The sequence below is a fragment of the Lemur catta genome, chromosome 12 (assembly GCF_020740605.2).
Source record: "Lemur catta isolate mLemCat1 chromosome 12, mLemCat1.pri, whole genome shotgun sequence".
NCBI classification, from domain to species: Eukaryota; Metazoa; Chordata; class Mammalia; order Primates; family Lemuridae; genus Lemur; species Lemur catta.
The window spans coordinates 27757526-27809960 of record NC_059139.1 but is presented as its reverse complement, the minus strand read 5'-3'; the positions used below and the strand labels follow the sequence as shown (position 1 = coordinate 27809960).

The window sequence follows — 52435 nt, the reverse complement described above, 5'->3', positions numbered from 1 at the left end:
AGACCAACTGAATCAGCAACTGAGTGTGGGGCCAGTAATGTGTGGTTTTAAAAAACTTTTAAATTTATCTTTATTCATTTTTATTTTTAGAGACAGGGGTCTCGCTTTGTCACCTAGGCTAGAGTGCAGTGGTATGATCATAGTTCACTGTAACCTTGAACTCCTGGGCTCAAGCCATCCTCTTGTCTCAGCCTCCTGAGTGGCCAGGACTACAGGTGTGGGCCATCATACCCAACTAGCTTTAACAAGATTCTGATGCGTGCTAAAGTAGGAAAACCATTCTGAGGCATGCTAAAGTTGCCTAGAGTCTCAGAATAAGAAGGTATTAAAAGACAACCTTTCTGCCTTTTCTGATCTCTTGTTTGCTCCATTTCTAACCCATCAAGAGCTGGTGGAGATTCCAAAAAGAAAATACGTGTTCATTCTATGCTTTGTGCAATCCAACGCTGTCAACTATAATAAAAGATTTCAAAGAAAGGTAAATGTATTTTAGTGATCAAAGGTAATCTGTGGAGTCCAGCTCAACTACTAGCTGGTCCTTACCAGTTGTTTCTCAGCTTCTTCTGTTTCTTTTACTTATAAATGATAGCTAATAACATAGTAGCCTCAAGAGGTTGCTGAGATAACTAACTGTAAAGTACTCAGTATGTTAGTGATTCATAAATGACAGCTATTATGTTACAATAAATTTTTTTCTTTCCTAGGCTGCATTTTGGTACAAATATCAAGGTGAGGATTGCTTCAGTTGACTAATTCTTAGGGTCATATTTACAGCATCATACTGGATTATAGGAAAAAGACAAGGAGAGAAGGATACTGAACTCACATGCTGCCTTCCCAACTTACCATGTCAATATAATTAATGCAGTAACATTTATAGGGCACAGAGTACAGCTTTAAGAGGTAAATTCAGATTATATTCTTATAATGATAGCCTCTGAATTTATGGTTTTAAAGCAATACACGTGTAGGCCTCTAACTAGAATGGATCTCATTAACTGGTGGTGATGAGGGTTTGATAGTTTAATTCCTGCTGCTTCTCATTTGAATCCTTTATGACAAATTCTGTAAGAGCTATAGCACAGCTCTGCACATTCTACATAAAAAACACTTAGCCTAGGCCCCCTCTCTTGATGTAATTAATAAAAAAGTCAATGTTAACCTAATGAACTCAAAGTTATTAAGGTGTTTTGCATGTCAGAGTTATAGAACACTATTTTCATGTGAACCCTTAACGAACATATGATCACTTGCTTAAAACAATCAACTCACATTAAATTCAAAATGTGAATTAAAATCCACTTGATTGAAGGCTATTTACATTAGGTCTCACTTTTTGACTTATTAAGCCAGTTGGCTTACTCAGAGTATAAAATAGGTGGTCAGTCCAGAGCAAGAACTTTCATGGACACTTCTAATCCGAAAATGTTTAATTCCAAGTTGAAAGTAGTGGGAGAAACAAAAGTTCCATGAAAATACTCGTAAGTAGTACATGAGGATGGCAGCGTTTTTAAACTAGTAAGACTATAAAAGCCTTGTGGTTTGGTATGTAGCCAAACGATTTCTGGCTTTTAAATGCATTGACATTAGGGTTCAGTTTTCTTTTCAATCTCAGATAGTAGGTATAGTATAATCAAAGCATTTGGTCTTTGTTCTGGGTTCCTAGCACAGAGCTCCTAAAACCCTTGGAATTTCTTGATAGGACTTTTTGTTATTCCTAACAAGTCCTGTTTGACGTTACCAGTTTATACTGAGGTGACTTATTGGGAGGGGGCCACTAGATAGCTTCAGGATGGAGATGGGTCACCAGAGGAGCCAACCATGACTAGAGGGCTACAACTATCAGCCCATCTGAGACCTTCAGGGAGAGGAGAGGGGTTGGGGATTTAGTTCAGTTACCAATGGGCAAGGATTTAATCAGCCTAAGTTAAGAAATTTCAGTGAGAGCTTCTGAGTTGCTGAATGCATCAACATGCTAGGAGGGTGGCAGAAGGCATGGAAACTGCTGTCCTCCTCAGCACCCCTCCATCTTATCTTACACATTTCTTCCATTTGGCCGTTCCTGAATTGTATGCTTTATAATAAAACTGTAAGTACACTACTTTCCTGAGTTCTGTGAGCTGTTCTAGTGCATTATCAAACTTGGAGGGTGGGGGACTGTGGGAACCCTGAATTTGTATAATAGTTGGCTGGGCAGAAGTGAGGGTAGACTATTGACCTCATTTGTGGCTGGTGTCTGAAGTGGAGGCAATCTTGTGGTACTGAGCATTTAACTTGCTTTAACTCTGAATAGTGTCACACTGGTGTCAGAGAATCACTGTGGGAAGAGTGGAGTAGCGGAGATAGAAGAGGCTCTCCTACCATTCTCTGATGCACATGGAACTTATTTCTGTGTGATCATTAATGTTGTACACTCTACTGTCCAACTATTATACTGTAGACCTAGGTTAAAACCCCAGTAGAAATAAAGTGGGAGAACACTGTAGGAACAAATATACATCAGTTGTTAATAGCGGTTTTATGTTATATGTAAAGTGCTTTAGAAACTGCAAAGTGGTGCTCAACAAAAGGTTTATCCCAGTGTATAGTTTCCCTCTCCTTTTGCAATCAAATTTTTTAACATTCTGAGCACACTAATATTTCTATCTTTTGAGAAAAGGAAAATGAACTCTATTGTTCTTCAAATATGTCTTGAAAGGACTTGCCACATATAAAAACTCAAATGCTAATTTTAACACTTTGATGTACCTTTGCCTCTGATCTCTACCTTGTGGTCAGAGTTCTTGAAAGAATATGTTTAAAAATAAACCTTGTTTCATACTTTGGCTTAAGGGCACAGCATGAGTTATTTTCAGCATTTAAAATTCTCCAGCCATTAACTAACAATTTACATATTTGAGACTACTATCTGTTAGGGCTTTAAAAAAACCCCTACAACTTAGGACCATAGGCATCCTAAGGCAAGCTGAAAATTCAATGTGATATAATTTAATTCTATTATCAATATTTTATAACTTCAAAGAAAAAATACACTGTATAAATAAGCTTTGCAGTAGGTATCCAACTGCCAAAAAGAACAGACTTGGAAGTGTTCATACACTTATTTTGATCTTAAAAACACAACCCTCCTTATTCCTGTTATATTTAGATCTGTCACTTCTCCAATTCTGGGAAGCCATCCTCTTCAGTATATTTCATAAATGTAATACCACCTAACATCAGGATTGCCAAAGGGGGTTAATCAAATGGATCTTTTAAATTTAACACACTAATAAGTAGACAAAGTATTTGTTTAAATAGGCTCTACTAAAAATAAATTCCATTTGCTGTTGTGCCCACCATGTAAGAACTACAAAGAATACTAACTTGTTCCACTTCTTTTCTTTTGAGCTGATTTTTGGGGGTTGGAGGTATTGGGAATTTTATCTCTCAATTCATGAATTAGTCATGTTAATACAGGTACGTGAAGACACAAGAGAATATCTCTGACCAGATACCAACTTTCACACTGGTAATTAAAAAAAAAAAGAGTCATGAACATATAATTTTAAAGTTTACTTTAAAAATGTAAATATTTCCCAATATTTAACAGGTAAAGAAAATAGCATATTGGTTTATTTTATGTTGCTGTTATATTTTATTTTCCAAGTAATACTGATTAAAAATATTTACACACCTACTTTTAAGTCCACAGTTTAGCACTCTTATTTGTATGGCTTTAAAAGTTATAGCACAAGATCTTTACATTAAGGATGGGGGGGGAGATTCCATTCAAAACAAAGCCTGATAATTATATACATGTTTTCCTCTGTACTTTATTTTAAATACATTAATTTTAAATGATACTTATCTTTTTTTCATCTGGTGGTAAAATACTAGTGCAACTTTTCATCAAAATAAAGTTTACCACAGATGTAAATGAATTTTCCCAATTGAAAATGGCCCTTCAGCTGCCATTAAATGAAATTTCTCAACCTAACTTAAGTGAAAAAAAATTGGTGGCTGTCATTATAAGCAAAAATATAAAGTAATACAGCATTGTCTACATTGCTCCTTACAATACAAACCTTGAAAGAACCAGAGATGCTTTATAGTTTAGTTGGTTTTGAAAAGGCACATGGGTGTGGATTTTTTTTTTAAACATTCTAGAAGTTTTGCCACCACCACTCTTTCTATTACAGAGATGGTATCTGTGACTATTGGGGTAAACAAGAATGTTTGCTCAAACTAAAGAAAGCCAGAAGCCAAAATTCAACTGCACAGTAACAATGCACTTTTCTTCATGCAGCCTTGTGTTTCCTATATATTCAATTTTCTAACATGCATTAGAATACATGAGCTTGTATTCTAATGATTTTATGTTTGATTTTACAATATGGAAAAAATTTGAGGAAGGACATGACCTGGGAAAGAAAAAAGAGAGAACCTTTACCACAATGAAAATAGATACATTCGTACCCAACTATGTAATAAGAATATAATCCATTTAAGTTTCCCGAAATATACTCCTCAAAGCTCCCCTTCATTTATGGGAAAGATCCCTCCTCTGTGGCATTAAGTAGGGGGAGGAGAATCAGTTTGTTTTGATAAACAGTTCAGCACAACAGGAAATAAAGTTTAACTTTGGTCCACTTGTCTGTTAGCTTTAAGGACAGTCACACTGCCCGTAATCAGTTCAAAAACTCAACATGTAAATTTAAAAATATATTCATTTGTTATTTCATTCTAAAACGGGCGTAACTGTTCTGTCTTCATCCCCTGCCTCTTCAACTTGGGAATCCGCTGTTGGCTTGGTCTCTAAATCCTCAGCATTTTCCTGATCTTCCCCAGCAGCCTCAGCAGCCTCTGCTTGGCTAGGCTCTCTCTCCTCTTGGTTCATGATTTCTGGGGTCACCTGATCCAAGTCTGTGTCTAGAAGCTCAGTTTGTACTTCCATTGGCATCTGATTTACCCGTTCAACATGCAGCTCCTCCACATGTACCTCAGTACCTTCTTCAGTCTGAATTCGACCAACTTCTAGATAACTTACTTGGACTTGCTCTGGAAGTTCACTTATATGTGAATCGTGCACTTGGCTGTCCTGGAGCAGATCTGGATGAACTTGTTCCACAGTTACTTGTGCTGAATCCACCTGGACCTGAAGCAATGGCAACACATGCACCTTCCCAACTTGTTCTATAATAGTCATTGATGTCACAGGTTCAGTCTGCACACGTGTTTCTACTGAAAGAACTTCTTCGGTTACTAGACGCTCTGAAATATTGTGAGTATCACTGAGATGCCTCCTTAATTCATTTCCTTGCATGAACCACAAGTCACATAAAGTACAATGGTTGGGTTTATCTCCAGTGTGTATTACCAAGTGATCCTTGAACTGGTCCCAGCTGTTAAACACACTGTTACAGACCTGAAATAACCAAACATATGATGTAAATAATAATTATATTCAAACTGAAGGACATATAGATGCATTTATTCTCTGTAAGGATAATATTAAAAACTGTATTCTGAAAATGTTATGAACATAGTATTTGCAATATAATCTAGTCCAAGCTATTTCATAATTCCTTGGTTCATTTGGTCTTTTAGCTTATATAACTAACAGATAGATTTTGGGAAACATTTCAATATTGCCTTCATTATTTAAGCATCATATAAATTCTAGGAATAAAAAGTAACATTGTAATTTCTCCCATAATATGAACATTTCTAACCATTACATTATTTCAGATATTAATACATTAATCATGGAAGACAATTCAATTACAGCTAGTCTGCCTCCTTCAGTCCCCCCTCCGGCCCCCCACCCCACCCCCGCCGCCAAATTCTAAGCATTGCTCCATGGCAAAGATTAACTGTAGTTTCAGAGTATCCGTTATTTAGGACGTAATTTTTATTGACATTGGTATCTTCTAGGGTTAGGTAAAAACTATACCAATTCCCCTTACAAAATCAAGACAATAATGTTCTTTACTCTCATTTCTTTCGAAACCATCAGGCTTTGCTTAAGGCTCTATTACCCTTCATTTTTAATGACTGCACATGCACATTCCTTTGTTAAGGACTGACTGAATGTACCTGCACGTACCTGGCATTCATAAAGCTTCTTTCTTCCCTTTTTTGCCCCCACTCCAGTTTGGCATGCAGTGAGGTGACATTTAAGGGTGCTATTTCTAGCAAATCGTTCATGACAATTTGGACATTCAAAAGGTTTCTCACCTATTAGAAGAGAAAAAAATATATTGACAAGTTCAGAAAAACAGCAAGAGCAAATACTTTTTAAGAGATTACTTTTTTCTTTTAGGTTAATAGTACACATTCTTAAGAGGCAGAATCACAATTTATAATGCAGATATTTTCACCACATCTAAGACCTTTCTAGAAGTGGCCATAAAAATAAGATTTAGTGATTACTATAATTGTATCTATTCTCTGACAAAATTTAGATCCGAGTTCTGTTCTATGTTTTTTCGTTTCTTAAAAAATTGTGTATTTTCTCTTAGATAAAAAAAATCAATCATTATCTGTTTGGGGGAAATGCATCACTATCCCTTCCCACAAGCATTTTTTGCACACTTACTGTGTGCCGGACTATGTGCTAGGTAATGAAGATAAAAAGATAAACTGTCCTTTTTTTAAAAAAACTTCATTATCAAAGGATAGGGTATAAAGATGAAATATATGAAAATAAACAAATACAATGCACTGTAGAAGAGCACTAAGAATATGTACTGCGGCAGCACAAAGGAGGAGGGCAATTCTGCCTGGAATGAAATGAGAGAAGAAGAAGAAAGAAGGACGTTTATTCTGGGCAGAGACACAGGAGTGCTAAAACAGCATGGTGGATTAAGAGAAAGGAGGGAGGAATCAATCATGACTCCCAGATCTCTGGCTTAGAATACCAACCAGGGTAAAGAACACAGGACACAGGAGTCCAAGCAGGTTTGGGGTGAGGTGTGTAGGAAAGAGTATAAATTCAGTTTTGTGTCTATTGAGTTCAGAGCAGAGATTTCTGTAGACAGTTGTACAGACAATTCTGAAGCCAAATAGAGGGTGGACTGATGACAGATTAGGGGTTATTTTAAGTGAAAATAAAAACCTTCATTTTGTCCCTGGCTGTCTAATGGTTAGGATAAATAAAACAAAAAAACAACCCTTCATTCTGGAGAAAAATTCTCAGAGTATAATGTGTGATAACAGAATCAAGGGCAGAACCCAGTGAAAACCAAGTTAAAACAGCAGGTAGATGAGCTAGCAAAGGAAAGAGAAACAGAACAGCCAGAAGTAGAAAAAGAGAAAACTAAGGGAAATTACGGTAGTCAGTGGTGTGTGGTGGGGTCAGAAGCCAGACTGCTGTGAGAAGAGGGAGAGTGAGAGGCAAGTCAATGAAACAGGCAGTACAGAAATTCCCCCAGGAAGGCCTGGAAGTAAAGAGTAGAGGTGGTTAGAGGGGAACAAGTAAACAAGAGAGTTCTTTAAGCCAGGAGAGACATTTATTATTTAATTGCTGAGGGAAAGAGGCAGTAGAGAAAGAAGAGTGGGAATGATAGAAGGGACATGCTCTTAGAGGAGACATCAAGACATGGGATCCAGAATTGGCCTCGAAGAAAAGAAAAATCTCTTCCTCTATCTAGAATAAAAGAAAAGTGATAAATCAGACACCAAAGGGCCTAACATAAGGTCTGAGATACGAATTTTCTCTAGCAGTGCTCAGCAACCAGGGAGCAGGAGGAAATGACTGCAATGATTTCAGGAGGGAAGATTTTTTAGAGCAAGTAGAAATGTGCTTAGAGTATAAGACAAGGTGATTCAAGTCGTATAGAAAGAGGTCCAGATAAGACAGAAGTCAGAAATGGGGCAACATATTACATGGAATTTTTTCCCCCCGACAAAACAATTAGAGCTTGTTTTGTATAATTTTCATGTTATCAACAAATTAATTTGAGAAGAACTAATTACCTGGAATTAATGTGCTACAGAAACTCCTTTTCTACTCCAAAAATGTTGGGCAATATTGCTAAATAAAATGGTTAAGTTCTGTTGTTTTATCCTACAAACAAATTGGCACTACTGCTTTGAAGAGTAATTTGATAATGTTTGTCAAAATTTAAAATGTGTACATTCTTTGACCTTGCAATTCTGCTCTTAAAAATAAAATTACTTGAACATGTGAACAAAGATACATGCATAAGGATGCTTACTGCAGCATGGTTTGTAATAGCAAAAGCCTAGCAACAACCTAAATGTCTATTCATAGGAGTAATTATGGTATACCCATACACTGAAATACCATGCAGCTACAGAAAAAAAATTTAAATATTCATAAATGTTTCATATTTTTAAAAAGACTTCAAGATAAAATAATTGACACAATGCTGTGCTACCACATGCTTCTGTTTTTCAAAAGCACTCATGCACATGTATCTATGGCTACCTGGAAATGCAAGGAATATATCTGCAACAATAAATCAAAAAATGATAGCAACAGTTGCTTCTGAAGAGATCTACTTAAGTAGGAAAGAGTTGTTTTTCATGATATGCCACTTGAGCCTTTTCTACTTAGAAATACCAATATATTAATTCTATTTTAGATGTGTGGACAGTTTAGTTTTCAAAGTGCTTTCACCATTTTCTTATTTGTTATAACCTTGTAAATTAGGCATCATTATTCTTATTTACAGACAAGGAAAGATGCCCAAAGATTAAGTGACCAGTCAAATTCAAATGTTGGAACTGGAGTTGGAACTGAATTCTGATTTCTGGACCTACATTCTTTCTGATTCCACACCACCTCTCTTGGAAACTAGGGAAGCACCTATCTGAAAACATGCTTAAAGGTTAGCTCTAGGTTTTCTTTCACACTAGGTGTCCCACAGGTGTATGTCAATGTGTCTAGTATCTTCCCTCCCACCCAATTGCTTATCTTTCTATATTGTTCTAAGTTAAAAACCTCCAATCATGTAAGCCACCTAAATCAGAAAGCTGGGAGTCACCTTTCTCTTTTACCCCCACACCTCACTGATCACCAAATCCTATTGCTTCTGCCTACTTAATGTTACTCAAATCTCTAGCCCTTTTCCATTATCACTGCCTTTACCTGACCCCCCATTCTGGTATAGATGACGTCAACAGAGAACTCACTGAGTTGGCAGGTTTCACCCCACTGCAATCCATCCTGCCAGTCTTCTCTCTAGAAAATGAATCTGATCAGATCTCTTATTAAAACTCCTTCAAAATGACCCAGAGTCTTCAAAGATAAAATCCAAACTCATTTACAGCACTTATGAAAGTAACTACATAATCTCAGCTTCATTCTCTCATTATTCCCTCTCTCTCCCCCTTAATCCACTCGTAGATTCTCCATATGATGCCTAGGTGCGTGCTTCATGGTCAGCCCTTCCAACTCCTTCGGCTCCATCTCCTGGCATTCTTCTACCTGGACCCAACCCTTTGGTCACACTGCACTACTAGCAGTGCTCTGAACAATTCGCTTCCTCTCATTCCTTTATGCCTGTGTATGTTTGATTTCCTTTGCCTGGAATGCCCACTTGCAGGCTAATTCCTTTTCCTTTTGAGGGTCATCATAAGGTAAAACCCCTAGCAAGCCATCTGCTACAGTTTGAACATTTTTCCCCTTGAAAACTCATGTTTAAGCTTAATCCCCAATGTGGCAACACTGAGAGGTGGGGCCTTTAAAAGTGACTGGGTCATGAGGCCTCTGCTGCCTCGGGACTCCCCAGCAAGAAGGCTCTCACCAGATGTGGCCCCTTGACACTGGATTTCTCAGCCTCCATAAGAAATAAATTCCTTATAAATTACCTAGTTTCAGGTATTGTTATAAGCAACAGAGAACAGACTAAGGAATCATCCTGGTCTCTTCCATCATAAGCAAGCGGCCCAGGCAGGCATTCCCACAGCATTCTGCTTTTCTCTATCAGCACTGAGCATGTCACACTGTGATTGTGCCCGCTTCTCTCCCTCAACTGTGAGCTACTTGAAGGCAGGGACTCTTAAACTGCTTTATATTCATGGCCTACCAGGATAGCGTTATCATTATTATTTTCTAAATGAAAAGAAAATAAATCCAAAGCACAGAAAACAGCTAAAATTCTGCAAATCGTGCCACAGATTACAGAGCATGCTTTAAGAATACATTAGAAACCAAACCATTAAACCAATCAAAATATGAAACTGAGTAAGGTGTTATGTGTTTTGAAGGTAGGAAATGGGAGAGGTTTGTCTTCTATCTTCACATTTAGTTTGCTATAACGGAAAAACGATCCACCCTTGATTAACTTAAACATAATTTAAAATGGCTTATAGGGCGGGTGCAGTGGCTCACATCTGTAATCCTAGCACTTTGGCAGGCCAAAGTGAGAGGGCTGCTTACGGTTAGGAGTTCAAGACCAGCCTAAGCAAGAGTGAGATCTGTCTCTACAAAAACCAGAAAAATTAGGTGGGCATCGTGGCGTGCTACTGTAGTCCCAGCTACTTGGAAGGCTGAGGCAGGAAGATTGCTAAAGCCCAGGAGTTTGAGGTTACAGTGAGTTATGATTAAGCCATTGCATTCTATCCTGGGTGACAAAGCATGACCCTGTCTCAAAAACAAACAAAACTGCTTACAGGCATGTCTCATTTTATTGTGCTTAGCTTTACTGCACTTTTGTTTTTAACAAATTGAAGGTTTGTGACAACCCTGAGTCAAGCAAGTCTATCAGTGCCATTTTTCCAACAATATGTGCTCACTTCATGTCTGTGTCCCCATAATTCTTATAATATTTCAAACTATTTAATTATTGTTATATCTGTTATGATGATCTGTGATCAGTGATCTTTGATGTTACTCCTGCAATTGTTTTGGGGCCCTATGAACCACATCCATAAAGACAGTGAACCTAACCAATAAATGCTATGTGTGCTCTGACTGCTCTACTGACCAGCCACTCCCCCCTTCTCTTTCCTTCTCCAACCTCCTCATTCCCTAAGACACCATGATATTGAAATTAGGCCAATTAGTAACTCTACCTGGCTTCTAAGTGTTCAAGTGAAAGGAAAAATCGCACATCTCTCACTTTAAATCAAAAGTTAGAAATGATTAATTAAGCCTATGAGAAAGGCATGTTGAATGCCAAGACAGACTGAAAGCTAGGCCTGTTGAGCCAGTTAGCCAAGTTGTGAATGCAAAGAAAAAGTTCTCAAATTAAAGGTGCTATTCCCACTAACGCACAAATGATAAGAAAGCAAAACAGCCTTATTGCTGACATGGAGAAAGTGCTAGTGGTATGCAGAGATCAAACCAACCACAACATTCCCTCAAGCCAGAGCCTAATCCAGAGTAAGGCCCTAACTCTCTTCAATTCTATGAAGGTTGAGAGAGGTGAGGAAGCTGCAGAAAGAAAGTATAAAGACAGCTGAGGTTGGTTCATGAGGTTCAAGGAAAGAAGCTGTCTCCAGAATATAAAAGTACAAGGTGAAGCAGCAAGTGCTGATGTAGAAGCTGCAGCAAGTTATCCACATGATCTAGCTAAGATGACTGCTCAAGTTGGCTAAACAACTGATTTTCAATGTAGACAAAACACACTCTATTGGAAGAAGATGCCATCTAGGACTTTTAACTAAAGAGAAGTCAATGACTGGCTTCAAAGCTTCAAAGGACAGGCTGATTCCTCTTGTTAGGGGCTAATGCAGCTGGTAACTTTAAGTTGAAGCCAATACTCATTTACCATTCTGAAAATCCTAGGGTCGTTAAGAATTATGCTAAATGTACGCTGCCTGTATTCTAGAAATGGAACAACAAAGCCTAGATGACAAGCACATCTATTTACAGTATGGTTTACTCAATATTTTAAGCCCATGCTGATATCTACCACTCAGATTCTTTTCAAAATATTACTGGCTCAGTAATATTATTACTGCTCAGTAAATATTACAATGTACCTAAGTCACCCAAGAGCTCTGATGGAGATTTACAAAAATATTAATATTGTTTTTGTGCCTGCTAATACAATATCCATTCCACAGCCATTCAAGAAGTAATTGTGACATTCAATCTTATTTAAGAAATGTATTTTGTAGGGTTATAGCTGCCACAGATAGTGATTCCTTTGATGATCTGGGCAAAGTAAATTGAAAGCCTTCTGGAAAGGATTCACCATTCAAGATACCATTAGTAACATTTGTGACTCATAGGAGATGGTCAAAATTTCAACCTTAACAGGAATCTGGAAGAAGTTGATTCCAACCCTCAAGGATGACTTTGAGAAGTTCAAGACTTCAGACTTCAGTGGAGGCAGTAACTGCAGATATAGTAGAAATAGTCAGAGATCTATAATTAGAAGCTGAGCCTGAACAAATGACTGAATTGCTGCATCTCCTGACAAAACTTGAACAGATGAGAAGTTGCTTGTTATGGATGAGCAAAGAAAGTAGTTTCCCGAGATGGACTCTACTCCTAGTGAAGATGCTGCAAACATTGTTGAAATGACAACAAAGAATTTAGAATATATTACATAAACTACATTGATAAAGTAGCAACAGAGTTTGAGAGGACTGACTTTAATTTTAAAAGAAGCTCTGTAAGTAAAATGCTATCACAGCATCACATATAACAGTGAAATCTTTCGTGAAAGGAAGAGTCAACTAATGCTGCAAACTTCACTGCTGTCTTATTTTAAGAAACTGCCACAGCCACCCAAAAATTTCTACTATCTTCAGAAACCACCACCCTGATCAGTCAGCAGCCACCAACGTCAGGGTAAGACCCTCGACCAGCAAAAAGATTAGGACTTGCTGAAGGATCAGATGATCATTAGCATTTTTAGCAATAATATACTTTTAAATTAAGGTATGTACTTTTTTTTTAGACATGTTATTGCACACTAAAGAGACCACAGTGTAGCATAAACATAACTTTTATATACATTGGGAAACCAAAAAATTTGTGACTGGTTTTATTGCAGTATTAGCTTTACTGCAGTGATCTGAAACAGATCTGCAATATTTCCAAGGTATGCCTGTACTTACGCTCTTACTGAATTCACTAAGTCATTGATCACATCTACAATTATCTTGCCACTAATTACTAGTACAGTAATTGATTTAAGTTAAAAGACCATGAAAGTTCAGTTTGCTTTATGTGCTAAACTGTTCCTCCAATGGGCATATGGTTCTATAATTTATGACAACTACTTAATTAAGTTCCTTAATCTCACATCATTTTGATGGGAAGGACAAAGATGTACAACACAGTGTACTTTAATCCTACATTCTGTTGTCCAATCCAAAATAAAAAGCACAGGACCTGAAAAGCACATTTTAAAATTTCCAAAGTGGTCTGTGTTGTCCTATTTTCAAATGGGTAAGAGTTACTAGGTAATGTCTTGGATAAGAGAGACAACTGCTGCTACTTTCACATTCCTAGGAAATAATATAAAAGCTACTGATAATCTGTTGGAGTACTGGAAATCACTATCAAAGTTTGGTAGTTACCCATGAATGTTTATTTACTGTGCTGCTGGGATAGCAATCCTTTTGCAAAATTAATCTAGTTCCCAAAAAAACATTCACCGAAAGACCATTAAAATAAATGAATATTCATTTTTAAGAACCAAAATTATAACTATAGGCAGTTTCCAAATATAAAACAGGTACAGTCATCCCTTGGTATTCATGGGGCACTGGTTCTAGGACCCCCTGAGTATACTAAAATCCACACACTCAAAGCTGGCCCTGCAAAACTGCACGCACACAAAGTCGACCCTCTGTATACACAGGTTTCACATCCTGAGAATAATTGTATTTTGTTCTGTGTTTGGTTGAAAAAAAAAATCCATGTGTAAGTGGATCCATGCAGTTCAAACCTGTGTTATTCAAGGGTCAAGTGTATATACACGTTTGAAATCAGAAAGCATTTTCCCAGAAGATTTCATAAATGTGCATTAGTTACCCAAACTAGTACCTTAAAGCCTTTGAAATCCATACTGAGCCTTAAGCACAAGATTCCCTACTGTTTATATTTATTCAGTCCCAGAATATTGACAGCAAAAGTCTGGATAGTGAGGGATAACATTATCTGAATCTATCTGGTTCCTCAATTTTAAGTAGTATATAGCAAATGACTCTGGACAAGTGAGGAATCTATTAAAAAAAAAATTCACCAGAAAGTCTCCAAACTCCAGCATCAAAAAGAAAGATTCTGAACATGGCAGGATATCTATGTTGTATTTACTATATTAACAGTCTAAACAGCCTTTACCACCACATGTAACAAGGACTTGGGAACAAGTGCCCAGAAGCCTGACACTTAGCACACTATAGTAACTGCTCTGTCTATACCCTTGTTACAGTGGATTTAGGGACTACCCAAGATTCAAGTCATTGGTGGTAGCTCCTGGCTCCAGTGCAGGAGACATAGCAAAGAATGCTCAGAGAGCAGAAGCAAAGTCAGGGACACTCTGACATGGATAAAACCAGGCATAGGGGATGCAGAATTATGAGGGCCAGAGGCCTTTAGGTAGACTTCCTGGGACAGCTTCCTTATGCCCAGATGGCTCCCAGGAGAAATATAAAGATGTTACCCTCCTCAGCTTCCTGGCTGTCCACCAGTTCTGACACGCTTGCTGTTAAAGAGGTAGAAAGAAATGGACATACATTGCCTACCTATCTACTGAGCCAAAGCAGATAACTGTGTGTAAAAAAAGTATACACATGTCAGAAATTGTTTATAAATGTACTTAATCTATGCAATGTGTTAACATGAGAAATGTAAAAATAGGAACAGTAAAGTCTCACTTTCACTACAATTAGGATTTAATAATTTATGATCTTTAGTAAATAAATCACAAATTGTTCTATGTATTTCTTGGAAAAATATAAAAATTGGTAAGGCACAAGAATGACAATTACTTTCAAAGCTGACACTGATTTGCATTGGAAGCATTAATATTTCAACAAACTAATACCACAAAATGCGCATTTAGCCTTAGAAAATACAGAAGATGCCTTCTCAGGTACTATTCAAAACAAAGATTTAGATATTTAGACTTGAAGTGAATGTGGAAAAAATATGCTTTTAACATAAAGTATTTGTGAATTACCTGTATGTTTTCGAAGATGCTCTTTAAAATGTCCAAAATGGTCAAACTGTTTCTCACAGTACTGACATATGTGAATTTTTTTCCCAGTTCTTTGCTTCTTACTGACTCCACCTTCTTCAAGGTGGTAACAATTTAGGTGCTGTTTCCATGCGCTCTCCCGAAGATACCTTTTATTGCATATTTCACACTTGAAACTCTCAGTGGAGTGTGATTTCATGTGTTCCTTAAAATGGTAAAACAATTTAAATGAACGGTTACATTTCTCACAATGGAACAAGTCCTTCACATGTGACAGCTGAAGTTCCACAATTTCAATACCTTCTACCTGTTTGCTTGTGGGGTCAGCTGCACAGCCATCTTCTTCTTTAATCTGCCCTTTTCTGTCACCTTGACGGTACTTGCTGGTAATATCTGCCAACAGTGCTAGAGCGGAATCATCAGAGGAACCTGTGCTCTGTATGTACTTAATGGACTGCTTGGCAGTAGCCACTTCCTCTAACGTTTCAATGCCTTCATCTTCCACTTCGATTGTGCCTTCGGCAATCTCTACCTCAATTTCAACAGGTTCTGATTCTGCAGATGGCAACGACTCAGTTATCACATTTGAAGTTTCTGCAATCTTCCTTTTTTTGGCCTCACTTTTTCCTGTGGTATTTTCCTCTAATGGAGCTGAGTTTTCTTTGTTCCTGAAATACATAATGTATGGATTTAAAAAAATCTGTAAGATCATAATCCTAGCAGGCTTTTTTGAAGAAACTGATGATAAAATTTATATAAACAGGCAGAAACAAGATTAGAGGTCTTATACTACCTGATTTCAAGACTTACTATAAAGCCACAATAATTAAGACAATCATATTGGTGAAAGCACGGACATGAAGATTAATGGAACAAAGTCCAGAAATAGACCTATACTTATGCAATCAACTGATTTTTTACTTAATTTTTTCTAGAGACAGGGTCTCACTCTGTCACCCAGACTGGAACACAGTGGTGTGATCATAGCTCATTGCAGCCTCAAACTCCAGGTCATCCTCCTGCCTCGGCCTCCTGAGTAGCTGGGACAATACGCAAGTATCACCACAGCCAGCTAATTTTGTATTTTTTTGTAGAGACAGGGTCTCACTATGTTGCCCAGGCTGGTTTTGAACTCCTGACCTCAAGCAATCCTCCCGCCTTGGCTTTCCAAAGTGCTGGGATTACAGGCATGAGTCACTGCACTAGGACTTAAGTGATTTTTGAAAAAAGAGTTCCCAAGTAATTCAATGAAGAAAAGATAATCTTTTAACAGTGGTGCTAGAACAACTGATACTTGTATGGAAAAAATAAGCCTCAACCCTTACGTTACATCATACACAAAAAATTAACTCAAAATGAAGCATGGATGTAAATGTAAGAACTAAAAAAAATTAAATTTCTAGAAAAAGGAGATCTTAGTGACACTGGTTAAAAATTTCTTAAGTAGCATACAAAAAGCAGAAACCATAACAGCAAAAAGTAATAAAACTGACTTCATCAAAATAAAAAACTTCTGCCTTTTGAAATACAGTTAATAAAAAAGCAAGCCACACCCAGGAGAAAATATCTGCAGACATGTATCTGTCAAAGGTCTTATATTCAAAATAAAGGAAGAAGTCTCACAATTAAATAAATAAAAGACGACAACTATTAGGAGTCAGTTTTCCATGAGTCTCTTGAGTTTCTGCACATCTTGTAAACCGAAAATTTTTATTTCAGACTTTTCAAGGATGTTTGCAGTATAGTATAGTAGAGGGTAGATTTGTTTAGATCAGGCTTATTTACTGTCCAATATAACAAAGATAACATCTCTCTATGGGGCAAAGGTAGGCAGGTTTGCTTGTAGCCCATTATGAAAGATTTGGGTTTCTGAAGCTGGAGAAACTTCAGCTATGATATATATCAATCATATATACAGCAGTCACTTGGGCCACTCTCTGTCAGCCCCATGGGACTTGAAAGGAAGGGAAAACTGGCACAAATATAAAATTTGTATTGCTTGTTATGGAGAGAGTAATAAAGCCCTTTCCTTCTGACTCAGAAGTCTTATATATTCCACCACCACCCATGCCTCTGTAGCAGGATAACTTTGTTGGCTTGCAAGTAGAGTAAAACTCAGATCCTTCATAGTTTTTGCCAATTTTTGGCACTGAGAATAGGATGCTGAAAAAAGATAAGGCTGTCTGGAAGAGAAAGGATAAGGCATCACTGAGCAATTAACAGGATTTCAGGGAAGTCCCACTGGAACGGGTGGTGGATCTGTTTAACAAATTGTATGGTCAATGGGGCAATAAATGGTCCATTACTTTCTTGTCTATTGTTATGGGTTTTATTGTGCCTCAAGAAAAAATATGCTGAAGTCTTGGCCCCTAGTATCTGTGAATGTGACCTTATTTGAAAACAAGTCTTTGCAGACACAATTGACTTAAGATAAGGTCATTAAGGTGGGCTTTAATGCAATACAACTGATATTTCTATGAGGAGGAAATTCACAGATAGGAGAAAGCCATATAAAGACAGAGGGAAGATGGCAATGTGAAGATGGAGGTAGAGATTGGAATTCTGCTACCATAAGGCAAGGGACGCCTGGACCTGCCAGAAGCTACAAGTGGCAAGAATAATCCGCCCCCCCTAGAGTCTATGGAATGATCATGGGCCTAAAAACATTTTGATTTCAGACTTCTAGCCCCCAAAATTGAGAGACAATACATTTCTGTCATTTTAAGCCACTCAGTTGGTGGCACTTTGTTATGTATGGTAGCCTTAGGAAACAAAAACATCTATCATTGGAGAAAAACTGGGAAGGTAGTTACAGGATGAGTACTGGGGTAGCAAGCTCATGGACAGCTACTAGAAAGTGCCCTGGGTACTGTGAACTCTGCTGTGGGGGAGGGGAGATGTCCCTGCTAATCTGATAGGTAGCCATAAATCTGCCCCATGGTGACAACTATGCTAAGATTCACTGGGGATGGGAAGGGGCCGGAGAATAGAAGGTTCCACACCTTTACAGACAAGTTACAATGACATACACCTACATTGGGTGTGAAAGAAGAGAAATTTGCAATTGCTATGGACAAAAACCAGGTGAGTCATTAGAACTTTGGGCCTGCACCATGGAGCAGACTATAATCCTAGCACTTTGGGAGGCCAAGGTGGGAGGATTGCTTGAGGCCAGGAGCTCCAGACCAGCCTGGGCAACAGACCCTGTCTCTACAAACAAACAAAAAAATAAACCGGGTGTGGTGGTGCATTCCTGTAGGCCTGTAGTCATACTACCTGAGAGGCTGAGGTGGGAAGGATCTCTTAAGCCCAGGAGTTCAGGGTTACAGTGAGCTATAATCACACCACTGTACTCCAAGCTGGGCAACGGAGCAAGACCCTATCTTTCTAACAACAACAAAAGAACTTTGGCTGGTCCACATGGGAGATGAAGGGGCAACATAATGCTTGTCAAGGAAGAATGGCAACACCTGTGCCACCTTAGGGCCTAGTCCCTCCTGCAGTCTATCATGCCCACCCTTGATCCATTTAGAGATGACAGTAAAAGGTCTCAAGAATTTTTTGCAGTGGGTCCTGGCTGCTATAAGAGTGCTTTGGCTCTCTTCGGGAGATGTCCTTGGGACAAACTCCTATGGGAAATCACAGGTGAGGCACTGACTAGTAAGAGTCTTCTTGTCTAATTGGGTTTACAATGCTGATGAAGATAAGTCACTGGGGAATGAGAAAAGAACCCAAAGTAATATAAATTCTTGTGGTAAGCCTGCTGAAAAGCCCCCTGACCCTTATGTTAAAACCAGGCAAAAGCATGACAATACCCAGAATTAAGTAAGTATCCAGAATTAAGGTGTACTCTTAGTTACACTGTACAAGTCAAGCCTGAGTCAAGTCAAAAGCATAAACCTCACAGCCCCAACTGGAAAGCAATAAGGAGGGGGCTGTTGAATCAAGGATTCGCCAAAGCTGCAATAGATGGTGTCAGTAGTGATGACCTTATGCTGAGGTCTCTGGGTGGGCTGAAAACACTGGAGGTTTAGTTGAGCCACATGCAGTTTCCTTCTGTGCTGCTTGAAACCAGCAGTAAATGTATCCTGCTTACCGGCACAGAGTCACTTTTCTCCCTGCACATCTCCTCCCCCTTTACCCTACTCTTTCCCTTCTACCTTGACTTCAGTTGCTTTAAGGAGAAAGATAATTACGAGGGGAGCCAAATTCTCCCTGTTCCCAAGGAGGACTGAAGGCAATACATATTTATCCAATTATCCTGGGGAAAACTCAGGAAGGGGAGGGACCACGTCCCATGGCTCTGTCGAATTCAGGTGTCCAACTCACCACCCTACCTGATTCCATGGGGAGAAGAAGCACTTGCATTCAACTGACGGAGTTTGGGTTCACAGCGGAAAGGGAGGCTTCGACGACTTCGGGGATCTATCTAAACTAAGGCTACTCTTGGCTAGAAACTCTCAAGGGGAGCTTCCTGGAGGAATAACTCACTTATGCACACCCTGTTAGGCAGCTTTCTCTACAAATGCGAGTCATCCAATTAAAAAAGTGGTATGAGATTTATGCCTGACTTAAGTCGATGTTATCAATGACACCACTTGGGCTCTGGGGGCATTCATGTCAGCCTCAAATCACTGGCCAGGTTTATTATGGATGATAGACTTGCCCTAGACTTCCTCCCTGTGGGCCAGTGCAGAGTTTGTGCAATTGCTAAAACATTTTGCTATAATTAGGTGACTGCCTAGGGTTACATGGAAAAGTCAATACAGAAACTAAAGGAGAAAGCCACCTGTTTTTCTAGGGGTTTGTTCAATTGTTTGAGTCTAGGATGAACCTTGGCAGGGTGGGTGCATGATTAAGGTCCATACTGCAGGGTGGCCACATCCTGTTGCTTTAAGTTCTGTTGATAGTAGCCTTAAATAAATCCAGTACGAGAAAAACTGAGTGGATTAGGTTCCTGCCCTACTGGTCAGATTAATCAGAGTGGCCAATGAAATAGTGTACTTATGGGAAAATTCACCAGAATCCAAGATAATACAAAAACAAGGATATTGTTGGGAGACAACTCTCCATGGATCCTGCATGCTTCTGCATGTCTTCCAAAGACACTGATAGCTTTTTATTTTGGACCATGTTTTCAAGGTTGTTTGTATAGCAAAGAGTTTTGGAAGATAGAACCTATCTTCTTTCAGAGTGGTGGGTAGGTATATTTATCAACCAAAGTATAATAAAGATAATGTCCCTTCTAGGGACAGCTCATTATAATGAGCAGCAGGTTGCTTGCAGTCCATTATAAAAGATCTGGGTTTCCTCAAGCTTAGGGTTCCTCAACTGTGATGCAAACCACTGTGAGCACAGCACACACCTAGACCACTGTGTCACCCCTGTGGGACCTGGGGGAGGGTGGGAAGGCAGGGAAAACCGATAGAAACATGGTATTATCATGCTGCTTCCTATGCCATAAGTAATCAAGTCCTTTCTCTGACTCATAAGTCTCATATCTTCTGCTAGCATCCATGAATCTGGCTAACTTACTAGCTTGTAAACAGGATAAAATCTCAGATCCCTCACCGTTCTTGACAATAACCTCATTTAAAAAATGGGTAAAATATTTGAATAGACACCTTGCCAAAGAACTTAAATGGATGGCAAAAAAAAAAAAAAACCACATGAAAAAAATGCTCAACACTATCAGTCAATAAGGAAATGCAAATTAAAATCATTATATACCCACCAACATGGCTAAGATGAAAAATGTAAAATGGCATAACCACTTTGAAAAAAGTTTAGCAGTTTCTCAAAGCATTAAACCTATATCCACCATAAAAGCCACCTATTTCACTCCTAGGTATTTACTGAGAGAAATGAAAGCATTATGTCCAAAAACTTGTACACAAATGTTTGTAATCACTTAATTTGTAATAGGCAAAACCTGGAAACAACCTAAGTGTCCATGAACAAGTGAATAAACAAATTGTGATACATACATATGATGGAATATTACTCAGCAATAAAAAGGAATTAACTATTAATACATACTATCTGAATTTCAAAATAATTATGGTAAGTGAAAGAAATTAGACAAGTATATGCCATATAATTAAATATGTATGTATGTATGTAAAATTCTAGAAAATGCAAAGTAATCTATAGTGACAGATCATGTACGGATGAAGACTGAGATAGGGAGAGAGGAATGAATTACAAAATGGCATTGAGGAATGAATTACAAAATGGCATTAAGAAACTTTGGAGAGGCCGGGTGCGGTGTAATCCTAGCACTCTGGGAAGCCGAGGCTAGTGGATTATTTGAGCTCAGGAGTTTGAGACCAGCCTGAGCAAAAGTGAGACACCGTCTCTATTTAAATGTAAAAAGCACACTTCAAATCATGGTTTGGATGTGGTAAAGTCATAACATGTAACCAAAATGTTTGTACCCCTATAATTTTGTGAAATAAAAATATATATATATAGCACAAAGCAAAATAATAATAATATAAAAAACTACCAAACTGTTTTCCAAAGTTAAATGTATACCCACTATATAACTCAGCTCTATCCCACTTCTATATGTTTACTAAGAGAAATATAAAAGTATATGTCCACTCAAAGACTTGTAAACAGCGGCATTACTGTTATACTCAAAAATCTGAAAAACCACCCAAATGTCTATCAGACAGAAAAATTTATTGTGGCATACCCATACTATGGTATACTACTTGGCAATGAAAAGGAACAAAATAACACCTACAACTACATGGACAAATCTCTAAAACACAATGCTAAGTGAAAAAAAATCAAATATGAAAGGCTACACACTGTAGAAGTCCATTTATATGACATTATAAATAAGGTAAAACTATAGTGATAAAAATCAGATCAGTGGTTGCCTAGCGCTGGGGATTAGGATCAACTGCAAAGAGTCATGTGAAAACCATCTAAGGTGATGAAAATGGTCCTATACCTTGATTGTGGGGGTGGTTACACCACTGTATACAATTATCAAAACCCAAACTCTACATTTAAAATGGGTGAATGGTATTATATGTAAATTACAGCTGAATGGGCTGGGGAGGAAAAATCTGTAAGGCAAGTACCATTTCCTAACAAATAACAGAAACCTTCTCATACACAGTTTTAAATAAACAATGATGTAATTCCAGCAAAGCAAAATGATGCTCTAGTATTTTTCCTAGTGTCATTCAAAAAGTTTATATTATATTCCAAAAATAATTCCATACTGCAAATATGAGATGAGCACCTTATGCACTTTCTGCACTTCTAAGTTATATAATAATCTTCTCAATATAGAGTTGCCTTATGCAGTCAATTTAAGCACAAGTAATTTTTATTCCTAAATCCTTTCTAAGGTCCTATAAAGCCCTTGGTTGTTGCTTGAGTGTTCATTCATCTGATGACAAATTTTTGCTCCATTAATATGAAATTAACGCTCCACATTGGAATGCTCTAATTCCAATTCCACCAATAACTTTTTGCTTTACTATCATCTCACAGTTTAATCATTTGGAAGACTATTAAATGACAAGTTCAACTTGTCTGGTATCAGTAACACAAATAACAACAATCTAATTGAAACTGTCATGACTATTGCCTGGCCACTCACTTTAAAGAGCCATCCTAATTTGAAAGACGTTAAAGTGACAAAAAACAAAAACAAACAAAAAAAAACCTTACAATGAAAAAGTATGGTTCCTTTTTGTTCTTTTCAAGGATAGAGGTAAATTGTAAACTACTTCTTAACTAGCCTTCTTATGCTTGTTTTAATTATGGGTATGACCTGGTGAACCCAGATCCCTGCCCCAAACAGGAGTAATTAAAGAACAACAAAAAGTGCTGCTACCAGGCTTTTGATTTGCAAAGTGGGATAAGCCAGCTTGTATTCAGAGATGAATGGCAAGGCAAGAGACTTTAGAGGCTGGTGAGAGAAGAAAAGGAGACAAACCTGGCAACTGGGTAGTCCAAGAGACATATTATTGAGAGGTAGCTTTTCAAACCCACCCAAATACCTATGCCTCCTAAAGATGAAAAGCACATAAACTCTACCCCAAAGAGGTTGAAGTCTACTGAGAAAATGTAAGAACAATAATAATATGATTATTGCTTTAATGGAGAATATAAAAGATAAAACAAAAATATGGAATTACATAAGTACCTAAAATCAATCTGCTTGGAGCAGTCAAGAAAGGATTCAGAGAACAGGTGGCTGGCTCTTGATGGAGACCAGAAAGATGAGTAAGATTTTGCCAATGAATAAGCAGGGAGATGGCATTCCAAGCAATGAATAAAACATATGCATATTATCATTATTATTATTATTATGTGGCAGGCACTGTTATAAGCACATTACACATACTGCCTCATTAAAAGATAAGATTTAAAATAGGATAAAAATACTTGATCTGACTCAGAACTCACTTTTCAAATAGCCCTAACCATGGGGCAATGGTAAAAACAATCAACAGAGACTGTTTTATCATCGCAGCTATTGCAGTGGCATTACCAGTTGGGACTACCAAGAAACTAAACAGAAGCTTAAAGGAAAAAAACTGGGGAAATGAGATGTTCATAAGGGGCTCTGAAAAGCTCTGACATATTCCAGGGAACCATGTGCAGGGCTATGTGCATGCCCAGGAAAGACCTTAGCAAAGCTCTCATCTGTCTGACCTTGAGGTTCTGTGCATACAAGGTGGCTAAGGCCCCAATACAGAGAGCTCTCCAACAGAGGTGTGGAGACTTACTGGTTCAAGACATTTAAGGAAACCTCTGTCCAAACATCAGCTGTCCAGTAAGCTAAGAGAGCAGTAACTTCAACGGCCACAGAGAATACAGACTTTTTAGTCCTGGAAAAGTCACTAAACAACAACAAACCATGTATGAGAGATGGAGGCTGGGAGGAAGAGAGGGCACATCTAAATACCAGTAGTTGACACATTATTTAAAATATTTGATTTTCAACAAAGAATTATAAGAAATGCAAGGCAACAGTAGAGTATAGCTCATACACAGGAAAAAAAAAGTCAACAGAAACTATCCCTGTAGAAGCTCAGACACTGTATTATAAACAGCCAATATGCAGTACTGTTGTCTTCCTGTTTTCAAAGGAACTCTTCAGAGCATACTTCAACATGCTACTTTATTTATACTGAAAAGCCAAGACGGTTGTAATTGCTGTAGGGATCTCAGTCTTATAATAAACCCTTTAAAAGGTTCTAAATAGGCCTAGGAAAACAACTGTACTCACTTGCTCTTACCTTCATCTCCCAAAGACTATAGATGTGAACTCAAATGTCTCCCAAATCTGACCTAGGCCACTGTTACAGAATTATGTTCCAGTATTCTGTTACCAAGAACTTTCTCCACAGTGAGATACCACTCACTACCATGAGCAGCAAAGGAGCCACACAGAACATTTTTTCAGCAGCTTCTCTTCCAAGATTTAACCACAAATCTGATATTGCCCCATCCGTATGTATTCCTCTTAGTCTTTTTGAAAAGAGATGGCCTAATTAATTACGTACATGTCCTCAGCACACACCTCTATGTTGCTATCCATGTTCAGGCCTCTTTGCAGGAGAGTACTGATCTGGTTGTGACTGGCATCCACCTATCCATTCACAAATGCTTCCTAAATACCTCTTACATGCCAGGTGCTAAGCATCAAAGAATATATACACACCATGCTCTTGTCAGAAAAGTTTAATCTTAAACTGTCATCAAACTAATGGTATTTATGGACTATTACAGTTCAATTATTTCTTATTCTAAATTTTATCTTTTGACTAAAACATAACAGTGAGTTGGACTAAATAATTTTGCCCCCATGTGAAAATGATTTTACCAAACTGTGCTTTGGTGTCATGCCAATGATCTACATTGACAGACAACATAAAAAACAGTAACAGGAGGTAACAATAGCTCACATTTAGAGTATTATGTGGCAGACACCATGCTAAATACTTAACATGCATTATTTAACGCTCACAAATAGTCCTATTTACAAAGTACCATGATTACCCCCATCTGACAGATAAGGACACTAAGCTGAGAGGAGAGTTAACTTCATTAAGGCCACACAGTCATAGAGATAGGCTACTAACCCAGGGAGGCTGATTGCAGAGCTCTTGTTCTCAGTCACTATATTACACTGCCATTACTCATTAAAGTGAGGATGTTAAGGTCTTTGTTCATTATATTCTTTAATGTTTTCTTATTACATTCTAGGAGAAATTTTGTGTTTTCATGCCAGGAATGGCTCTTTGGCAATTGATTTGTTCTCATCTTTTAACAATGAATAATGTTAACTAAATACTTTTTTTTTCTTTGCACCAGGTGTTTCCAAACTAGGGCTAGATTTAGCCCATCTAGCAAGTATATGGACATAAATGGCATGCATTTTGGCTATCATATTTCTAACTTGACTGATTATCTCCTTATCCCCACTTGGCCTATTTATCTTCCCAATTTCCTTACTCATTTTTACACAGTACTATGTTAATCTTTGTAAGCCAAACCCTTTGAAGAATAAGGCTCAGTACAAATCATTAACAACTTGAACCCAACAAAACAGTTTATAGGGATCCAAAAGAACTCCTTAAAGAGCTGCCCAGACTCCCTTATTTTATTAGATACTGAAGATGCTAACTTAATCTTAGCAGTTTTATACAAGAAATCAAATGCAAATGAAAGAGAAAGTAGTATCCAGAAGAATTTTTCTAGATCCTTAAATATACATTTCAAAATGGAAGTTCTGTACAGCATAACACATACTATAAATTCTTGACTAACATAGTGAACATGACTGAATATGACTAATTGCACCTCATTAAAAAAATAAGTAATTACCGGACTTCAAGGGCTTTGATAGCTTCTAGCATTTGTAGGAACTCTGCTGCTTTCCATACATCATTGGCTTCTTCTTCTCCTTGTATCATTAATTTTGCTGTATATGTGAACTCAATTAAATGACGAAAGGCCATTTTACTAACACCTGTAAAGAAGACACACATTAGCATAATTCACATTGATTCAAATCTTATTAACATTTAGTAAAGAAAGTCCAGTGCTTGGCACCTGATTAATATTTGTCATTTTTAAAAAATTATTTGCTGGAAAAATTTTCATTAACAACATAATAATACTGTAGCCAAATGCCAACACTACCTATCAAATTAAGATTTTTCCAAAAGATTTCCAGAGGCTCTTACAGAACAGTAAGATCTATCACTCAAATATGTGAATTGACTACTACATGTCAGACATCCTACATTTCTTGCAACGGATATTACAGCTGTCCCAACTCAGCTCCAAAATCTTCAATGGCTTTCCACAGCTTAGCAAATAAAATTCTGTACCCCTTTAATTTCAAAGTCCTTCACATTATTTTTCTGTTTACCTTTCCAAATTTTAAGCCACATCAAACACACATTATATATTATTTCCCTTTTGTAAAATTAAAAAAATTTTTAATTTGGCAGGTGAGCTGTTACACACTCCTTAGCAGATCTCAACTTTCATGGCCACTATCCTGCTTATATATTATTTCTCAAACAAACCCTGCACTAATAGCTCCTTACCTTTATTGACACCCTCTTTTTTGAATACATAATCATTTTATCTCTTGTTATACAAATCCTGCCATCCTTAAAGGTCCTACTCTAATGCCATGTCTTCAATGAAACCATTTTTTTTTATTGTAGTAAGAACAATTAATGACATCTATCCTCTTAAATTTTTAAGTGGGCGTTATTGACTATGGGTACAATGTTGTATAGCAGACCTCTGGAGTTTATTCATCTTGCTTGACTGAAACTTTATACTCATTGATTAATAACTTCCCATTTCTTCCTACCCAGCCCCTGGTAACCTAGTCCACTGTTTCCATTAATTTGACTATTTTAGATTCCTCAGATAAGTGGAAATATGAAGTATTTGTCTGTGACCAGCTCATTTCAATTAGCATAATGTCCTCAAGGTTCATCCATGTTGTCACACATATACGGCAGAATTTTCTTCTTTTTAAAGACTGAACAGTATTCCACTGCATACCGTATTTTCTTTAGTCATCTGTCAATGGGCATTTACGTTGTTCCCACATCTTGGCTACTACGCACAGTGCTGCAACTAACACTGGAGTGCTAAACCTTTGAGCTCCTGATTTCAGTTCTTTTGGATACATGCCCAGAAGTGAGATTGCTGAATCATATGGCACTTTCTTTTAATTTTTTTGAGGAACCTCCATACTGTTTTCCATAATGGCTGTGCCCATTCCTGTGAACAGTGCACAAGGATTCCAATTTTTCTACATCCTCACCACTTGTCTTTTTTTTGATAATACCCATCCTGACAGGTGTGAGATGATACCTCACTGTGGTTTTGATTTGCATTTCCCTGATGACTAGTGATGTTGAACATTTTTTTCATATACTTGTTGGCCATTTGTATTTCTTCTTTGGAGAAACATCTATTCAAGGTCTTAGCACATTTAATTCGGTAGTTTTGTGTTTGCTTTTATTATGAGTTGTGGGAATTTCTTATATTTTGGGGGGGACTAACCACTTATTAGATATTTGGTTTGCAAATATTTTCTCCCATTCCTTAGGTTGCCTTTTCACTCTTCTTTTGTTTGCTATAAAGCAGCTTTTCAGTTTGATGTAGTCCCCCTTGTCCATTGTTTTGTTGCCTGTGCTTTTGATGTCATATCCATGAAATCACCGCCAAGAACAATGTCACAAAGCTTCCACCACTCCAAACGTATTTTTCCAGGAGATACAGAGATTTGGGTCTTATGTTTAAGTCTCTAATTCATTTTGAGTTGATTTTTGTGTATGGTCTAAGAGTCCAATTTTATTCTTTCACATGTGAATATCCAGTTCTCCCTGCATCATTTGTTACATAGGCTATCCTTCCCCTATTATGTATTCTCGGCACTCTTGAAGATCAGTTGACCATATTATGCATGGATTTATATCTGGGCCATCTATTCTGCTCTCATTGGTTTTATATCTGTCTTTATGGCAATCTCAAACTGTTTGGATTATTGTAGCTCTGCAATACATTCTGAAGTCAGGAAGTGTGATGCCTCCAGCTCTGTTCTTTCACCAGATTGATTTGGCTATTTACAATCTCTTGTGGTTCCATATAAATTTTAGAATTGCTTTTTCTATTTTTGTAAAAAATGTCATTGGGATTTTGGCAGGGATTCTACTTAACTTATAGATTGCTTTGAATAATACAGGTTGGGTACCCCTTACCCAAAATGCTTGGGACTAGAGAATTTTAGATTTCAGAATATTTGCATTATAATTACCGGGTGAGCATCCCAAATCTGAAAATCGGAAATCCAAAATGCTCCCTCCAACAATCATTTCTTTAAGTCATGCTGGTGCTCAAATAGTTTCAAATTTTAGAGCATTTCAGATTTTCAAATTTGGGATGCTCAACCTGTATGGACATTTTAACAATATTAAGTCTTCCAATCCATGAACATGAGATGTCTTTCCACTTGTTTGTGTCTTCTTTAACTTCTTTTATTAATGAACGTTTCAGTTTGCAGTACGAAAGTCTTTCACCTCCTTAGTTAAGTTTATTCCTAGGTATTTTATTCTTTCTGGGGCTAACATAAATGAGATTGCTTTCCCAATCTTTTAGATAGTTCACTGTAAGTGTACAGAAAAAGAAACACATCTGATATTTGTTTGATTTTGTATTCTACAACTTACTGAATTCATTTATTAGTTTTAATAGTTTTCTACGTATAAAAATCATGTCATCTGCAAAGAGATTTCTTCCTTTCTGATTTGGATGCCTTTTAATTCTTTTTCTTGCCTAATTGCTCTGGCAAAAACTTCTAGTACTATAAGGAATATAAGTGGTGATAGTGGGCATTCTTGTCTTGTTCCTAATTTCAGAGGAAAAGGTTTCAGCTTTTTACTGTTGAGTATAATGTAGGCTTTTAGCAGAAGGCCTTTGTTATGTTGAGATAATTTCCTTCTATTCCTAGTTTGTTCAGAGTTCTTATTACGAAAAGGTGAATTTTGCCCAAGGCTTTTTCTTCATCAACTGAGATGATTATGTGAATTTTATCCTTTATTTTGTTAATGTGGTGTATCATATTAATTGACTTTTGTATGTTGAACTATCCTTGCATCCCAGGGATAAATCTCACTTGGTCATGGCATATGATCCTTTTAATGTGCTCTCAGATTCAGTTTGCTAGTATTTTTTTGAGGATGTTTGCATCTACATTCAGCAAGGATACTGCCCTACAGTTTTCCTTTTTTTGTGGTGTCTTTGGCTTGCTTTGGTATCAGAGCAATGCTGGCCTCATAAAATGAGTATGGAAGTATTCCTTCCCCTTCAGGTTTTTGGAAGAGTTTCCAAAGGACTGGCATTAATTCTTCTTTAAATGTATGGCCGGATTAATCAGTGAAACCATCTAGTCTCCTGGGCTTTTCTTTGTTGCAAGGTTTTTGACAACTCATTCAATCTCCATAGCAGTTATAGTTCTGGTTAGACTTTCTATTCCTTCATGATTTAATAGTAAAACATTCTTTAATACCCCCCCCCCCCCCCCCCCCCCCCCCGCTCAACACTACCTGTTCTGATAACTCTAATTCAGCAACATCTCTTGACTGTAAGCTACTTGAGGGAAATCATCTTTGATCTGTACACTCATCTCAAAGCACTTAAGAGGGCTTCCTAAAATGCAGGCACACATAACAGGAATGAATACTAAAGTCACTTTCAAAATTAAGCTTTTATGATTCTAACTTTTCTTTATAAGTTTTATGTTTAAAATTTAGTTCCAAAGTGATATTCTATTTCTTTGTACCCCTCAATGCTATGTATTATTGTTTCAGTCTGCTAATGCAAGGCTATGAGGTATTAACAGAAACAAGAGAAAACTATATTTAATATAGATTGTTAAACTAAGAAATGACTGAGTCCAAACTGCACACAATATGTACAACTATAAATCACAAAAATACTTTAATATTCTTTCCAACTACTTCATATATCTGAATGTGACCTTTAGGACAACAGTAAGCATACTGGTAGAAAATTCACTTATGTGTTCAAAGTAGCATCCTCTATTTGTGTAAAGAAAGGATGCTATTCAAGGAGCCAGAACTTTCAAGTTTCAGTCACAGTTCTTCCATGAACTATGTGATTTGGGGCAAGACAGAAACTCTGAGCCTCAGTAGACTCATTTTCAAAATGTCTGAAAATAGGCCGGGCGCGGTGGCTCACGCCTGTAATCTTAGCACTCTGGGAGGCCAAGGCGGGTGGATTGCTCAAGGTCAGGAGTTCGAGACCAGCATGACCAAGAGCGAGACCCCGTCTCTACTAAAAATAGAAAGAAATAATCTGGCCAACTAAAATATATATAGAAAAAATTAGCCGGGCATGGTGGCGCATGCCTGTAGTCCCAGCTACCAGGGAGGCTGAGGCAGTAGGATCGCTGAAGCCCAGGAGTTTGAGGTTGCTGTGAGCGAGGCTGACGCCACGGCACTCACTCTAGCCCGGGCAACAAAGCGAGACTCTGTCTCAAAAAAAAAAAAAAAAAAAAAAAGTCTGAAAATAATCTGAATATTGAGAAACAAAATATGACTGATTTACATGCTACCATAAACTAAAAATAACACGATTCACTGAAGATAATTTTATTTGGCTCTCTAAACATTTTTCTCCTTGTTGCTGTCTTTTGACCATTTTATTGTTCTTTAACACATGAGAGTGGCCTGAGGGAAAGACAATTAGATCTTGTTGTCTTTTAGGAGTTTTGAAAAAAAAGTTTAAAAGTACAACAAAAGTCTTTTTTAAAACAATGTGTACATTTTTCCCAAAGTGGAATGAGATTTTGATTTTTAATCAAACATAAACACAGAACACTTACTATATACAGGGCACTCTCTAAATACTTTACAAGTATCAACTCACTTAATCCCCATAATGACTCTATGAAGTATAGCTATCAAATGATGAAACTAGGATCAAACCCAGATGTTCTAACTCCTAAGTCTATTAATGAAGATTTTAAATAGGATGCTGACTGGATGAAGATTTTAAATTTTTCCTTCCTGCTTAGAAATGTTTGAATTTCACTCATAGGTTCATAATCTCTTATTTGTAATTATAAAGTCCCCCAAATCTTTTTTTTCCATACATTCATCTATCCACCCCTCCAGGTATTCTCCAGTGGTAGGATGGGGAAATTACTGCTTACTGCTTATTCTCCCAATTTACATCTTGATTTTTATTAACATTTTTATCAGAAAGGCTTTGCTGAACCCTTGGGGGAACTCATACATTAGGGATTTGCACTGTTTTAGCTATAGAAGTTTAATACCACTAAAAATCTCAAATATATTAGGATTACGTTATCCTTCCTCTGTTTTCCTGGACAGGTCTGAATGCCTGTTGACAATATTTGAAGAGATCTTCTATTTAGAGAAAACTCCATTTGCTATATATTATTAGCATAGAGCCTGTCAAATGCGATCTATAACTTGGAGAACTACAACATCAGCCCCTTTCAAAGTGGCTTACAGATATTTTTCTCATTTAATAACCAGCACTATTAACACTTAGGAAAACAAAATTTGGTTGCAGTTAGAAGTTATCAAAGAAAAGATACAGAAATTTCTTTTAAGGAAAGTTGAATAAACGTTTACTGTTTCTAGTGATTCATCAGTATTTTTGTCATTTATCACTAATGCTTTTTAATCTATTTATCTGGACAACAGACTTAGTGAAAGACATTACTTGACATTACTTGACATTTAACAACAAATTTCATACAGCCTCAATACATTTTATACCTAAAGAGCTATTTGCTCAGTATTTCACAGAAAGGATGAGGGTAGATCCATATGCTCATGCCTATCTCAGATCTTATCTCCTGGGGCTCCAGAACCTTGCTGATCATTTCAACTTAGCCATTTCACAAAGACCTAAAACTCAGTAAATCAATAATAGCACTAATCATCTTCAATCTGCCCTTACTCTTGTATTCTCCATCTCACAAAATGTATACATTATTTCTTCCTCTCCCTCATCACCATAGTAAATGACAAATCTTTTTTTATTCTGGCTCTGTATTATTCTCAGATAGTATCCATATTGCCTCTATTTCCCCAAATCTCTTAAAGCCAGAAGTTTTTCCACAAATTTGACAGCAAAATTTGATCTGAACGGTATGAGGCCATGTATAGTCTTTACCCAACTTAGAATATTAACATGCTATGCTGCTGAAATATTAATATTTGGTTACAGGATGTTACCCTAAACCTCACTAGGAGTATTACATAACATATGTACTGCATTACCTTTAGAGAAATACATCTAGCCTCCAAGGATTTGAATTAAGAATTGTGGACTTAGTTCCTAGTCTTGATTGACTGATCACCTGTAAACTTAATGTATTGGTCCCTGATCTTTGAAATCAAAACTGCAAAGATTTTTTATGAGCAGTCCAACACTGTCCTAAGAAAAACCCAGTAACCTAATGAGCTAATATGAGCCAAGCTGGTAACACCTGCCCAGATAAATGAAGTGGTAGCAAATGTATAGTTGTGAAAATATTTTATTCTCTATCACTGTGGTCCTCAACCCCTGGGTCATGGCCCAGTACTGGTCCGTAGCCTGTTAGGAAATGGGCCACATATCACCTCCTGAGCTCTGCATCACCTCCCTCCAACCCATGACACCCCACCCTGAACCCTCAGTCTGTGGAAAAATAGTCTTCCATGAAACCAGTCCCTAGTGCCAAAAAGGTTGGCTATCACTGCTCTATCAGGATTAGTTTGGTAATGTACAAATCTCAGAAGTAAGGGATTTTCTCATCAATTTCTTACACCTTTCATATTATTAGAAATGTGCAGGAGAATACAATTTCTCTAAAAGAGTATCTAAGGAAAATGTTAAAATAAACACAACCTGAGTCTTCTCCCTGACAGGAATCTGTAGAGAAAGCAAAAAGGGGCAGCATTCTGGCCTTTCTCTAGTCTTAGGGATTTTCTCTAACTGGTGGAAAACTACTCAAAAACATGCATGAACAAGGATGTTCTGTCCTCAACAGAGGGGCTAAAATTTCTAGACATGATGGCAGAGTTGCTATTATAGAGAAACTAGGTGCTTATAGATCTGATTTCAGAGGAAGTAGAAAAACAATGAATTAAGGAAACTGGAGGCTCAAGTTAGAAGGCTGTATGTTCTGAACAAGGGAATGAATGTTTGAAGATTTTATGTGGTGTGACTCCAAGTCACAAAGCTGAGCTGGGATGCAACTGGCTTCCAGAGCAACAATTCTGATTTGAAGCCAAAGGTGAAACTGTGGTTGTAATCAAAGGTAATTTACTTCACCAGGGACCCAGGGAGAGCTAGCTCAACTTGCACCTAATGAGTTTATACTCACAGAGCACATTATGATCTAAGTTTCTTTTACATACACAGCATCTGCTTTTACACAATCCTATAAGGCAGTCATCCTCAACACTGCACATTGTAATCATCCCAGGGCGGTGCTGCTCAAACTTTACTGTGCATAGGAATCATTTAGGAATCTTGTTCTGAATCAGTAGGTCTGGAGTGGATCCTGAGTCTACATTTCCAATAAGCTTCCAGGTGATACCTATGCATTACTGGTCCTCAAATCACACCTGGAGTAGAAGAACCTCGAGAAATTTTAAAGACAGATGCCTGATCCCACACCTGAAATATTAATTATCTGGAGATACAGCCTGGGCACTGGTAGTTTTAAAAGCTCCCCTGGTGTTTCTAATGTGCAGCTAATGTGCAGCATCTAAGTCATCATTCATATTTTACAGATGGGGTTCTGGTTCTAGCTAAGAGGGAAAAAAAACTTCACCGTATCTTGTCCATTGATTACAACTAAAAATAGTGAAGAGAATACATAAAGCAAATATACAAGGACTCCGAAAAGTAAATAAAAGGAAGCAGATTGGGATGAGAAATCAAGACTTGAACAGCAGTAAACTTCCTAGTTTTTATTTTTCCTCCTATATATTCTGGCTTAGACTTGAGGGTAGCCCAAATCCCATAACTAAGCAGTCTGTGGAGACAGCAAAAAGTTACAAGAGAAATACTTTCTGGCTAGAGAATCAGGAAAGGGAATGAAAGGATGGGGGGGGGGCATGCCTGGTAATTTTTCCTCTCTCAGCTCCACCTCAAGGCAAGCCCCAGTTCTGAAGCTGCACACCTGGGACTGGTGGTCGTCACCTAAACTCCCTAGAGAAAGTTCTTCTGACAAAATAACTGGTAAAGAGACAATGATCTGAATACGGTGAGAATTCATGTTTTTTTTCTCTAGCTCTTCTCTTACCACTTTGTCCAGAAAATGCATCTCTCTGCAGAAGTGTACAAAAGCACAGAGAGGCTAAGAGTTTCTAGCCAGGGAACCATGAAAAAAGAGCTCCTGGGAGTCTGAGTACAAAGGAAATCATAGGGAGGAGGAAGCTGGAGAAAGGTCCTCTAAATCTGTGAATGTGATCTAGAGTTCACCACTGAGCTGTACATGAACTGACCCAAGGCGGCATAGCAAAGGCAAAACTGCTTGATGGCATGGACTACCACTCAGATCCCAAGGCGGTACACCTGGGACCAGGATAGCGCTACAGAGGTTTTAAAAACTAAATCTGGATTGGAAACACAGTCTACAGAGGGCAGTATGAACCTAACCGGGTTGATTAACTGCTAAACAAATAAAACCAAAATCAAATCAAAACAAAGGCATTCTCCAGAGAATTTTAATAGCACCCAGTCTCATAACATTCAAAATGTCCAAAACATAATAGAAAATTATTTGACATATTTTACAGATGAAAAATATGGAAACCAAGATGTCTAAGGTCACACAACTTACAAAGAATAAAGCCAGGAATAAAACTCAGGTTTTCTAATTACATGCCCAGGGCTTCTTCTACAGCCAAGTGACCTTGCTAGATTACCGTAATCCCGAAGTTAAGGGCTTAAGAAGACTGAGCCAATTCTTTTAAACCAAATAACAAAAACAAAAAGTGTGCTTTTCCATAGTACTTTCTTTTCTGGCTGTAGTAAAAATACCGAAGGCCGGGCGCGGTGGCTCACGCCTCTAATCCTAGCACTCTGGGAGGCCGAGGCAGGTGGATTGCTCGAGGTCAGGAGTTCGAGACCAGCCTCAGCAAGAGCAAGATCCTGTCTCTACTAAAAATAGAAAGAAATTATCTGGCCAACTAAAATATATATATATATAGAAAAAATTAGCAGGGCATGGTGGCGCATGCCTGTAGTCCCAGCTACTCGGGAGGCTGAGGCAGTAGGATCGCTTAAGCCCAGGAGTCTGAGGTTGCTGTGAGCTAGGCTGACGCCACGGCACTCACTCTAGCCCGGGCAACACAGTGAAACTGTCTTAAAAAAAAAAAAAAAAAAACTGAAGACTTGTGTGTGCTATACTATAGTATATAGCAAGTCAGAGGTACTGAGAGGTTAAAGACAATCTCAAGGTGATTAGTCTTCAGAAGACCCTACTTTTGCAGGTAGTTAGTACTGCCTATTCCACTAGCAACAAATATTACAGCTTGCACTGATTTTTTAAGATTCTGTCAGAAGTGAACTCCTCTTTGAAATTTTTCCTAAACCGCTCATTCTCCATTCTCAGCAATACCATTCCACAGTAATAGTCTTTGTAACACTTTTTGCACTTCCTTATCTATTGCTCACCCACTATTAACATTTTATTCATCAATTCTCAATCTCTTGGGTCTAGCACAGTATATAACGTATAATAGGTATTCAATATGATAAGTAGCCCCTATTTATTAAGCTTTGACAATACACTGAACACTATGTCCGTATTCTGCATATGCTATTTCAATTAATCATCATATACCTATTAACCCACTTTTCAGATGAGACAAGTGTGTGATCAAGGTAAAGTAATCTGACTAGTGTTACATTTAGTAAGCCTCAGGTGAGTTAATTGATGGAGCCTGGCCTTGTTGTAGAAACCAATACCATCTAGGCAGTTAGAGTCTCACTTTAGTAAGCTTTGTGGACTTCCAATATGCCTATGCTCTGTCCATCATATATAATCGAAAATCAGCCAGCTGCACATACATCAGCTGAAATGCTAAAGTAGAATGTACCAAAATTATGTTTTCTTTACTCCCCTAGGCATCAAAGGGAAAAATAGTGTTTCTAGGCAACCCATTCATAATAAAAAATATGTACACAGTGAAAGAGATATAAAACCAAAACTCAAGAACCCTGACAGAAGCTAAAATTTTGTTTTTATGTAGACAAATGCATTTATTTCCCAGTGTTTTGGATTTTGGTGATGGTGGTGGTAGGGCACTACTGTAAAAGATAAAAGCATGGTAATTAATAGCACAAACTGAATCTCTTGCTAGTTGGCCAACCCCTGGCAAGTAACTTTTTGGAACCTCTTCCCCCATATGTAAATCAGAAATAACATCACTTACTTTCCTTTTCTTTTTAAAAGACAGGATTTCACTAAATTACCCAGGCTGGCTTCGAACTCATAGGCTCAAACAATTCTCCTGCTCAGCCTCCTGATTAGCTGGGACTACAGGCACATGCCACTGTGCCCAGCATCAAAAGATTGCCATGAGCCTCAAATAATGCATGTAAACTACACAGCACAATGTCTGGCACTTGGTGGGCTATTATTAGAAAAAAGTCAAGCAAATACAAAAACAAAAACCACTTTTTGTTTCAAGGTAATACCTAGTGAATGTTCTTTCCATCCCAGACATTTTATAGCCACTAGAATTTCCTCTGAATTCTACTTTAGTTCATCTTTGCTAACCTTTTCCCTATTATGGCAGCCCACTTTACATTGTGCATGTAATCTGTACCTGTGCTAGTACATCACTACTTCTGCTAGTATAAAGGCCTCTAGTAGGACCTGTAGCACCCCCACCAGTCTGAAATAAGCCCACTGAACAAAGACGGTAATTCAATACACGTTTTTAAAAAACAGTGACCACTGGTTTCAGCAACGGAAGACTCCTTTAGAGAGCAACATCTACCATCAAAGAGTTTTTCCCGGCAGATCATTCTAACAAGCACTTTACTGCAAGTAAGAATTCTCAGGTGTCAAAAGAACAATTTATCTAGTTACCTAATAGGAACTGCTGATGACTGCTTCCCATGGTGTCTTGATAAATTAACTAAAACTTCAACAATTATCTTTGCTAAGTATTGTATTTAAAAACAATATTTACCTTCTATCTCCACCAAAGGTTCCTGAGTAAACTCCTGAAAGAATTTGTAGAAGAACTTACTGCAAGCAGCCAAAACAGCCTTGTGGGCCTTAAAATGGTGTCCTAGTTTAAAAAAAAAAAACAAAAAAAAAACAAAAAAAATCATACACACAAAAATCAAATGTAAGACTATAAAACAGATTAAAAAATTATATAAAGTAAAACATCTTTCTTCATAACTATAAATTACTGAACTAAAGTCAAAATAGTCTTGACAGTTATCTTGGCAAATTTTAATCTCAATTAGACATGATGCCAAATCTTTACTTAAAACACCTTAAGTCTGTTTTATAAAAGCCAGGTTACAACAGTAGGTAAAAGAAGCCTCTTTTATCACTTTCCATTACCTTCAATTAAGGAGTGAGAGCCATATCCTACTCAGTTGAAACTGCTAAATAAAGACAATCTAAAAGGTCATAAATCATTTGGAAAGAGAAGAAAAAGCTACAGAATAAGCACAAAGCTGGATGTGTCTGCTATGGAAATCATTTTAATATGCCTAAAATCTGGAAGCTCAATCTATGGTAAGCCTATAATTTAAAAAAGCTTGCCCTGAGAAGCCTATTTTCACTAATTAGAAAACATACCCAGGCTGGGTTTGCTTCCACTATAATGGCATCTGGTAAGACAAGTAAAGTCCCCATTTTATTTTGGGGATCCTCGAAGGGGTTATGAGTGCTGCAAAGGAATCTCTCACATTTTCCCTCCTAAACCATTTGGGAACTAGCAAGGAATCAACACTTCCCAAATAACTCCCGTGAGGGACTCCTCAGAGCAGCTTACCAACAGAAGGCTATTAACCAAACATTTTGAAACATCCTCCCTATCCCCAACACCATCATCCTGCACTCAAGTGTGCATTGAGAAAACTTTAACAGGCTGCAAAAAGTTAAAATGCGATGAACACCAGACTACGTTGAAAGCGTGACTGGCCAACCAGCCTTTTGCAGCATGGTCTCTGTGAGCGGACACTGACAAGTGCCCTCCGGTCCCGATGCAAACGCTCTGCAGACTGTTGGTAGGGAGACCACAGAGGGTGGGTAAAAAAACAAAAAGGCGGGTGGCGGAAGGGGAGAGAACTGAAGCCACAAATTTGCTCCTCTGTCCACTGCCCTACCCACCGTCGACAATCAGGGTGATGTCAGTAAACCGGTCCTGCTCTCGCTGCTCATTCAATCGGTCTAGGATCATTTTATGATGTTCAGGGAACTCCTGAAGGCATTCCATCGTCTCTTCGGCCTCCATGGCCGTCGGGTTGCTCTACAAAAGAGGAGCATGATAATGTACACCCATGAGCTCGGGCTGAGGAACAAAACCTCTAAAGCACAAAACAACAAAAAACCAAAACCCCAGCAACGTGAAAAGAAGGGGGGAGGGTGAGGCAAGAGGAGAGGAAGGCGAGGGAAGAAAGAAAGGCGAGCCGAGCGGCCGCCGCGCGTTGGGGGCCGGAGCCGCGGCCGCGGGACTCCGAGCCTGACCTAATTGGAGTCGGGAGACGCGAGCTGGAGCGGGGTGGGCACAGCGACGGAGGCTCCGGGCGCCGGGGCGCGCGAGTCCGGCAAGGGAGGGGACCCGATAGCCGCGGCGGCTCTCTAACGGCCCGCCAAGCCCTTCCGCCCGGCCCGGGCTCCCGCCGCCCCCGGGCCCGGTCCGGCCCGCGGCCCACAACGACTCCCGGATCGCCTCTCCCTCCCCCGCCCTCCCTCTTCTCCCCCTCCCCGACCAGGCCGGCACTCACTCTGGGAAGGAGGAGCAGCCCGGGCCTGCGCGTCACTTACGTCGACGTACTGCGTCACCACGTCGGGCTCCGGCTGACGCGAACGCCTTCCGAGCGCCGACCAGGAGAAGACGGTCCACGCCCCCACCCGCCCAGCTCAGGGCATGGGCGGAGCCGACCAGGGGATTTGGCCTTGGTTGAGCGCAAGGCCGCGCGCGCTGAGGGAAAAGCGGGATGGGGGGGGGGGCTCTAGAGACGCTGGTTTTGCCAGGAACTGGGAACCTAAATCGTGGCCTTTCCACCTCCCACCTGCGTTTGACTTCAGGTGCGGGCGCTTCCGACTCCGAGCTCAGAACCGTGCTGGTGCTCTGCCGCTCCTCCTGCCACGCCACGCCCCGCCCACTTTGCTTCCTAGACCTGGGTCAGCCCTCCTTCCTCTCCGTCCGTCTAGTCCTCTCCTTCCCTGGGCGCGATTCGCCCCATGCCTTTCTCTACCCCTGAGCCGCGGCTCGCCCTCCATGTTCCCCGCGAGAGCAGAGCGCTCCCTCCGCTCGGGTCCAGCCGGCGCACGAGCGCTGGCTCGGACACCCCTGCGGCCGCCGCGGGCACGAGCACGTTCGGGCCGCCTGGGATCTTTCTCCCCACAGCCTGCCCTCACCGCAGCCGGCCCGCAGCACGTGTTCGCTGTACCCGGGACCTGCGTCTGCTCGGAATTGTTTACACAGGATGCCCTTACTACTCCCCCCCTTCTTTAAAGAGGCCAGTGACCCATACTCAGCTGCACGTGACTGGTTTTCATCCAGAGAAAGGCTTTTTGAGGATAATTCAGTAGTCATGATTTATTCTTTCAAAGAGCATGAGAGTGGGAATTTAGAAAAGCCATATGCAAGGATGAATGTAATCGTTTCAACAGACATGTATTGAGAGTCAACGCTGTGCTAGGCATACTGTTCAGGGGACTGGGGAATCTATAGATGAACAAGGTACTTATGGTTTCTGCCTTCCGAATCTTAGCGTGGTAGAGTAGATAGGTATTTTTAACAGTAATTGCCCAGATGCTGACTGCTGAATGTTATGACATGTGAAGAACAAAGTAATCTGGGGGTCAAGGAAAGCCAGTGACCTATAAGAAGGGGTATGAAGTCAGTGTTCTTAATTAAGGGGACGGCACATGCAGAGGTGCCAAGGTTATAGCATTCCAGGAACTGAAAGAATGTTGCTGGGATAGACCCACGGGCTTGTGAACAGTGTTAGAGATGTTAGATTTTCTTATAATTGCAAGGGGAAGAAGCCTTGAAGGTCTAGCAGGGTGGTGATATCATAAGACAGTGGTCCCAACCTTTTTGGCACCAGGGACCAGTTTCATGGAAGACAATTTTTCCAGGGGGGGAGAGGGATGGTTTTGGGATGATTCAAGCACGTTACGTTTATTACATTTGCAGCTGCTCCCCAGCGCTAGCATCAACGCCTGAGTTCCACCTCAGATCACCAGGCATTAAATTATCACAAGGAGCGAGCAACCTAGATCCCTCGCACGCACAATTTACTGTAGGGTTCGCGTTCCTATGAGAATCTAACGCTGTCGCCCATCCAGGAGGCGGAGCTCAGGTAGTGATGCCAGAGATGGGGAGCAGTTGTAAATACACATGAAGCTTTGCTTGCTCACCTGCCACTCACCTCCTGCTGTTCAACCTGGTTCCTAACAGGCCACAGCCTGGTACTGGTACACAGACTTGGGGTTGGGGACTGCAGTGGTAACATTTACTTTTTAAAGAGATAATTCTAGGCCAGGCACTGTGGCTCAGGCCTGTAATCCCCAGCACTTTGGGAGTCCAAGTGAGAGGATCACTTGAGCCCTGAGGTTCCAGGTTACAGTGAGCTATGATCGCACCACTGCATTCCAGCCTTATTGACAGAGCGAGACTCTGTCTCTATAAATAAATAGATAGATAGATAGAATCTGCAGGGGTAATAGACTAGCAGCTTGTAGACTGGTAAAATATTGTCATCATTGTCATCATTATTCACAGTAGTTTTTAAGATGAAATTGCATGTAAAAATAGACTTTTTGGAAATTCTATAGAGCCTTGTTCCTGTACAACAATTGGATTGAACCAAATGGAGAACACCTCTCTATATGGGATTTGAGCTGTCCAATTCACCACAGTCCCTACCACTTTCTAATGTCTTAAACTAAACTCACATCATTTATTTTTACTTGCCTAGTCCCTAAGGCTTTGGATTTGGAACTCCTGGTCTCTAGGATCAGGATGGAGGAGGGTGTAGGACTTTTATGCCTTTATCAATGCTTATGAACTGAGTAAAAGAAGAAGAACCTAAAAGGACTGAGTAGAGCAGCTGGAGAAGGATGGAAAACCAGAAGAGTGTGACATCAAGAAGCCCATGAGAAGAGAGTGTTTCAAAAGAGATGATGTGGGCAGCAGTGCCAGATGCTGTCACGTAATCAAGCTAAATAAAGACTGGGGGCCAGGTGTGGTGGCTCATGCCTGTAATCCTAGCACTCTGGGAGGCTGAGGCGGGTGGATCGCTCGAGGTCAGGAGTTCAAGACCAGCCTGAGCAAGAGCAAGACCCTGTCTCTACTAAAAATAGAAACAAATTAGCTGGCCAACTAAAATATATATAGAAAAAATTAGCCGGGCATGGTGGCGCATGCCTGTAGTCCCAGCTACTCGGGAGGCTGAGGCAGTAGGATCGCTTGAGCCCAGGAGTTTGAGGTTGCTGTGAGCTAGGCTGACGCCACGGCACTCACTCTAGCCAGGGCAACAAAGTGACACTCTGTCTCAAAAAAAAAAAAAAAAAAAAAGAAAGAAAGAAATTGAAATGGCAGTTGTAGAACTCATTTAAAAATAAAGGAGGAGGTGGGGAGTTAATAAAATAAAAAAAAATAAAAATAAGTGAGAAAAGAAAGGAGTACCTGTAGAGGGTGATGGGTCGAGCCCATTTTAAGTGTGTGTGTGTGGTTTTTTTTTTTGGATGGGAGAGAATTAGGCAATTTAAATGCTGACAGGGAAGGATCCCACAGAGGAGGTGACAAGAATACAAGAGGAAAAGGGGTTAATTGTACAAGAGAGGGATTAAGGGATCAGATGTTCTTAGGAATGTAGTTTTGCTTTCAAGAAGTTGAGGAAATTCCTATCAAACTGAAGACCTCTGTTTTCTCCATCAAATAGGTGCCTAGGTCATGTACTAAAAATCAAGATTAGGAACAGAAGGGTTTATGTGTGTTGGGGATGGAGAAGTTTGAGATTGGAAGATGTATTAGTTATCAAAGGCTGTGTAACAAATTACCTGAAAAGGTAGTGGCTTAAAACAATATTATTATTTCACAGTTTCTGTGGGTTACAAGTCTGAGTGTCACATAGCTGGGTTTTCAGGGTCTTTCACAAGGCTGCAGTGGGGGTGTCCCTTAGGACAGCCAGCATCTCAAGGCTCCCCTGGGGAAGGATCTGCTTCTATTGTCAAGGCCACTAAAGTGGTTCTTGACAGAATTCAGTTCCTCCCAGGCTCTTAAACTGAAGACTTTAGTTCTTTACAAGGCCTTCCTCCATGTTGGGCTCTCCATAGGGTATGGCAACCAGATTCCATCAGAGATAGCAAGTGAGAGAGCAAGAGAGAGTACGCAACACAGAAGCCAAAATCTTTTTGTGTCTTAACCTCAGAAGTGACATTCTATCACGTTTGCTATATTCTATACTTTAGAAGCAAGCCACCAGGTCCAGCCCACACTCAAGGGAAATTCATAACACAATGGCACAATGGTGGAAGCCATGATCATTGGCAGCAATCACAGAAGCTGCCTACCACAAAACAGGATGGAAAAGATTAGATATAGATCTTGGACACTTATCACAATAGCATCAACAAAAAACACAGGATCCAGTAGAAGTTGATGACCAGGAATTTTATATGATAACAGTCTGTTGAGCGCTATGATTTCAATAGTCAGGTACATACAAAGATAGTTGCATAGAATGAAGTTAGTGTAAAAACGTATTCTCTGTGGTGCAGATGTTGTGCCAGATAATAACAAGCAGGTTTACAGATTTTCTCTGAAATTAAAATAGATTATGCAAACTTAATGAGAATTGAAAAATAGTTGTGGCTGCCTTAGAGGTATTCAGACTTTGTTTCAAGACAACGTTAGGAAGGAGATAACATGGTGGTTAAGAACATTGGTTTCAAAGATAGCCTGAGTTGAAACTTACTTCCACTTAATAGCTGGGTGACTTTGGAGAAGTTGTTTAACTTCATTAAGCTTCCATTTCTCCACCTTAAAATAGTGTTGTAGAAGGAAAGCACTTAGATTAGTACCTGGTACGTATTAGCTTTCAGTAAATGTTCATGATTGTTATGTCCCAGTATGAGGTTTATATTCTACCTGCTAGACTTTTTTTTTTTTTTTTTTTTTGAGACAGAGTCTCGCTCTGTTGCCCAGGCTAGAGTGCCATGGCGTCAAGCTCACAGCAACCTCAAACTCCCGGGCTTAAGCAATCCTTCTGCCTCAGCCTCCTGAGTAGCTGGGACTACAGACATGTGTCACCATGCCCGGCTATTTTTTTTCTATGTATATTTTTAGCTGTCCAGATCATTTCTTTCTATTTTTAGTAGAGACGGGGTCTCGCTCTTGCTCAGGCTGGTCTTGAACTCCTGCCCTCGAGCCATCCTCCCGCCTCAGCCTCCCAGAGTGCTAGGATTACAGGCGTGAGCCACCGCGCCCGGCCTAGACTTTTTAAAAAGTTATTTATGGAACAAAAAATGAGCTCATCTTTGTGACTGCCCAAAGAAACTGAAAATTCAGGGTATCCCCAGTGAATCCACAGATGCAGCAAGCTGAAGAAAGCAACATGACAAGTCCAGATTTTTTGGAGGGGCACATGATATTTTACATATATCACAAATAAGAAACCGAACATCATTCAGGATATTTCCTTCTTTTCTTCCTTTAGGCAACGTGCTGGACTCAGGAAGGTCATATGCACGTAACGACGGTTACTTAGTTGTTTCCCAGCTTGTGAATATTGGCCTTTACTTTTATAGTAGTCAAACTCCAATACTAGCTTGGACACTCCAAATTAGGCGAGTACTTCATCATTCTTGTGAAACTGGGGAGGAAGGCAGGACAGGAGCCAGACAGCAAGAATCACAGAAGAGAGCATGCTAAGCAGGGGTGACACATCAGGCCCAGAAGTTATAAAACTATAAACCCAGCCAAAACAAAATGATCTGTATTTTTTGTGATTTTTAATAAGTTGGAATAATGAAAACAGCTAAATCTCCTGAGTTAATGGCAAAGTTACCCATGTGTTTAAGTTTCTTGCTTAGGTAAAAAGTAGGCATGCCTAAACAAAAATAAGTGTCAGTGTTAGAATAAATAAAACTAAGTAAATGATAGCACAAAAACAGAAACTTTTGGTCAAAGGTTTATAAAGATATTTTGGTTTTGGTCTCTTAATTCTAGTTGTTGGTGAAGTTGCTTCCATCATCTTTACTGTCTGTGGAAAGGTACACACAAAATCTGTTTAAATCAAATTGGAGGCTTCCCTTTGGTCTGGCTCACTCTTGATTTGCCCTAAGTACTCGTTACAAGCCAGCCTGTTACGGACAGTTAGGCACTTGTGCCTGAGGCCACATCCTATGAATGAGGACAAGTACTTTGAGGAGGAGAAAAGAGGAGTTTATTAATTTGCTGGTGAATGAGAAGTTTGGCAGACTCATGCCTCAAAGTACCAATGTCCTACTTCTGAGCAGAAGTACAGAACTTTTAAAGATTCTGATTAATCCCACAGTCCCATCTTTGACTAAAATAATCTCATGACCTCCTTGCAAGAGCAATTCCCCTGAGGTATCTCCTGTGGCACAAAGAACAAAGAACACTTTCCTGCCCCTCCCAACCACTGGCCTGAGGCAGGGATGGAGGTTTTAATTCCCAAAAGGAGTGGGGTAGGTTTTAGAGAGATAGAAAACATTTTTACCCTTTTTCAGGCCATTCCCCCTGTTATAAATTCTTAATTTGGCTGCTGTGTATTTCAGTTACTTTGTCTTCTTTACTATCATTTCTAATTCTCTGCTGAGTTTCTCAATCTTCTCTTTCATTTTCTTCCACATATTGAGTGGTTATTTTACAGTCTATGTCTCATTAGCTACTTTGTTTCTTTGTTGCTTCTCTTGGTTTTTCTTCATGTTGTTTTATTTTCTTGTTTGCTTAATATTTTTCTGTTGAGTACTGGATATGATGTGTGAAAAAATTTTAGATATAATTTGAGGCCTTGGACAATCTTATCTTCCTCCATAGGGGATTTATTTTTGCTTTTGGCTGGCAGCCAGGAGCATTGGCAATTGAGATAACTTTAATCCAGTTTCTGAAATAGAGATGATTCAGAGATTAAAATTCCTTTTGAGCATTATTGTACTTCTAACTCTCTTTTATTCGTAGGATGTAACACCTTTGGATCTTAACTAATATCCAAGGCCTCTTCTTTATTTCAATTATTTGAACTTATTCTCACTGTTCATTTATGGGGTGTTATCACCAAATATTCCTTTATATATTCCGTCATTGTCTAAGTAAGTAATCAATATTTTGCACTTAACTGGTTCAGACAGAGTTAAAGGAGAAGCAGTACCCCCATGCTCAAGCTACCTTGACGGTAATAGTGACCAATAAGAGTTTCTCAAGGCCAGACAAAAACCAGTGAAAGATAGTGAGGTCACATGAGGTTAGTCTAAGGCTCCCTCTCGTACCACCCCTCTTATATAAACCTTAGAGTCCAGAGCCTTATTTTTAGTGATGAAGGTAGCACTTTCTTATCAGTTTATTGGGTTCTTCTGAATCTTTTAAGCTCCTACTGTTTTCTCTGAGGACCAGGCAAACATATCCTAGCCAAAAACTAACATTATAGTGGTATAGACAGAGACATTGGGGATTGTGTTGTGTTAGCAGTGTGTGTCTAACCTGTGATAGGGTGGAGATCTGGGAGAGTCTTAGTGCATAACCTTAATCTGAATGTACTTCCAACTAAATAATTTGTCTTTCTCTGCAGTAGAGATGATTCATAATCTCACTTAATAAGATGACTTTAGTTATATGGAGGCAAGGTAACGATTTCAATACCTTTTGAAACTTTATTGAAGAAAATGACAGGAACAACAGAATAAGACACGGCATTTTTTTCTTTTTTTTTTTTTCTTTTTTTTTTAAGGCTAGTCAAGGAAAGCAGTGGGAGTGGAGAAGGAATAAAGGAATCTGTAACTGGTTGTGATCAATTAGTTGTAAATACCACTGCTCTCAGACCAGCCAGGACATGCTATTAATCGAAAAGTAAAGAGTAAACAGAATGATAAAATTCAGTACTCTTTCTCTCAGCATTAAGCACTACAGTTTAGACCTGGTTTTGGCCAAATAATTATTATTGTTGTTGTTACTGGCTTGTCTTGAAAGATTCATGCATAGGACTTAAGAAAGCTTCAAGTTCACACAGTACTGAAGTGGCCTGTTAATGTGTCTCTCTCCCCTAGACTGGAAGTTTCTTGAGAACTGAGAGTATGTCTTCTATGTGGTCACTCAGAGGTCAACAGGGTAACTTTCATTTTTGGAGGTTCCTGGTATTTTAAAAAATTAAGAACTCCCAAAACAAGTTTCCAAAATTATATCCTATTTTAAATATTTACAGTTAACAAATTTCTGCTTTTTCACAAATCAAAATATAATATAATTATGCTTTGCAAAAGCTAAGTTTCAGAATTTAAAAAAAGAATATATTAATTATTAGTGCTCATGGGAACAAAAGTTGAAAGTTGAAGCATTACCATCCTTCAATCCTGTCACTGTAGCTCTGTATTTGAGGCCTTTCATGTCTTGGGTCAAATGTGCCTCCTGTCTCCCCCAGCCCAAATTCTTGCCGTGGCCATGGTCTTATCCATCTTTGTGCCATGAACCTATTACAGTGATTGCTTCATAGCAGACATTAAAAAAAAATGTTTGTTGACATTTGTTTTTAAACTAAACTCTTTTAAGAATAATTTATTTGACTTCTGAAAGTCAAGATACACAGAAAATGAGTTTGCTATTCAATGCTAGGGCTCCTAAAGCTCTGTTTTGTACATAATCTTCAGACTTTGCATTGCTGTTACTAAATTTCCAGTGGGTGATTTTCTTTCATGCTCTCCTAGAATGATTCAAATTTCTTATATGGAAAAATCTAAGCTAAATACAAGGGAAGTGTATATGTGTCAATGGGGCAGAAGTAAACACAAAAAAATCTATACCTCAATATGTGACCCCATGAACCCATTTCATTAGAAATAAACCCAAGGGCTGACTTACTGAGGGACCTCTAGAGTCACCTCAGGTGAATGCTGAAGTAGATGAAAGCTCTAGGAAGTCCTAGAAACATCCCAGGCCCCCTGAGACCAGGAAGACCAACTCTAACTCTTTGGGACAGTGGGAATTCCCTGGAACTCAGCCTCTATCCTCTGCTTGTACTCACTCTAGCTACATGGTCTCATCCTTGTTCTTGTTTAAAGTACAATCCAGACCTATAGCTCCAGTTCAGACATTGCTGTTCAGCTCCAGAGTAGTTGTTCTCTTGAGCACCTCAAAACCACATCTTCTGCATATCAAATTTACTCCTCTCAGTGAAATCATATTCTTGGTTATTGATACCCACATCTGCCCATTAATAGAACAATTCATAAATCTGAAAAGTATTCTTTTTCTTTTCTTTCCTATTTTTCTGTTTCTTACACATGTGCATCTAATCAATAAATTACCAAGTCCTGTTGATTTTAAACCCATAATAACTCTCAAATCATTAAATAACAATCTTACTATAAAGCCACTTGGCAATTTTTATGAAGATGATTTGACAGTTGCATATCTTCTCACAAATCCCATAACATTATGTAAAACAAGGGTACAATAAAATATCAAATTTTTAAACTATAGAGATGTGTGAATACAGATATAACAAAAAAATGAACAAAAAATACACCAGAATGTCAACACTGGCTATCTTTTGGTGGTAGACTGATAGCATTTTCTTCCTTACAAGGTTCTATATTTTTCCTAATGTTCTACACAAACCATGTGTTACCATGAAATGTAAGCTCCGTGAAGACAGATTTTTTTGTTTTGTTCACTTATGTACTTCAAGTGTCCAGAACAGGACCTTATGTATACTAGCTATACTCAATAAATATTTGCTAAATGAATGAATCTTTATAAGGTAAAAATAATATGAAAAGAAATAACGTATTAAAGTTCTATTTCTTCCTCTTCGTCTTTCCAAATTGTATCTTATTTTAATATAATCTTCACCCTTCCTTTGGACCGCCTGTGGCTTACAATGGTCAGAGGTGGCAATACCTGCTGAAGTCATCCCTGACTCTTGATCTTTTTATGCCCAAGCTTGCAACGATTTGCTCTCTATCCTTTCCTTTCTTTCACCTTCCCAAGCTGACATTGCTAGGTACATCAGTTTAAAATGAATTTTCACTTCCCCTTTTTGTGGAAAGCAGCACCGTCTCCTTGTGGCTGAATTTAGAACGACAACGTTGGTCTGTTTTCTTAGGATTGTGTGCCTGGGTCTCCCCGAGCCAAGATGTTGCTCGGGAGCCCGGCGCGCTGCTGCCCTCTAGTGGTTCCTCTTCCCTCTAGGCCGATGCGGGACATCGCTTTTCCTACAACTTGAGGGGACCGCAAAACTTCCAGGAAGGAGGTTATCAAATGACGAAATTGGTCTATTGAAACCAGCCAAGTCCATCGCCCTCCTTTCAAGGCAGAAATCATAGAGTCGGGCAGGAGGAATGCTCAGGACCAGCACTGGGAGGGCTGAGGTTGTGGTCCTTCAACTGAGGTGCAGCATCGGACCGTTTGTCCTCTTCAGTGCCATCCCCCTGCTTGCCGGGATGCAAATTGAAGGTGACGTGGACAGAGGACAGAGTGGATCTCCTGGCCCTGCTATTGCTATCATGGATTTGTCATTACACCTTATTGATGCTCAACCTTTGCAGATAGACCTACTGCTTGTGCTCACTGTGGTGACTTCTTTCTGAGGCACCTACATCACTTGCCTCTCCTCTCCCTTGGAGCAAAACCCTCCCAAGTGACTCCCATAAACCTCTCAGCTAGCCCGAGCTTTCAGTCTTCTGCCATCATTACTGCCCATTCTGTTGTTCCAACTTTCTGTCTTATTATATTTCTCATTTATTTATTCCTACTGTAGTGCTTTTTCCCCCCACAGTTAAGTAAAAAAATCTGGATTTGAAGGGAATCACCAGACTCAGTAACATTTGTATGTGGTTTTCAAATCAGCTCTCACAATGATCATGGAGTTGGCTGCATTCTGAGTGGCCGATGGGTTGTGTCTCTGCTCCCTCTCTGTAATGTCTGTGGAAACTGTAGACAGGTCTGCACTTTTGTGTGTGGCTTCCAACACAGCACCTGGAACCAGGGAAGATATAAAAATGTACTTCCTAAATGTAGGAATTAATCAGATCTTTACAAATACAATCAAGGAAATTTATATTGTATTCTTTCACGCTTTTGTCAACAGTTTGCTTGACAGATAAAAAAGTATTATAATGAAATTTGACCATTGAAAATTACCTACTTCGAGAAAGACCACACCTAACAATAGAAGTACTTAATATTTGTTCTCATTAAGATAATTCTATCCATGATATCAGTAATAATGATAATCACAATAATTGAGCAAATTAATTTCTTCCAGATACTTCCCAAATATTCACTTTTATTATTGAATGCTTTCTTGAAAGCCACCTTATATAAATAATATGAGAGTTTATATACTTTCCATTTGACAAACATAAAAGGAGGCCTAGAGAAACGAGATAACTTGCATCTAGAAGGAGATGGAACTGCCCCATAACCTAAGCAGCCTGCTTCTAGGGCATCTTGCCATGACCTGGGTCCCCACACAGTCTAGAGTTCTTTGAGTTGAACAAGTTACCAGCAGACGGCAAAACATGAGACAGAAAGAGTAGAAAAAGATTTGGGTGACGACCGTTAAACCTCCTGTCCCCCACATCCCAAATCATCTTTTAGGCATCCCACCCTCACCCGCAACATTCTTCTGCCCTAGAGATCTAGAGACCTAGGTTACTCTCTATTCAAGCACTACTACTATGATTTAGGACAACAGTCACCTTTATACAAACCAATGGTCCCCAAAGGAGCTTGCCACCTGCAAGCCCAGTAGTAATTTGGATTTTCCACCATTAATCCAATCTATCCCTAGAACAGTTCTACTTTGGTCAATTTCAACCAAGATGATTAAATTTTTAACATGACCTCGCATAGGCAGGTCTCCTGATACAATTCTCCTAGACTTCCCTTCAACACCCAGCTTACTCCTATCCACTTAAGACCACCCAATCAGCCAGAGGATCACAAAAACGCGCGGGCTGGAGTCTTCTGAATGCTAGACACCCTGTGTCACCTGCTATAGGACGGATCTGATGGGGCAGCACTTTCCCCGCTGTGTGCAGGTGGAGGCCTGGGATTCCTCAGACCAGGAGCCAAGACCCCAGATGCCGCCAACCCTTAGCCCCGGCGGTTCCCTTTCCAACCTGAACCGTGCGAGCTCTCCTGGGACAGCCAGAGTTTAACTGGGACTTATTTTCCACCCGGCTGTGGGACTACTCTGGAAATGGCCACGTTCCCATAGCGCGAAGCATCTTGAGGCAGGGCGCAGAGCCCTCAGCCCTGGACCCGGTGCACTGGGGCCCCCAGGAAAGGCAGAAGCCGCCTACCTGCACCAGAAGCCGGACCGTCACCCCCCAAACCTCCCACAACCTCCCTGGATCAGGTCGCTTCGCTACCGGGACAGACGACCGGGACAGAAGACAGCCCGAGACCTTTGATGGCGGAGGCCTCCCCAAGCGTCGTGCTCCTTCTGCCTCTAGCAGCCACCACCCGAAGATCCAAATCTTGCTGGTAGCGAATCCGACACGCCCTGGCCAGTTAATCCCGATCGCATCCGCCGTGTGGCGCCGTGCAGCGTTGAGATTTTTTTTTGCAGAGCCCCTTCTTTGGCTGATGGTTTGTGAACAGTCGCTGTTGCAGTAACTCATCTGCGTTTGCTCAAACGCGATGGGAGGAGCCTTCAGAGAGCTTTGTAGGCATTTTTCTCTTTGGTTTGCGCTCGCAATAAAATTGTCCACCGAAGAGAAATTCTTTTTTCTCATGTGTTTCTAGTTTGGCTTTCGGGGAGCAGCGAGGCGAAGGGGCGAGAGAGAGGGGGGGGGGGGTGCGCGCGCGCTTACGGCTGGGAGCTGGTGACTGGACGGGCGTGGGGGCCAAAAGCCGCTGGACCCTACAGGGACAGCCCCATGGAAAGCCTGGCGGATCTTCAATCCTGCCCACACCCCCTCGACCTCCAAAAAAGACATCTAGGACCCACCTCCAGCCGAGCAGCCCTGCGAACTCCACTTACCCAGTCTGCCCCGTCGCCCTAGGCGGTCTGCTCTGGGAGCCTCTCTCTAGTTCCTCTGTTTCCGCCTCCCAGCATTTCTTCCTTCCACCTCTTCCCGCACCCCGCTCAAATACACCTCCCAGCCCAGACTCTTCGTCTCCCAGGAGCCTGAACAAATCCCATCGAGTGTCCTTTCCAACTCCTCCGACTCTCCACAATTCCTTTGCCCATCGCCTGCGTCCCAGCCGACCTGCTGCAAGAGCGCGGGCTGGAAGGTGGAGGCATCCGAGGCCCGGACACACCGGGAAACCGGCTACTCGCCTGGCGGGATAGTGGGTGCATAGTACGTGCCCATCCCGCGCCTTTCTTCTCAATACCAAAGGAATTTGAATAGATTGACAACCTCATCAGACTGTCCAAAGGGAGCTCTAACTTAAAAATGTCCAGCAAGATGTTAATCACTGTATAGGATAAAACATCTCAAAACACTTCATAATTCTGCACTTTCCGATTCTAATACACATCTTGCCCCAGAGATTGAGTTGCCTTCAGCCAATAGTCAGCTATGGCCAATGACACATATGTAAATTTTCTAGTTATATATAAATATGAAACAATGGTATAAAATCTTAATATACACACCATTACCTGAAAAGTTGTTTTTTCACTCTACAACTTAAAGCCACATAATGAAACATCATAATTTCATTTAACAACAGCAGACATCTCAATAGGAATTTAAAATCATTTATTTTTAATTTCCTCCTGTTACACATTTTCCAGTTCTTAGTTTTGGCTACAATCATGCTGAACTAGTGGGAATAGTAGTGGGAATTGTGTGTGTT

The 52435-nt window shown here is 39.5% G+C and overlaps 1 protein-coding gene across 5 annotated transcripts; it reads right to left on the bottom strand.

Annotated features, from left to right (window-relative positions):
• Positions 1-3628: 3628 nt before the first annotated feature.
• Positions 3629-39462, bottom strand: ZNF131 (zinc finger protein 131). Of its 5 annotated transcripts, XM_045565912.1 has the most exons (8): positions 38896-39156; positions 38539-38677; positions 37379-37480; positions 25977-26121; positions 15421-15781; positions 15096-15318; positions 6089-6219; positions 3629-5407 (listed from the first exon to the last, which is right to left on the bottom strand). In XM_045565912.1, the coding sequence occupies exons 2-8, from the start codon at positions 38660-38662 to the stop codon at positions 4721-4723; spliced, it is 1773 nt and encodes a 590-aa protein (XP_045421868.1). In that variant the 5' UTR covers positions 38663-38677; positions 38896-39156; the 3' UTR covers positions 3629-4720. The 5 variants fall into 5 exon arrangements, with proteins under 5 accessions (XP_045421868.1, XP_045421867.1, XP_045421866.1 ...); XM_045565911.1 differs by lacking the exon at positions 38896-39156 and adding an exon at positions 39444-39462 and having other exon boundaries at positions 15096-15781; XM_045565910.1 differs by having other exon boundaries at positions 15096-15781.
• Between the last annotated feature and the right edge of the window lie 12973 nt (positions 39463-52435).

Coding starts and splice junctions, on each gene's coding strand:
- ZNF131 (XM_045565911.1), bottom strand. CDS start 38,662: ATGGAGGCCGAAGAGACGATGGAATGCCTTCAGGAGTTCCCTGAACAT. Junction 37,481..38,538: donor CATCACCCTGATTGTCGACG/GTGGGTAGGGCA, acceptor TTTTTAAACTAG/GACACCATTTTAAGGCCCAC. Junction 26,122..37,378: donor ACCTTTGGTGGAGATAGAAG/GTAAATATTGTT, acceptor TCTTCTTTACAG/GTGTTAGTAAAATGGCCTTT.